The sequence below is a fragment of the Leptosomus discolor genome, chromosome 12 (genome assembly GCF_034619465.1).
Source record: "Leptosomus discolor isolate bLepDis1 chromosome 12, bLepDis1.hap2, whole genome shotgun sequence".
Lineage (NCBI taxonomy): Eukaryota > Metazoa > Chordata > Aves > Leptosomiformes > Leptosomidae > Leptosomus > Leptosomus discolor.
The window spans coordinates 10,718,703-10,788,565 of record NC_141402.1 but is presented as its reverse complement, the minus strand read 5'-3'; the positions used below and the strand labels follow the sequence as shown (position 1 = coordinate 10,788,565).

Sequence of the window (69,863 nt, the reverse complement as noted above, 5' to 3'; positions counted from 1 at the left end):
CAGGAGCAGATAGTGCTCCTGCTGTCCCAAAATACTCGTTTGTCTGCTTTTCTGCTGCTGGCCAACAGCTCCCACCTCGTTCCACCCAATCCCGATGCCACGGGCTTGCTGTCTGGGCCTTTCTGCTGCAGGAATTGTAGTGCAATAGGACACGCACTGTGTGTGCCATTTAATTCCTGGAGACCAGAGCTCACCAGTATTCTCGTAATATTATTTCGCTCCAAAATCTGGCCTTTAAAAAATTCTCTCCTCCATTAAATGTTAAAAGAAAAAAAAATAAAAACATGAAAGCATTATCAAAACAATTCTTGAAATGTTCCAGCTGCAAACACCCTGTTTCCGTATCCATTTATTTGCTGTAAAAATACCTATGTGTTAGGATTTAAAGCAAGCAGGAAGCTGAACAGGCAGACCTATTTCCATTGCAAATTCTTCTCAGTGAAAATGGCTTGGATGTGTTTCCTCAACCAGCTTCCTAATTTTTCCCTGTCAGCGGTTGTTTGGGAGGAACGGGGAAGGATGGGGAGGGAGAGAAGAACGGAAATCTCGTAGGGGGGAATGCATTTCTTGACTACAGGGTGCAGTTTTTTTGGCCTGATATGCATTGGAGGTGCTCAGGTTGGGATTGGCCCTTTTCTTAAGCGATGTACAAGGCCACCTTGTACCAGCGGCTTCCCCCTTTCCTGTAGCTGGGCTTCAAGTGGGAAAACGGCAGTGGTGCTCAGGCTGCCCCTCTGCTCCCAGCCCTACCTATGTCTCCCATCGCTTATCTGTGCATCAGAACACCCGCCTCTCTGCCAGCTGCCTGTGCCCATGACCCAGTTCTGATTTCATTAGGATAATTGGTGAGCGGGGTGCCTCTTGCAGCACTCCAGGCTTTCCCGCTTGATGTACCCTGCCTCCCCAACTGTCTCTGCCCAGGGAGACTGGGCCGGGGTCAGCTGCCAGCTCTGACAGCCCAGCACAAAGACCCAGCAGGAGACCAACTGCTTTCCCATCCAAAACCTCTACTGGAAGCTCTTTGTCTCACGTGAAGTCCCCAGATGGGAGGTCATGTTGCCTGAGTTTAGTTCCCAGCTTTACCACCCGTTGATGACTTCAGGCCAGTCCCTTGGCTTGTTTGCACCCCCTTGCCTATCTGTACAATGAAGAGGATGGTGTTTGTGTTCATGCATGGCCACCACCCCAAGCTCTAGCACTGGGCTCTCCACCTATCGCAGCTCACTGGCAAGATCTGAATTTGTCCTTTCTTGTGCTGTTGCAGCAGAGAGCTAGGCAGCTGTGACCTGCCATAGCATGATGGCAGTCCTGGGAGAGGCTGTACCTTTCCCTGGCAGCTTGCCTGCAGCTGCTCCTTTCATCACCAAGAGGACCAGGCAGAAGACATTGGGTACCTTAGGAAACCAGCCTGGAGGCAGCATCTCTTGTAATCCCACCCCATTACTGGGCAGCGTTTGGCCAAAAGCCTGATTTTTCTGTCTCTGTTAATAGCTGTAATTACAGAGATCCACTTACACTGGTGCTACGTACTCATCTGGTCCGAGTTTCTACTTCCTTGCACTTTATATCTTGTGGGAAAATCAATGCAAATTGGTACCAAGTCTAGCAAGTCAAGAGATTGCTCAGAGCCTGGGTTTGTGGTTGCCAACCACACGTTTTAGCAGTTGTAGTTATTATTGTCTATAAAGTGGGTCTTGTTTTAGACTTTCCTGGATACCTCTCTGTCTTTTCGTATGCTCAAGGTATGTCACGCTGCCTTTCACCCCTCCCATTTATGTTTATAAATGGGATTTTAATGCCAAGGAAGATTAAAAGCTGCCTCTTCTCTTGAGCTCTGCTTTGGCCTCTGTTGCACAGAGCACGTTCTTCATTTGTTTTTCTGAAAAAGGCTAGGAGGCCTGGGAGAAGTCTTTTCCAGGGCGAGGTGGAGAGCTACCAGCCCGGGTGGGAAAGTGTCTGCCTCTGAACCACCTTCTCGACCCTGGGAGGCTGGAGAGGAGATGAAAGCAGAGGAGCCCTGGCAGTCTGCAGTCTTCTGCATCTCGGCAGCGAGAGCTTTTCCTCCCCCACACCGCTCTCCCACATGCGTTGGCAGAGTCAACACTAGGTCCTAAGTCCTGACTGGAAGATAACAGATCAGTTTTTATTTAATTGTCCCCTGTTGTCCCAGCCTGCTTCACGATGTGTTCATGCTTTCATGCATCCACCTTTACTAGGCTTCCAGACGACTCCAGTCTCCTCTTTCCTTATGCAGGCTACTCTTGCTCATCTAGAGTCTCAGACAGCACTTAAGTGTTAGGTCATAAATCACAGGCATGATTTAGAAACTGTCTTTGATTTCTTCAAACAGCTGGCCCTGCCAGATGCAGACAACTGGTGTTTTCAGCTAGTGACTTGAGTGCTAGCCCAGATGGTCTCTCCCATCTGCTTGTGAGTTTTTAAGGGTCTGTGTTCAGCAGTGGTGTAGGACATCTCATTTGCCTGCCTGTTGCCTTCAGACTGGCAGCAAGTAACCTGCAGAGCAGCATGCTTTCTCTCTGCAGAAGTTAGCTTGGAAGATTGGTTCTTCTGCAGAGACTATGGTGGGATGGGCTCCTTGCCTTCAGGGAGAAGAGTAGAGTGGTGGTGGGAGGTGAAGATCCCACTATGATTCACAAGCACATCTCAGCACCTGCCAGAGCTTCCTAAGGGCGTGCTGCTCTACATGCCACGTTCATGATGCTGGAGACGTTGGCACGAGCAGTCCTCGTCTAAAAGCTCCTGAGATAAGGGCCCTGCTAGTCTGTCCTTGGACTATAGTAATTTTGATGGCCTCTGTTGGCTGGGGGGGGCAGTTCCTTCATCCAGAGGGAAGGCTCTTGGGTAGCTGGTTGGTTCTTTGGGTTTATTGCATTACTGACTTGTGTAGGTTGTTTGCTGTTTTCGGTGGTTAGCTGCCTACGAGTTGTTTTGCTTAAGAGTAAGCTGAGAACAAAGAACTTTATTAAGAATATTTATTATTTGAGAGGGAAAGCAAGAACAGCATAGCCGGACCAGCTTACTGCTAACAGCCGGTGATTGTGCAGCTCTGTCTTTTATTCAACTCTCAGGAGCCAGGGAACAGAAAACAGGCAGCAGCTTTGGTGAGGATGGTACAATCTTGTTTTCCTTTGTCCTTCGATCTCTTCTGGAGAAGGAAGATGAGCAGGGGCTTCACAAGCCCTTTGTAGTCTTTGGCAGAGGCATTGTGTTGCCAGAGGTGCTTCAACTGGAAACTGTGCAAGGGCTGGGCCCAGCGCAGGGGCCCGTCCATGCCTGTTCAGGATCTTGTACAAAGCCATGGCTTGCACCTTGCTGCTGGGACATGTTTATGGCTGCTGTGGAGAGGCGATCCCTTCTTCTAGACCCGCCTGTGCCTTGAACCTGCCCGCAGCTTTCTACTATTCTTCCTCCCAGGTTTCTGCTGTGTTTTGAGCCTCCTACATGATGTCATTCCTTACCCCTTTTCATTTTTTTCCTCTGGAGCAGTATTTTTGTTTTCAGTCTCTTGGGACAGGCTGCCTCTTCCTTCAGACCTAGAAGAGCTTGCAGAGGATGGAAGGAGCCATTCTGTTCCCCTTAGGCTTTTTTCTTTTTTTCCCCAATAGAAAATATTTATTTATTATCTCCAAGTTGTTTCTCCAAAGCAGGGCCACTGCTTGCAACTTCTATTCCATCTTTGGCATCCCTTTCTCTTTTTTCATCTGTGAGCTGCATTGTCGGAGTTTTGGAGTATGCAGCCAGCAAGCCAACAGCAAGCGTGTTGAGTTCGATTTGCAGCCCACTTGTTAATTTAAAAAGCAATTAGTGAATTAAAATGAAGCGTTGGATAGGCTGTGATTCATAACAGGGTATCAGCTTGCCAGCCTCGTTTCCCTAATCTTTCAGGCTGGGCCGGCCACAGAGAACATCAGCGTTTTGACCTTGAGTGAAAATGAAAGGTGGCATTTCACACGCTGGAGAGCTTCCTTCAGTCTCTCCAGAGGCTGTAGTTTGTAATGCTGGTGAGTGTCTTGTGCATGAGCAAACAGAGGAGCTTGGACATTCGCTGGGGTGAGCCAGCAAGGTTTGCCTTGTCAACGTTCTCAAATCACCAAGTAGGATTCCTGACTTGCAGGCGTGGTGGACTGCTGGTAAGAGGCCGAGATGACCGTTGTTCTCACAGAGGACAGCAGACCACTTCTGCCTGCAGGGCATCTCTGCTAAAGGGCAGTAAAATCAAATGCTGCAGCGTTTGTGGGTTAAGGGCTCCTTGGTTCCTGTGGACAGGGCTTTTGGAGGAAAGGGTGCCCAGTCTGGAACGTGTCTGGAGATTTGCGGAGCTGAGGCAGACTTCTGATGCCGTTAAATGCAGAGACTCCCAATGAACAGGCAGAGGGTAAACTGTTCAGTAGTGAACAGTTGTAAAACTTCTGTCATGGCAGTGCCGCACAAAAATCTGCCTCTTGGCTTGTTTAGTTGGTGTCCATCCTGGGGGAGAAACAAGGAGAGGGAGGACACAGAGAAAGCTCTTTCACTGATCCTGTTGGAAGGGTGTCAGAGCCCTGCTCATGGTGAATGCGTTGGAAGCCCACTGCAAATCCATTTCACTTGACACCTGAACTTTTCTTGACACTGTGGTGGTGTGATGGGACATACTGGTGGGGCCAAGCCCCTTGTGTACCTCGCCTCTGCTTCTGCTGAGTGAGTTTCTGGAGGTTTCACAGTCATGTCCCCAAAACCACCACTCCCCTGCAGATGAATCTCTGTGCTGGAGAAGAAGGACAGTGAAGGACATCAGGTTGTTGTTTGCAGGACCCAGCTGGATCTCTGGGTAGCACCTCTAACCTTGATGCCTACACCTGCTTTAGGTCTTGGCCCCACAAAAGCTTGTACCGAGCATCTTGGTCCTCACTTCTGTGGGCAAAGCCTCCGTGCTGCCCAGCACATGCAGGCAGGGGAGAAGATAAGGAGGTGTGCCTTCTGCCCTCACCTACACCTTCGTCCCCCCCGCAAGACAAAGGTAGGATGCTGGTGCCCACCGGGGCTGGGTGCTTGCTCTCCCAACTCCCTGTGCAAGGCTGGCAGATGTTTCTTGTTTGCTGGAGCCGTGTGGCTCTGGCTGCTGGGCTGGGAGCAGCTGCTGCTGCCAGGCGGAAGCACTCGGTGAGGCTTTCCTAGACAGCTTTGAACGGGAGCCAGGAGCCCTCTCGCTACAGGAGAAAATCCACGAGGTCAGGAAATATAGCAGCAGCAGCTCCAGCTCCACACTGGGGCTGTTGGCTTGGCACGTGGATCCCAACCTTCCTCTTCCTGAATGGCTCTCCTCCTCATCGTCTCACTCAGCTGGTTGTCCGACAGCGCAGCTTTTGTGGGGTGGAACAGTTGAGTACTGCAGAGGTGATAAATTTGGACAGGCTGGGAAAACACCAGACGGTGGCCTGGGTCAGGCTTTCAGATCTTAAAGAGCTTGCAGAGGATGGAAAAAGTGCTGTTCCTGCTCAGCATGGGACTGGGAGGCTGTGCTTTCGTGTTTCCCTCTGTTATTTTGTGGTCAGTTCCGTCTGGGCTCTATGCTGGCTGCTGAGAAATAGAAACTCTTGTTTATCCTCCTGGAAATCCTTACATCAGGAGAAGTTTTCACAACAACCAACAGGCTATAAAGCTCCGTCCAGTGTGTCCCTGGACTGAGTGTGAAAACTTGGGGTGTCTGTTACTGTCTCTGGCAGGAGCCCTACTCTCTCTTACTTGCCTCTGTTTTTTAGGAGAGCCAGAAACATTGTCTTTGGGATGGCTGTTCCTTGAACCAGCCCATGCAGTGGTGGTGTTCATGGGGCGTTGAGGAGCAGCCATCCTTGCGTCGAAACCTGTGCAGGCATTGATGAGCAGCCTCGCTCTTCCCGTGTTCAGGAGCAAAGGCCATGATGGGGAGCTATGAGATGGTGTTGGTACGGTCAGCTTAGGGGTAGGACCAGCTGCCCAACTCTGTAACAAAGCTTGGCCATATGAAAATCCCCGCTTTCCCAGCAGCCCTTGGCTGGGTTCCCTCTCCTGTGGCATTTGCGTGTGCTCTGATGAGTGGTTGGGTCTGCACGCTCCCTGTGAAGAGCTTGCATTGTAGGAGATCCTTTGGGAGAAGGAGCGAGCTCGTCTGAACGTTGATTTTAGCACACATTAATTCAGGCAGCTCTCGCGCCCAGAGCTGTCCATCATTCCCCACGCGATCGCTCTACATTAGGACATGTTTTGCAGTGATGGTATGAAACAGTTGGGTGGGCTGAACTCGCCATCCTCTGCAAGTTACAGAATCTCTCCTGCCATTGCCAGGGCAAAGATGGCATGCAGAGCTGTGAAGAGTTAGCTGATGCACCAGCACCTTCTAGGTACGATGTGAGCGAGCAAACGCCAGCGTTGCAGAGTTCTTGTATGTAAATTGTCTGTGTGCTGGCTATGAGTGGTGGGGAGCCATAGCTTTTTCACCCCCTTCACTTCCACCGCCTCTTGGGTGGGTGTGGAGCAGGGAGATGGGGTCTGTGGTTTCTCTGGAGGAGCCAGAGCTGAAAACTCTGTGCTGGGGTGGTGGTGATGTGCAGGGCTTGCTGGTGCGTGGTTGCCCCTCCGTTTGCAGCAGAGCTCAGCAGCTCAGCTGGGATCTGGAGCAGGGGAAGAGCCTTAAGCTGCCGTGGGTGACTGTCTCGGCCCCCACCTCCTGCTGCAGTGGGGACCAGGAGGCTGGTGTGGCTGTGTGGGCTGGGGGGTCTTCTGAAGGGATGGGCTGAGCAGTGCCTTCTACTGGGGTGGTGTCGAGGGAAGTCTTCTTCTCCCCATGCCTAGGCTTTTCTCACTGCCTTAGCAAGTCCCATTGACCTGGGTGGTTGTGCAGTTCCCCTTGAGCATTGTCATGGCAGCTGCTCCATCATCAGCACCAGATGCAGAGCAGGGTCCATTGTTGCCCCTGCAGGCCTTTATTTGCTGCCGTTGTGCGTTTTGCTAGGGGTTGTAGATCTCCCTGCTCTGTATGAAAGCTGGGAGCTAGTTGCAGAGTTTCTTCAGACCCTCTAGACCCCTCTGTGTTCATCTGTGAAGCTGTTCTGCTGCCGGATCGATCCCCTCCTGGCCAGCGGTGTTGGTGGAAACAAGTCAGTCAGCGTTTGCTCCTCAGTCCCTATTTCAGCCGGTCGCTGTCCCTCATGGTAATTGTCTCCTACCATGCGAGAGGGATGAGGAGCCTGGGGTGGGGATCTTTTCAGGTGTCCCTGAAAAGTAATGTATGCAAGAAGTTCACATACATGAGGGCGTGCATTAATGGAGCAGAGCAACGTGGACGTGCTCAATTAGTGGGATCACTTAGGTTGTCTGCTGTAGCCTTACTTTCAAACTGCATCTCTTCCTCGGCTGCCAGAACAGAGGCACTTTTCTGTGAAGCAGTGGTACTTTCAGGTATGGACCCAGGGTATCACGTGAATTGTTTCCCCCACCATCACCACTTTTCCACTGTGTTTAATGACCTTCAGCTTCTCCAGCAGCAAAGAACGGCACAGCAACCAGAGGTCCTGCTTGGCATCGTGTTTGTGCTCTGGTTGCTCTTTTGCACCCCCTCCCTTGCCCTTCTTCAGGATTCTGGATGCTGAGAACGGCATGAGCTTTGTTTGCCTTCCCGCAGCCGAGACAGCAGCTCAGAAAAGGGCTTTGGCAAGAGGCGGTTGTGTCTGACGGCTCCCAGCTCCAGTGGGTGATTGAACCGAGTGGTTTAAGGTTGCAGCCGGGTGGCGATTGAAGGCAGACAGCTCTGGCCTCCTTTCCATTAGATCTTGGCTGCGTTAGCAAATGCATCAGATGCAGCCTGGGTCTAGAGTGGCCTTTGCCAGCACAGTTTGTACCAGCTTCCAGGGTTTTGGGAGTGGGGCTGGCGAGCCCGGGGAGGGGGGTGGAGTGATTTAACTGTCAGGGGGAGTGTCTAATCACCATGCAGTGGAGTTGCAGGCTATGTCAAATGGCAACAGGCCAAGGGAACTGTGAGCTCGTCTTCTCGCTGCGTTTCGGGTGGCTTCCCCTGAGCTCGCAGATGACGGCTACGGACAAGTATCTGACCCTGGGGTGACTTTCAGTGGGCAGGGGTTGCAGTCCAGTAAGGGTGGATTTCTAGTTAAACCTTCAGGGTTTTGTAATCTTCCTGAGTTAAAGTTCCTCTTTCTCAGCCGAGCTGGAGCAGAAGTTTAAGGGAGGAGGTGTGGGGGGATAGTGAACTTTCTCCTGTTGAAGGGCCATGGCAAGTATGTGGTGCTGCAGAAGTGTGGTTTGCTCACCCTGACCTTAGTCATCATTCCCAGTTAGCACCTTTTGTGATAGCATCTCTTATGCCAGCATCATCTCACAGGAGCAGGGGTGCCACTTCTGCAGTCCTCTTGCGATGGCCAGCGCAGCAGGAGGCATCGCTAGCTGGAGGATGGTCAGACGGTGTGGATGTGCCACCATCTCAAACCTGCCGTGTGGTTTGGGGTTTAACGCAGACTTGAGGGTGAAGACATGGAGCTAACAGCGTATTGGGGGGGGACTGGGACTGCTTCCCCGCACCTGTGGGCCTTGACATCCAGACTACATTGGCCAAGGCTTTCAAATCGACCTAATGGTTTTGGATTGCTAGCTTGAGACAAAGCAAATAGGAGATGGTGCTGAGCACTTCTGGAAAACCAGATCTCTTAAATTGGTTACTTTAGGGTTCACTTTTGATTTAACCTCTGTTTTCTTATTAGTAACTCTCCCTTACCTCTTGAGGTTTGCTTGGGGAATGTGTGAAGTTTGCATCCAGAGTGCCAGGCTGAAGGATTGCAGTGTATCGCAGGATAAATACAGCTTTGTATTCAGTTTGGTGGATTATTTTGCCTATTTTAACCTTCATTGCCAGTGGAGAGTGTTAGATGAAATAGCTCTGGATGCTGCAGTTCCATGGTGTACTTCTAGACCAAGTTTCATGGTTTTAGGTGAGGGTATCTCACATTTGAGACCCCAGTGCATCGGACCATAAAAGCGAAAGTAAGACAGTGGATCCTGGAGGTGCGGTATGGGGTGACAGACTGAAATAAGTGTAATATTCTCTGGCCAGATTCCCAGCGTAGTTGGTGTGCTGCATGGGAAGAAGGTAAGAAAGCCCTTGATCCTTGGGGCACACGGGCCATCCCACCATCTCCCTGTTTCCAGGTCAGGCTTGCCAGGATGGTACATCTGTGAGCTTGTGATGGGAGACCAGGGTGGTCCTGGAGCAGAATACCCTACGGTGGCAATTTCATGGACAACTTCAGAAAGCTACGTTAAAAGCACATTGCATCCCTGCTGGTGATTTACTGGTTTTCACCCCAAGGAGTGAGGGGTGGTGCTTTGTTATCCAGAAGAGCAGTGAAGTGGGTTTACCTTGTCCCATCCTCAGCGCCTACTGAAGTCAAGCAACTTAAAAGACCGTTAAAACCTTGAGGGGTGTGTCCCTTCACCTCTGCCTTGCAGACTTAGGTGTGTCTGTGTTATAACATGCTGGATCCCAGACCTCGGGGTCTCTTCCTCGCGGCATTTGGGTGCTCCTGGGACATGCAGGAGACATCAGGAACTCTCAATACCCGAGGAATGAGGCTGTGCTTTGTGGATTTCTGCCTTTCCCAGCAGAAGAGGGGGGCTGGCCGCTCAGCCCCGCTGCAGAGCAGGTAGCAAGGGGGAGGGAGCCCCTCTTTCTAATGCAGCAACCGTGTTTCTCCTTGCAGGTGGTGGTGTTCCTGGAAGTCCCGAGCTGGGGTCGGCTGGAAGATGACCGAATATAAGCTGGTGGTGGTGGGAGCTGGTGGTGTTGGGAAGAGTGCTTTGACGATACAGCTCATTCAGAACCATTTCGTTGATGAGTATGACCCCACGATAGAGGTAAGCAGCTCTGGGCATGGGGTCGGTCTGTCTGCGGGTTTTCCTCTTGCTCTTCTCCACCTCACCTCCAACCCAGAGCGTGCTCAGCTTGATCTCGAGTCTGAACTTGAGCAAGGATGTTCTTCTGCTTCGCAGAGCTATTCTGAGTTGCTACGTGCGTGTTCAGAGGTCACAGTGACCGAATTGTGCCTCCTGTAGAAGGACAGGGGTGTCTGCTGAAGAGAGATTTTGAGGGAGGCAGCAGAATGGAGCAGAGCCACGCAGGGGCTGAGAGGCAGCACAAAAGTCCTCCTTTCTGACCAGACCACAGTGTAGGGAGGGGTTAAAGGTTTGGGACTGAAGAGCCATTTTGTGTCTGTGCTTCCGTTTCTCCTGTGAAATCAGAGTAAATATATTGACTTCTCATGCAGGATGTTTTGAGATTTACTGATGAAATGAGTTTTATCAGAGCTTGGTTGTATTATGTATGTCCTGCAGTTTGAGCGAGATGTGCTGAGCAGCTGAACCATTCTGGTGGTGCTGGCCTGTCTAGCTCAGCACCCTGCTGGAGAAGCAGACAAGGACCCTGTGCTCCTCCAGGCTGTGCAGAGTTGGGGTCTGGTCTTCAATATCCATTACACTATTATTTTTTTTTTTTTAATTTTTTAAAAACAGGTTCCAGTCTCTGACTGCTTTCTCCGTTACTAGTGAGATGCTAATTACCCCCTGCATGACTTACACCTTCATTCAGGGGAGATGTGGGCAGCAGCCGCTGCTCTGCATGAGGAGCAAGTCCACCCTGGGAAGGCAAATTACAGCTCTGTCATGCCTCTTGGACAATAACCTCCCTGTCTGCAGTCCTAAAGGATTCTCCACCAGATGTGTGTAAATGCAGCTGTGGTTGCTGCAGTTATTATTATCATAATGGCTAAAAGGCCCCAGCTGGGATCAGAAATCTATTCTGGTAGGTGTTGTATGTGTAGTCCCCACCCTGAAGAGCTTACAAGTTAAATAAACAGGCAAGGCAAGGCTTGGTAGAAAGGCAGAAATAGTCTTAGAATCCTGCAGACGGGAAGCAGAGAAAGCACTAAAAAGCATGTGCTGTTACGTCATTTGGCCAAGGTCACCTACAAAGTCCACAGCAGAGACTGAAACTTGATTCAAGGGCTCCTGAGTCTCGGTGCTGCACCTTGGTTATGGATGCAGTTGCCTTCTTCCCCAGCTCCTCTCCCCTCACATGCTCATCACCAGTAGCACCCTATACTTTCCTTAAAAACCCATCCCAGGGTTTTTTTGGAAAAAAAAGCTCCTGAGGGAGAGCAGCCTCCCTGGGGGAACATCTGCATGGATGGGTCCTCTCTTGGACCTTAGTGTGGGCAGAGGCAGCTCTGACCCAGTGATGTGCCAGGGTTTGGCATCCTTTTTTTTTTTTTTTTTGTCTCCAGCCGCCTGCCCCCTCTATGTACCCTGCAGGGAATTTTCTCCATGTAAACAGGCAGCAGCGAATGTAAACCTTGCATGGTATTTCCCAGCACACCCTCCTCGCCCTGCCTGCTCCTGCCATGCCCTGGAGATGCCTGCTCTCCCCTGGTGCCCACTCTGCTCTTCTCCTCTTCCTAAAGCCACGAGCTGCTCTTCACCCCTCTCCCCCCTGGTGCTTTTCCACCTGCAGGTCCCACCAGCCCTGATGCCTTTGCAGCTCCCTTGGTCATACCCTGTCTGCATCCAACCCCAGCCATCTTCTCACTCATTCCAGGGTGACTCCTTTTAATTATGCTTCATTTTATGGGGATTTAGGACACACGGAGAGCTACCTGCCAGCCATCCGAATTTGACCAACAAACCACCCTCCTGTGACTAAGCTGCTTTGGATCATGCCCAGGAGCTGACTCCGACTGTTCAGCTGGCTAAAAAAACAGCACAGCAATGCTGAAATGAGCAGGATAAAAGGGGAAAAAACCCCAAACCGTGAACGTGCACAGAGCAAAGGCTTTACCTGTCACTTAAATGAATCGAGCACAGGCTGCGCTGCAGAGCGGGATGCGAGTGGGTCGGGGTGCACCTAGAAGGTGCTCCCCAGGGCAGGAGGGGTGGAGAAGTGAGTTTGTTCCCTGTCTGGGGCAGAGACCCCGACTGAGTGCTTGCTCCCCTCCTGCTCTTCTGATGCACTAGTGCAAATGTCTGGCTTGGTAACTCAGTGCTGGCTGACCTGCTGCAGTGCGTGCTTGCACCTGCTCTCGGGCTGCCGAGGAGCCTTAAGACCTTTATTTTGGGAACAGGAGGGCCAAGGCACCAAGGAGAAGTGTGCCACTGGCAGCATCCCGTGGTGAATGAGTGGGGATGGAGTCAGACTGTGTGGGGAAGTTCTTTGGTTCGTCTTCCAGCTTGTAGCGGTCAGCTAGTGACAGGCTCTGGTCGTTTCCTGATTTAACAAATGGAGCATCTCTCCATTTAACAAATGGACCTCCTGGCACCTATCTGGGATCCTGAGTTTGAACCCCAAGCAGTCGGTGTTTCTGCTGCCCGGCACTTCACAGCTGGGTCCGGCCATTTTCCTGTGTGCGAGAAGGTGGGGTAGGACTTGGGGGCTGCAGAGGAGTGGTGGGGCTGCAGGGTGCTGGTGGCTGGACATGTGGGCAGGTGGCAGCTACCCCTGCAGCAGCAGCCAGCTCACCTGGTAGCATGGTGGGGGTGGCTGAGACACCATCCCAAGCATCCTGGCGGGGCTCGGGTGAAGCTGGACACCAAGCAAGGGTGGGGAGAGCTCGTTCTCTTCTTTTGGGGAGTGGGGTGCAGAGCATCCTCTGCAGGACTGTTAATGCCTTCGCTTCGTTAGTGAGCTGGCTGGCCTTATGGGCAGCCTGGTGATGACCTGAGCCAAGGTGTGGGATTGCTTCTCCACAGGCGTGCTGCTGGTGAGACCTCCTGTCACTGGGGACTTGGCAGTTAATGGCAAACGTGTGCTGGTCCTCTGGCTGCAAGCCATGGCACAGGAGTGGGAGGATGCTCTGCTGGGCAGAGCAGGCACTGTGGTCCCCTTCGCCAGCCTCTGCCCAGGCACTGGGACCCTGGAGATGGAACCAGTGCTCTTCTACTTTGCACCAAGGAGGCTCGAGATACATTATTGATTAGAAACGGGAGCTCATCCCTGCAAGGCAGCCTGCCAGTTGCCTTCAGAGCAGTTGGCTGGAAGCCAGCCCATCACTCCACACTTATTCCCGGTGGGTCAGCAGTCCCCTTTTGGGGAAGGCACGGCTGAGAAGGTCGTGGCAGAGCAGATCTCATCTCCTCTGATTTTGCAGCCCTCTCTGTAAGGTGAGGAAAGACTTTAATTAGCCCCAGTAGATGATGATGTTGTAGTAATAAACCAAAGGGTGGAGGCCGCGTTGGCCCCATTCCCTTTCCGTGCCACTGCTGGTCCTGTCGGTGACCTTTGCTGCGTTGGCTGTTTGTCTGCCGACCTGCAAAGCTCATCTGATAACATTGTTGTGGTCGTTGGAAGAGCAGCAGACGTTTGAATTAATTTTAAACTGCAGCTGTAGCCTCTGCCAGTGGCTGCAAAGCACTGTCATGGTCATGTTGCTGACTCGCCGCTTTTCCATACCTTTGGTTTTGGCTTCCTTCTCGTGCTGGGAGTAGAGGATGCTGCGCCGCACCCGAGGGATGGTTATTGGAGAGGGATGAGGCTGTTCCTCTGTGCAGGGGCTGCCCTAACATCATCCCTGTTGGTGAGACGGGCATGGGGGAGAGGCGTGGTGGGGAGGAGTGGTGCTTAGAGGAGCCTGCCTTGAAAATGAAACCTGTTGAGGGATGCCCTGGGTGATTTCTAGGCCTTCTTACATCTGCGATAAGTTGCGATTACCTCTGCTGCAGGGAATAACACTGACTTCAAAGGATGTTTGTGGATAGTCCTTACCTCTCCTGGAGCCCTCTGGGCCCAGACAGGTTGTGGGAAACACCCTCCTCCAAGTGTGATAGTTTGGGGGTTTTTTATCATATTTGGAGAAGAGCTTTACCATCAAGCCCAGTTTGCAGCCTTACTGGTGGCATATCGCCTCTGGTGCCTGATCTGAGATGCATTGGAGGTGCTGGATTTCCAGGTGATCTTAAACACCTTCCAGCTCCACAGATTGCAGACGGTGGCTGGAAGCCCTGGCTGGCCAGAGCCACCTTTCCTGGGTGTTCCACCACCCAGGCAGGGCGGCAGCAGAAGCAATTAGCCAGGTCTGAGTAAAGCTTCAGAAAATAGTTGCCCAGGGCTGTGTGGTGTGGTAGGGACAAAGCTGCCCTTGGTCTGCCAGCGGCAGGGCTGGGAATGGGGAGAGCAAGGCAGGGACTGTCTTCTCTGTGGCTTTGCCAGAGAAGCAAAAACCTGCTGAGCTGCTCTTTCCTTTTCTTTGTTTCTTCTTTTTCCTTTCCCTCCCATTTTTGAAACAGATTGACTTGGGGATTTAATGGGAGCTAAACCCAGGCTACACCTGGCATCTTCCCAGGGATGCACTCGCTGCATCCATTCACTTGGCCGGACCGGAGCCCTCTCTTAATGCATCCTTCTCCCTTTCTCTCCTCCTGGCCCGCAGGATTCCTACAGAAAGCAGGTCGTCATCGATGGAGAGACCTGCTTGTTAGACATCTTGGATACCGCAGGGCAAGAGGAGTACAGTGCCATGAGAGACCAGTACATGAGAACGGGGGAAGGATTCCTCTGTGTCTTCGCCATCAACAACACCAAGTCCTTTGAAGATATTCACCAGTACAGGTCAGTATCCTGGGACGGGCCCCTTCCCCCTTGCCCTGTGCAAAGGGGAGGTCTTGCTGCTGCCCCCTCCTGCCCTCCGTTTTAGATCAGGCCCCATGCTGGAAGCACTGGCTGCCAGCAAAGACAATTAGCTCAAGTGGGCATTCCCCAGGGAAGAGCCGGAGCAGACAGCTAATGTCAGTGACTCCAATAAAACCCATCCGAAGGGATTGCCGGTGGCCCCTGGGGACTTGGTAATGTAATGTTTAAGTGTTTATAGTGACTAAAGAGAGAGCTGATCCTCTCTGACCCCCTCCCTTCCCTCCCTAATTAATGGGATTGCTTTGTTAGTGCTATCGATCTCAGCAACTTCTGCTGGGCCCGGGAGCTGGGAGAGGAGGCTGGGAAGGGCAGGGAAGGCTGCTTCTCCCGCTGGCAGCCATTGTGGCAAGGCTGTGGTCTGCCGGCCGCATGCACGCACGTAGGGAGAGGCAGTCCTGGCCCCCTGGAGCTTCATTTCAGCCAGGGCACAGACAAAGCAGGAGGAGGGTCAGAGCCCCAGTGAGGTGACTAACCCAAGAGGATGTGCTGGGAGGGGGCAATGGCAGAGCAGGGACCCCATCCCAGTGTGGTCCTGCTTTGGCTGCACCCGTTACCCATCCTGCTTCTCCCTACTGCTGCCACCACCCCTGCAGAGCTGGAGTGCAAAGGAGGTGACATAAATGCAGCAGGAGTCTTCCCTGCTTATCCTGATGCTAGTTTAGGGAGGGATCTCTCTGCTTCGTGCCTTTTTTTTGAGGCTTGGCTGTGATGGGAGCCACTGCGATGATCCACTTGCAGAGGATGCAAGACGTGACTTTGCTTGTCCCTGCTCTCTGCATTGCCCACCAAGGGACCGTGTACCCTGGTCCTTCCTCCTAAACCCAGGTCCCAGCTCATCCCGCAGCTCCCAGCACAGGCACAGCCCATCCTTGCTCCATAGTCAGCTGTGCTGCTCCGAGCTGTCAAGATGTCTCAATCTTCGGCTAGCAGGCACGTTCACCGCAGTAACTGTACGGCTGGGCGAATTTGGCTTGTTTTAGCTGAACCGAAGGACAAAGGATGGGATTTTCCTAAAGCACCTGAGGGGTTCAGCAGCATTCCTCCTTCTGCTGGAGCTGGTGCCTGGGACTCACTCGCAGGACGGCTGATTTCAAGCCCCAGTTTTCATCGTGATGTAAATCACCAGCTTTCATCTCGTTTTGCCTGTGCTCTTTGTGTTTGCACTTTTAAAAGAATATTCCCTGGGGAAATGCTGGCTCTCCCTGGTTAGTGACCATTAGGAGGTGTCTCTTTTCAGCTAAGTGTAGCCCGGGCACTAAATTTAGTACATGGGTTTGCTGATCAGGATGTTACATGGAACGTTTTAAGTGGCTTGATGGCATATTGTACATAGAGTCAGACTTCATTTCTATGTTCTACTACATTAAAAAAAGATGATTGATTTTTTTGTGTGATATATGTCCAGCTGCTTTTGGATGGAAATTTGAATTCAATTAAAGTGCAGAAATCAGCATTTTAAATCATGCTTTTATTAGTTAAATAAAACCATGTTAAATGTTCTGGATTCATGAGCAAGGAAAAAAAAGGCTGGTTTGTATCTGAAGTTAAATGATTTATTAAACAAAGGAAGTTTTTATCTATCAGGAGGGAATTGAATGGATTGTTTGTGGTCATAATGGCCTTTAAGATTTTTAGAAGTGGTAGATCTCATCCTCACCCACCTAGTTTTAAATCCAAGGTTGGAATGAAGAAGTGAGCATTACAGCTTTTTTGCTTCCCAGTTGGTTTCTCAACTTTGAGTGACCTGAACTAAACTGAAAGGAAGCAAATACTGACTGTGCATCTGCAGAAAAGTTTACGACTGCCAAAAGCTGCTTTATCAGCTCAGCAAATTCTGGTTGCAGGTGTAGTTCTTTTCTTTTTTCTTTTTTTTTTTTTTTTTTAATCCCCATTCAGGGGGATTAATTGATCTAAAACATTGGAAATAACACAGGTAACTGCTTGAGTATTCATCTTTATTTAACTTAAACTATTTTAAGTTCATTTCTTAATATAGACTGTCATAATTTCAAGGTGTGTTTTGTAAACAGTTGCGTTTAAAGAGCAGAAGTATGTTTAGTTTTCGTTTCCAAAGTGCCTAGTGCTGTTTACTTGCTTACGTGCTATGGTCACGTACGTTCTCCTGAAAGCCCAACCCAAGGCATTTGGCAGGAACGGAGCGTAGCTGTTAATTCTTGATGAAGAAGTTGGTGGGGAGTGTCCTGGAGCTGCCCCCGATGTCTTCTCTCCCTTCACTTTGGCACCTCTTACTCTTGCAGGGAGCAGATCAAGAGGGTGAAGGACTCAGATGATGTTCCGATGGTGCTGGTGGGGAATAAATGTGACCTACCAGCCCGGACAGTGGAGACCCGGCAAGCGCAGGACCTGGCCCGGAGTTATGGGATCCCCTACATAGAAACATCTGCCAAAACCAGACAGGTAGGAGGAGGGTTTTAAACAAAATCTTCTTCTTCTTCTCTTTTCTCCAGTGCCGTCCTGGAGAGGCAGGAATGGGCAGACACCACCTTGCAGACAGATGGGTGCAAGGGCTGGAGTTAGTTGCTTCCTCAAGGCTAAATGCTCCATCAGGATGTTCCTTCCCCTGTCCAGCCTTGGGCTTCCAGTCTGGAGAAGTGTGTAATTCATGCTCTGGCAGCAGTGAAGGGGAGATGCCTTCTCAGGGCTTTCTCCAAGGCTCTGGAATAACCCCCATAGTCACTGCAGGTCAGCTAAGCTCAGGGGACTTGGCTAACCTCATCCATGGTCTGTTTTGTCAGACCTACAGGCAGAATATACCAGTGCTGGAAGGACCACATGGGGCTCCCAGAGCACGAGGGTGGAAATGGAGCAGCTGCTACCTTCAGTGGTCTAGTGGTGGCTTTTCTCTTGGGTAGTGGACCTCATTCAGGCTGCTGAAAGATGATGGATCTCAATGACTTAAGAGCCCCTTGGCCTCGTGGTTGCTCAGTCTTGCTCTCTGCTCAGGGGCCACGCTAAGATCCCTGTTAGTCTTCCCAGCTTGGTTTCGTAACTCTGCCATCTGCAGCGCTGGAAGACAGTGCTCAGGACACCCAGCTGGGGAGCAGAGCCCTCTCCTCTCCCCACTGTCCTCTCACAAAGTGGGCAGCTGGTTCAAGCGATGCTTTTCTTGCAGGGCGTTGAAGATGCCTTCTACACCTTGGTGCGGGAGATCCGCCAGCACAAGCTGCGCAAGCTGAACCCCCCAGATGAGAGCGGCCCCGGCTGCATGAACTGTAAATGTGTGATATCGTGACTACGGTGAGTTTTGGAAGCAGGAGGTGGGGTGCAGCGGGGGGTGCTCTTGGAAGCAGGGCAGGAGGTGACTGCAGGAGCACTCATCTGCAAACAAACGCGGCAGAAACAATTTCAGCTGCGGGTATTTTTTAATGAAACACCTTTTTGACTGAAAAAGAATTTTTCTGTCAGAACATAGCTAAGTCAAATTTCCCACTTTCCCAAGGAAGTGTGTAGGAGGAAAGGGTTGTTTATTTTTCCCCCGTATTTTGTGGAACAAAATTCTACGGAACTGAATAAAAAAAGAGGGCATGTTTTGTCATGCTTTCCCTGGGAAAGCTCCTTCCCGTGCTGCCCCTCGGAAAGAGGCGTTAAGCTGGTGTTGGAGGTGTGTGGGTTGCTGCGCCGTCACCGGGCTGGCCCTGGAAGAGCTGGGATGAAGCGTGTCGCCTCCCAACGTGCTCCTGTAAACGGCCTTGGCCTAACGCTGCAGAGCAGACCTGTCTCACCATGAGAGTCCCGTGTTCCTCAGAATTCTGAGTTTCCCCCGTTAGAGATATCCCCTGGGACAGTGGAGCCGATGCAGTGTTGAGAATTAGCCATAAGGGGGCTGTTTTGCTTTTATACATTGTGTGTGCTGGAGCCAGAAACAGTGTCTTTCAGCTTGTCCGTGTTCACCTGCCTGGTTTTCTTTGTTTTCTTTCCTTGTGGGTTTTTTTTTTGAGTTTATTTAAATCATTGCAATCATCCCAGATAGCAGTGAGGGAGAGCTCCTGTCAGTGTCCCCACGTGAGCCTTGAGCCAAACGCCTGGGAACCTCTGGCTGTGTGACCACCTCCTTCCATGGCAGAAGTGGGGAGAGGGGCTGCTGGGGATGAGTGCACCAGGGGCTGAGGTGGGGGAGAAAAGCCTGCCTGGACATGGCCCTTAATGTCTTTTGGGGAGTCTCCCAAGCACCCAGCCTGGCCCTTCACCCCTTTACACAGCTGCTGGAGCCCTAAAGAGAAGGGCTTCACATCCGGAGATGGTGCTCAGGGGGTCTTGCTGGAGGTGGAGGTGGGCAGCTGGTTTTCCTCCACTGCTTTTTGAGCCAAAGGCCATGAGCGCAGCAGAGCCCTTCCCGGGAAAAACAACAACAAAACGGAAAAAAAAAATAAAAAATGTTGGCAGCGTTTGCTTCCGATGAGCACAAAACCACCCGAGCACCCCACCCCTCCACTCCCAGCCGAGGTGCGTGAGGTCTCCTGGGGGACAAGCCGAATGTGTGCCCAGCGCACTTATCACTGCTAAGGGAGGTTTTCCAGATGTTCGGGTCTTCCAGATGTGCAGGAGTGTTTCCTCCGGATGGAGATGAGAGCGCAGGGCTCGTTTCCTGCTCTGGCGCGCAGCTGACGGCACGGGCTGGGCTGTTCCCCGGCGCCAGCTGCCAGGAGCCCGGGCCCTGTCACAGCCAGCGCTGGCATGGGCAGCGCCTTCCGAAAAAGGAGCAAGAAGTGGTGGGCAGGATACTCTTGGACACACTCTCCTGCTCAGAGAGCGTGCCCTGGGAGTTCCTGCATCTCTTTCTGCTCAGGCAGAAAGTGGAAAGCAGGCATCCCAGCTAATTCTAGCTGCAGTGGCCAAGAGCAGAGTGGGAGGAACATCAGGGCACGAAGCAAGGCAAGGACACACTGGGATTTGGGGAGGAGAAGGGTGGGTGGGTGATTTGACTGCATTTGCCCTGGCCTGACTTTGTGGTTCCCATCATCCCTGGAGGAGGGAGAAGGATCTCACCAAACAGTGCCCCTTCCCACAACGAGGTTTGGGCAGAGGTAGCAGGTTTGGTGAGATGCCTGAGGCTCACCCATCACCCCACAGACAATTTGCTTGTTCCCTTCAGCACACACGCAGATGCTTTGCTGAGCCAGGTCCAGGCCTCCCAGGACCGGCGTGGCCCTTTGTTTTCCCTCTGTGGGCACTAGCAGGGTCATCCCGAAATGCGAGGGGCGGGTAGTGGAAACAGCCCCCACTGGTTCCAACGGCGACTGGGTGCTCACGAGTGTCCTCTTCTGGTTTCAGCTGACTGGACCGTGTCTTGGAGAGGTTCCCACTGGGCAGAGCGCCAGGAAAGAGGTGAAGAAAAGGAAGAAGTGAACTGATTCAGGGGAAGAGTATAGGGGGAGGGGGAGAGGAAGAGGAGGAGGAAGAGGACAGGGGGAGCATGAGCCCCTCCAAGGACTATCTCGCACTTCACCCAAGCCTGCGGCAAATGACTTTTTTTTTTTTTTTTTTTTTCTTTCCCCATTCCCTCCTCCTTTGGCCTCCTCCCACCCCGGCAACTGTACAAAGCCACAGATTGAATCACAGTAAATTATTATTTGATGGTCTCAACAAACTTCTTGCTGGCTGTGTCCTCCTTCCAGAGGGTGCTGCTGCTGATGCTCCAGGAGGTTCGCTGGTGGGACAGTGGGGAGGGAAGGGCACTGAGATGTGCCTTCCATGGACCGAGGTCATGCTGTAGACCGTGAAGGCGATTGGGGTGGGGTATCCTTCAGGGAAAGAGCTGTCTTTGTCTCCAGCAAGTCATTGTCATGCCCCTGTCTCCCCCAGCCCACCTGAAACTCTGCTGGCCCCAAGTTTTGGTAAGGTGGAAGAGCACGACCAGTCCAAGCCTGCCGTCAGCCCTCCCCTGGGTGGCTTGCTTTCAACTTAGTCCTTGTGAGATTTTGTTATGGCCTCAGATGCAATGCCTGGAAGGGAAGAAGCATCGGGGAGGAGATCCAAGAGCTGGCTTCACCTCAGCTGGTGCCAGTTTGTTACTTCCTTGATTTTTTTTTTTTTTTTTCTAGGCAGCTCTTTCTGGCGCAGCACCTTCCAAATGTTTTTCTGCTCGAGAGGTAGAATTAGGCCTTTCTGCTCCCCTCCAGCACCTAGCCAACATGAGCACCTGCACAGTACATACACCTTGGGCTGCTCCAGCCTGTCAGCAGTGTATAATGGTATGCAAATCCTCGTCTGCCCTGTGCATGGCTTAATTACTGGTGAGCACGTAGCAGAAGGGCTCCCCTGTGCTGCAGACAGCTGTCTGGCTGCTCAGCAACTAAGACTAAAGGATTCAGACTTCCAGTCCTTGGGTTTAGAGTGGGTAAGAGTGTTTTGGAGAAGGGCTAAGCTGTCGGGAAACCTGTCTTCACTCAGCCCTGCTCCTCTGGGATTTTTGCCAGGGGTCTGACCAGCTCGCAGAGCCGAGATGAGGCATCGCAGTCAGGGCAGCGGGTGGCTCAGTGCTCGCTGCCTTTCTCTCTCCCAAGCAATTGCACAGGCTGATTTAGGGCGTCCAGAATTCAGAGCATCAAAGGGGGAAGGTGATCCAGCCGAGCACAGTGGGGAACTGCTCTGCCCGGGCCAGCCCAGGCCTGCAGAGGCAGTGGGTTCGGCAGCCGAGGCTGGCAGGCGTTGGGAGCGGCGAAGGCAGCACGTGAGTCACGGCAAAACTGGTACAGGAGCACTGGTCACCCCCAGCGCAAAGCCACAGCCCAGCCAGGGGTTCCAGAGCCCGTGCGGGCAGCCGCCTGTCCCGCTTGTCGCCCTCTGTCATGCTGGGCAGGGGCAGAATTTAACACTGCTTGGAGTTGCTGCCTTTGCTTTCGGCCTGGGCAAGAGAGGACTTGTGCTGACAGCCTGCTTTTTGTACCTGCCTGCACCGGGGTGCTGCGGGGCATGGCCCCCACCCTGGCTGCAGCTGCCTGGCACCCAGTTCCCGCAGGAGAAGGGCTGATCGCAGCTCGAGTGGGAGAAGTTACCCAAGGGAAGGGCTGCCCTGCCTTTGGCGGGGTGTGCTGTTGACAGCAGTGCCTGACCCCATGCTGGAGTGGCTGAAGATACTGAGTCTGGTGTTACATGGTAGGGCTGGACCAGAGGCTCCCAGAAAACCTCCCAACCGAAGCTGTTTCACGCGTGAAGCCTGGAAGAAGGGATTTTGTTCCTCAGTTGGCAGCTTGTGCGCAGCTGCAGGCAGGGTAGAGGGCAGAGCTACTTTGCCCTGCTAGAAGAGGACCAAAAGCTGTAAGAGTTAGTGGGTGGGTTGACATGGGGGCCCTTGGTGGTGTTACTGCACTAGGAACCTGGTGCTCTTATTCTGCAATAGAGCTTATCCCATCCTTCACCAGGCCTCTATCTGGAGGCCTTCAGATGAGAAGTGACGCTGTGTTTGGAGCTCTTTCAAGGACTGGACTCTGGCTGGCTCTAACCACTGAGAGTATCCTCTCATTTCTGATTGGGAGCCAGAAGCCACAGCCAAGCTGAGGAGCTCTGGAGGGCACCAAGGGTGAAGTGTCTTCACAGAGACAGGAGCACAGAGACAGGCTGCAGGAGGCTGGCACGTCTTGGCAAGGGTGTGCCAGAGCAGGCAGCACTGGCCAGAATACAAAGTCCTTCAGCAGTTTGGTCAGGAGCAGGAAGCCAAAGTATGAGCATCTCCCTTTGAGAGGGGTTTCTGCACCCCTCAGGGTGAGGTTTTCCAGCTTGCTCAGGAAAGCCCTGGGTCTGGGCAAGTCACCTGTGTTACTGCACCTTGTTTGAGTGTCTTCTAGTTGTAAAATGCTGTTGCTTCCTTGGGCCACTCGTGGCTGTTGCACCAAAGGGTGCTGAAGATGAGCTGGTTCATCAGCAGTGGAGCAGTCGGTGTCTGTTTAGCAGCACACCGTCAGGCACCAGACAGGCTTCTCTTTCCAGCAGAAGAGACCAGCTGAAACTTCACAGCTTTGATCTGTTGTACGTTTCAAGTGGTTCTAGATGTTGACAGTCTCTTTCCTGAGGTGGCTGGTTATAGTCCTGTTTTATGTGTGGCTAAAGCAGACGTAGATGTGCTCGGGGTCACTAGGGTTCTGCAAAGGGACCTAAAGGTTCTTCAGGAGCCAGGGAACACCTTCATCGCGGTGCAGGTGGTAGGACAGTGCTACACCAGGACAGTAGGCAGGTAGGAACTGGAACTGTAGACTGCAGGTGTCTTAGGAGGACCTGGCTGGTCCAAGTCTGGCAGATGGCAGACCAATCTCCTTCCTTTTGTGGATTGCACCCAGCAGAAGCAAGGCAGCCAGGACCCTCTGTCCAACAGTGCTGGTCACTAACATGGCTACCTCAGGAGCTGGAAGCACCGTTGGCTAGCTTTCTGCTGTGATTAGGAGAGCACAAGGAAGCTTGACTCAGGTCAACGTTCAGGTCTGTGCTGAAAATTGGAGGTAGGTTGGGAGCAAAAGGAGATGCTAAAAGCTTGGCACCACAGCTCTTCCCCTGAAATCGTGAATTAATTGCGTATTAACGTAGTACTGCATCTTGGCTCCAGGAGAATCATGACAGATCTGCAACGTGCAGTAAGATATGTCAGCTCTGATCTTTGGGGTAGGTGAAAAACAGATCCTATCGCTTCTCTCAGGCAGAGCTGTTGCTTTGGACTTGGCGTTTTCACTTGCTGACTTGGTGCTGGTAATTTGGGTACAGGACAGCAACGTGCTGGTCATGACAGGCAGGAGGTCAGGTGTGTGCTCTGCTTGCTAGCTGAACTTCTTGAGTGTGACAGTAAAAGTGGGGTTACAGTTTCATCAGAGTGAATGTAGGTCTGGAGAAGGAATTGCTGGGTTTGGGGTCGATTTTCCCCATAGTTATTTAAGGCACGTTTGTTCTAGAAGTACTTGAACTGGAAGGTGTGGTTTTCAGATGGTGCAATCGTTTGCCTTACCACAAGGAGTTTGCTGCCCATCTCAGTTCTGCTTTTGCGGCACGAGCTGAGGTGAGCAGAACATGCAGTTGTTCTGAAGAGCCACTCCGGTTGCATAGCCAGAAGCTGCAGAAGTCTGTAGAGGTAAGCTTTTTGCTATATTTGGGCACATCAGCTCATGTGTGGCTGCTGTGATCTCTTCAGCTGGTCACGGCAAGGCTGCACTAAACTTGGTGCTGTGCCATGGATCTTGGGCAAGTGTGAACACCACCTCTGAGAAGGCTTCAGGCAGCATCGTCCTGATTACCTGTTGAGGCTGCATCTCCCGTGATGGAGGAGTGTGACCTTTGAACCTGTACTTAAATGACAGAATAGCTGAGGAGGTCTGGTCTGGTCTGGTCAGGTCCAGATGTCTTGGGACTGATGTATAAGTTTTTCTCTCCCACATCATTCAAGTGCCCCATATCCTATCACAGAGGAATTTGGGCTCCAGAGACATCACAGCTGAGTCGACTGACAAAATTGCTTACAAGTCCTTAAAGATGCTGATTAAGTAAGTGCTGGAACAGATCTTGTGCCTTTTGGTCTGTGAGGGCTTCCACAGAAGCGTTTTCCTAAGCCAGCAGAGATGGTGACTCCAAACCAGATGAGCGCACGGTGCTTGCTGAGGGCTTTGGCAAGCATCGGGGTTGAGTTTGCAGGAGCTGGCAGCCGTGACTCATTGCTGGAGAGAGACCCGAGAGGCGAGGCAGGGGAGAGCTGAATGAAAGGCTGAGACTTACAGAGCAGCCCTGGCTCAGTGCTGGCCTCATCCTCCTCACTTGCAGCATGGTTGGGTAAGGAGGAGCAGACCAGCTTTCCCTTCTGCACTACAGTCTGCTCTGCGGCTGCAGACCTTTCCAGCCCCAGCAGTACTTCCATATCACTGCTCCTTGGCTCCACTGGGAGCCACAAAGGTAAGCAAAGCCACCCAAGAACCAGCTTCCCCAGGCAAGTGCCTGCCTGAGGCAGGCTTAGACACACCAGGAGCGGGGCCCTGGCGTGGGGCTGGGCTGAGTGGCCTCCAGGGCACCACAGTGTCCCCCACTTAGTAGGGTGGTTGGAAGCAGGGGCTGTGGTATTGCACCCTGTCTATCTGCAGGTACCTCTGGGGACCTCACGCCAGTTTTGGCGCCAGGATGGAGGTTTCTTACAATTAACCTTTCTCCATGTCTTAGGAAGAGCCCGTTCTGCTGTGTGGAAGAATAGGGCTAAATAAGCCAGGCTGTAGTGACTCCAATCCCTTGGACTCAGGCCTTTCTGTGTGCCTTCAAAGCCATCTCCATCCTCATCTTGGGCTCTGTTGTATCTGCTACCAGTGAGTAGGGATGCTTGTGGGGTGGGACCAGTGTCTCTTAGCGAGGTGTTGGCCGAGTTGTTACACCTCTGTTCTGCTGCGCTGTTGTGGTGCCCACAGCCTGTTAGCCGAGCATGATGGCCTCACTACTGGAGGACGCTGGTGTGCGCCCTGTGGGCTTCCTCAGCCGTTGAGGCTGTAGGATTTGGGAGATGGCTTGGGAAGGGGTTAGACCTACCTCTTCCAGCTGCCAGGCTGTTATTTTCTCCATGTGCTGGTTTATACCCGATGACGTGCTGCAGGAAGGGGGTGGCATTTCTCAGCAGATGGCGTGACGGCAAACATCCTGGCCACCAGCAACCGGTGGGAACTGGGATGGGAAGATGGGGCTGGCCCTATGCGCAGCTTTGTTGCCCCCAGGGCAGGTGAGCCTTGCTCTCTCTGGGTTCAGTACTGCCAAGGCTGCTGGGGCTGCGCCTCGCTCTGCTCCCCAGCTGCCCCTTTCCCAGTGGGCCAGCAGCACGGCAGCACACCACTCCCACAGCCGCAGGGGAGTGGCACAGCAGGCGGAAGAGGAGGAAGACTCCGAGGCCCAGCCTAACTCTGGTACTGCCTCTGCCCAGTGGGCCGGGGTGCAAAGCTCCCAGCTGCAGCAGACCCATCTCTCTCCCCACCCTCTGCATCCTGGGACCAGAGCCTAAAGCAGCCCAAAGCCTTGCTCCCTCCCTCGGCTTGGTGCTGCTCCAGGCTCCACTTAGCATCAATTATTCCGTGCCGACTCGCTGATGTGCTGCGGAGGCACGCAGCAGGGTTGCTGAGCTTTCAGTGGCTGTGGGTGGTGGGCAGGGAGGATGAGGAGCGTGGCTGTGACTTGGCAGAGAGCCAGCAAGCAACAGGGTGAGACGTGGCTGCCCGCCTGTCCCAGCTCCTGGCGCTGCTGGTTTGGCTGTTCATGAGCCAGGAAGGAGAGGAGCCACAGGGGGTGGCCAGGGCACGAGTGCCAAGTGCAGCTTGGAGTGCCTCAGAGTCGTTTCTGGGCAGGGACCAGCCCTGGGAGCTGGAGAGCTGGTGTTAAGAGTTGTCTGAAAGCTGTGATAGGAGCACTGGCTCCATCAGGGAAAGGGGTGGACTTAATGGGAATACTGGCAAATGCCAAGCGCAGAGGGAGAGGCAGTGGGAGCACTGGTCCCTGGCTGACAAGGCCATTAGGATCTCAGCAGCAGCCTCGATACCTTCTAGAGTTCAGTCACCACTGGTCCCAGCACTATACAGCAACAGGGTATCAGTAAGCTTGGGCTTGCCTGCTCTTGGTCCCCTGGGACCAGCACCCTGGCCCTGGGGGGCATAGGAGGGGGTGGCAGGGGCTGTCTGCACTCCTGTCCCCTTGGGGACACAAGTCCCTCCTGTGCTGGGACCTTCCTGCAGCAGGAGAGCATGCTGGTGACCTGCTGCTCCTGGGACAGGCTGGGGGCCAGGCATTCAGCCTAGGGTGGACACCAGGCACAGCTTTGTCCACCCTGAGACCCACCCCAAGGTCTTCCACTTCTCTGGTGAAGGATGGAGGTCCAAGGCTCACCTGGTGGGCACATCTCGGGGGTGGACTCTGCAGTGGGTGTTTGGCACGTCCTCCATGGGCTGAGCCCCAAACCCTTACCTGGGACCCCTGGTCAGCACCCGTTCAAGGCTGGGTACTGCTCTGGCTCCTACATTAGGTGGAAGGATGCTGTCAGGGGATGCGGTGGAGCCCTGCCTGTCCCTGGGCCCAGCAAGGTGCCATGACCAGGCCCGTGCATGGGGCGTGGGGAGCAAAGATGCCAGGAAGCAGCTTACTCCATTTTTTTCAACGATGAAGTGAACCGAGGCTGTTCCAGAGAGGAACACGACTCTGCCTGCCACATCCCTCAAACTCAGCATGGCTTGCCTTCCCTGGGGAAAACCCTGCCCTTCTGGACACTTCTCCCTCCTCAGCAGCGCGGAGCTGAAGCTGTCCCAGCAGTCAGATCAAGGCCATATCCCCACCCCTGCGGTGCCGGTCACGTAGGTAACCACCGCAGCCGTAGGTGGTGTCCAGTGTGAAGTGATACGGGAGATGTGCCAAGAGCTGCCTCTTCACTGCACTGCTGCTCTGCTGTGGTGCTTACTGGTGCTGGCTTTTTTTCCCTGCAGGGTTGTAGGCCAGGTTTTAACCAATTAATACAAATGAGCTAACTTGAGGACATCAGAGAACAAGGTATGCACTCCTTTTCTCCCTGTTTGACCCCTTTCAGGTGAAGCAGAGAACTACTAGAAGCAGGAACAACAGCCTACAGCACCCACGGGGTGATGCACAGGGATGCCACATTTCCTGCACTGCCCTTAAACCCCGGGGTGGTGGTTGGCTAATCCTGGCCTTTCCATTTTGCTGCCAGACTTTGTGTCCTCCTTGCTGCCCTGGTAGAGGCAGATGACCTTGCATTTACTGTAACCATCTTGCTTAAGTTGCAAATGACAGCTTTCTCTTGGGCAAAACCAGAATACTGCCCAAATTTAACATGGGCATCTAAGTGCAGGAAGCGCTGGCTGCAAAACTGGGGGGGGGGGGGCTCAGAGATACTGCTCACATACAGCTTTGTAAAATCCATTTTCAGCTATGAGCGGCACCACCTTACGCTCCCAGCAACTGGCGTGAGCGTGACTCGGTCCTGACTCATGGAGCGTCACGGTGAGTCGCACCCACCCACCCACCCGCTGTGCGAGGAGCTGGGTCCACCCGCTCCTCATCCATCCAACCCTCCCCATGCTGCCCGCAGGCAGGAAAACTCCGAACCTGAAATCTTGGCCAAAAATGAAAGCGGTGGTGGGGCTGCTGGCCACCAGCCACGTGGTGGAAGGGAGGCGCAGCGGCTGGGAGCAGGGGGCTGCTGTTGGCCCGAGCCGGGAGAACACGGCAGAATGTAGCAAGAAGCAGTCTTCCTTCTGCTGCTGCAAGGGCTGCCGGGGCTCCACCATGGTGGGAAAGCGGGGAGGAAGGCAGAGATGGAGCGGGTTGGACTCGCTGCAGCTGAAGCACCCCCCCCGGTGAACCGAGCCAGCAGAAGGAGACCTGTCTTGCTGCAGCATCTGTCACCGTAAGAAACCTTGTGGAGTCTGGTTTTATAATAACCTTCTTTAACCGTTATCATTACAACCATGTAAAGCACAGCAGCAAATACTCTGGACAGGCTCTTTGGATCAGCACAAAAACCCGAATCATTGACCTCCCCCCTCCCCAAACTTCCTTACAAAACAAACAAAAAAACAAACCAAAAAGCACAGACATAAAAATGTTGGGTTTTTTTTTTAAGTAATAATTATAATACATTAGAAAGAGTCACGGAGGAAGCGTTCCACGCTGTAAACAAGAATAGCAATTCAAAAGAAAAGCAGATGGTAGCCGGGCTCCCAAAGTGCACAGCCGAGAGACCCTGACACCTCCCCCCCACACACATACCGTGCCAGGCTGGAGCTGGTCCCCAGCGCTGGTCCCCCCGGCTCCTGCTGCCTGCCAGTGCCACAGCCACTCAAAGTGCTTAAATACAAACCAAAAAAACCCCACCCCAACCCCACAACATTGGGAACTTAAAACTACACCGAGGGCAGTGAGGTGAGAGTCGTCCCAGCGCTGTGGGGGCAAGGCCAGGGGAGCTGCTCTCCTGAGGCTGCTTGCCCGAGTGGCTTCTGCTCAGGGTCTGAGGCCCTTGTAGGAGGCTGGAGCAGGGGTACAAGCGGCTTGGGACAGTTATTTGTCCTGCTGAGCTGCCATCCTCACCCTTCTCCTTCCCACCCTAGCCCCAGCAAAAGTCCTGCCCACCCCGGCTGCCACAGCCCTGCCACAGCCACACCTTCCTCTGCAGCAAGAGGCAGAGCAGAAGAATGGATCGGTCATCTCCTAGGAGATGATGGTCACCTCCTAATAGATGATGCTTTGACGTGCTGAAGCGAGAGCATCGCTCCAAGGAAAGCGACGCACCTCGCTGGCTCCCAGTCAGCTCGGGCTACTGTGCTCCCAGGAACTCTTCCCAAACCTGCCAGCTTTCAGGGGCTGGAGAAGAGCTTCTCCAGTGGCACAGTGAGGAGCTCAGAGACCTTCCTGTAAAGATGCACGCTGGTGGGAATGGAGAGCCCGTCTGCTTGGTCCAAAGGTCCCTGAAATGACCCAGTGGCTTCCCCCAGGCTTGGAGGTGACCGAGGACCTCGCTGCTTGTTCCTGTTAGGGCCTAGAGGGGAGGAAAACCCCCCCCAATTCTTGTTGAACACCACGCACCAAATGCCACACGATGGGTACTGTGCATTTGACAGCACAGAGCAAACCACCTTTTAAAATGTGACTACTGCAAAACATCCCAGACCCACGGGGTGAGGAGCCCCGGCGCACGTGCACCACGCTGGGCAAACGCTGTGTGCCCGAAGTGAGGCGTAGGCAGGGCAAAATGAAGGGAAAGAGGACTCAGCTCTTGCACACATGAGCCGAATGCTCAGATGCGTTAGCAGGAGCCCTAGGTGTGCTTCAAGGAGAGGACAACCACCCCCAAGCCAAGAGGTGACCACCAGCCCTCAGCTGCTTCTTGTGGCTTTCCGGCGAGCCCCAGAGGCCAGTGGGCTGCGAGTGAAAGGCAATCGATACCCGTCCTGAAATACTGCTCAGGGATTCTGACACACAAACAGGTTTAACTACCAGGCGGCTACTGAAAAATGTATTCTGAAGTAAAAACAAGTCAAGCACCATTGTCCTAGAAAGGACCCACGGTGTCTCAAAACACAAATACTGAACATTCATACAGCACTTCTCCAAGAGCAAGTCTCGCCTCCTCATAATGCCCCTGCGAGGTAGTTAATAGGGTTGTTTATCCCTGCTTTGCAGAGGGAGAGAGGACAGGCAAGGCTGCAGATGCAGCAGAAGATGGGGGTCTCTGACAGAGCAGGGGTTGCAATAGAAGCTCAGGTCAGGGGGCTGTGGTCTGGCTGGCTAAGTCCAGACAAAGATGGGGTGCTCCCTTCGAGACTCTCCCTGCCACTAACATAAACAAGCACACAAGGAAAAAAAAAAAAAAAAAAAAAAAGAAAATCCTGGTTAAACCCCACAAAGTAATTTCGTGGAAGTTTTCTGCTGGGCTTCCAGGTAGGCTTCAGCTCAGGCTCTGTCACTGAAGCAGCCTGTGGGATCAAAAACAGTTTTCAAAAGCTCCTCAGAACTTGAAGGAGCTTTTGCCCAGGCTCTCCACTAAAGGGATGGAAATCCCACCTGCAGTCCCACCTAAGGTGGCATCTGCAACCACTCCTTCTGGACAGCAGAGTCAAATACAGCCCATCTGGCTCCTTTCCTGCTGCTTCCACTGATCTTCCTCCCTGAGGAAGTCCCTTCACCTCTGGGGATGAAGTAGATACTGGAAATAGGAGTTTGGAACAGCTTGCAGCGGGGTGAGCTGTCCCCAGGTCCCTGCACACCTCTAGCCAACGGTTTGGGCTGTGCAGCACCAGCACCCTGGGACGGGGCAGAGATGGACAGGCCACCAGGACTTGGTGCATGAAGGGCATGTGGGCACCCATCGCATCATCTCCTCAGCAGGGGGCTGCGGTGACCTACAGCATCATCTTCCAAACCTCCGTGCCCAGGTTTCCTTCCTTGGTTGCTGATTTCTGAGTGGGCTAAAGCAGAAGGGCTGAGCTCGGGGGTCTGGGCAACGTGCTCCCCTTCCCCATGTCCTAGGCCGGTTCCACCCTGACGCTTGCTCAAAGTAAAGGCGGGTTTCAGCTTGGGCACCATGATTAGACACCCCCCCCAGCTCCAGCAGCTTGCTAGTGAAGGCAGGAGGTTCCCCAAGGCAGCAGCCCCTTCTCCTGCTCAGCCAACGGAAAGGTAGCGAGCCCACTCGCTGCCCTGGACCTGTGAGGGAAAGGCCACGCAGCCCGGGAGACCAGGCTCAACCTTCACGGCTGCCCTCGGCAGCTTGAGACCTAAGAACCACCCTGCCGCCGGTCCTCCACCGGGCTCACACCAGGGAGACGCCCCGGGGCTGCCCCAGCTCCGGGACACCATCCACCACCACGGCAGGAGCTGGGCACTGCACTGTGGAATTGCATAGAGTAGGCAGCGGGCTGCCTGCACCACGGCCCTGCCTGGAAATGCCGCCGCCTTCAGCCGTGGGTGTGGGAAAAGAAAGAAGGATCTACTGCTACAAAGGCCTTTGAAAGCAACGCCATTGGCTGCACCGATCAGGCAGTTTAAAAGAAAGCATTTCGGACTCCTACGCCTTGCACCCGCTTCCACAGCCATGGGCACCCACGGCAAGCAGGAGCAGAAGAAAACACGCCACACATTGACCAGCCCTGCCTCCTGGCCTACACGTGATGAGGCTCAGGGAGCTTGGAGGAACAAAAAAAACCAAAGTGCTTTCCAATTTGTCCATGCAAACCCCATTTGCTGGTGCCTCCTGGAGCCGATGGCCACCACTCTACCTCCTCGCCAGGCGCTCGTACCAAAGCACAGCTCGATGGGCGATGGCTGCTGTGCTGTCACCCCGACACAGCCCTGCTGAAGGGGGGGGGGGTGTTGTGTCCCGAAAATGGGGCGAGGGTGCTGCTCCAGCACCCGCTTCCTCTCCCTCACCTCCCTCCAGCCCCACTAGAATGTCACCGATTTGGGCAGCTTTGCCAGGGGCGGAGAGCCTGAAAGGAAACTGTTCTCTGAGGGGGATTTGGGAACCTGCAGCGGCAATTTTGGTTTGGGGCTCAGGGCGGGCCGTGGGGCTTTCAGTGCATTTAACGGTTTCTGGAGGCTTTTTTGGACATCTCCTTCCTCCGGGTCCAGCGCGAGAGGTGGTGGCATGGGGGTGGCAGGCAGGGGACGTCCAGTCTCCGGTAGAGGCAGTGCCACCTGCTTTCTGTTGGAGACGTCCTGCTCCGTGGCGTGGGCCAGGTGGAGGGGAGTGGTGGTTTTGATAACGGTGTAGGGGCTGTTCCCCTCCACTGCGGGGGACGGTGCCTGCGGGAAGGGGCAGCCCTTGCCCAGCCCCGTTTCCTCTGGCTTGCTGCTGGGTAAGAGGGGCACGCTGCCACCCGCGGGCAGTGTCCCCAAGCCCTCCGGCCGGTGTGCAGTGCCTGTGGCTCTCCCAGGCTCGTTCTGCTGCAGGCTGGCGAGTTCCCCCATCGACGCAGCTTTGGATGCCAAGTGCTTCCAGTCCGTGGTGCCCAGCAGCGCCGCTCTGCAGCACTTCTCGGCCACCTCCTCCCTGCACTCACTCGCGGGGGAGCCGCCATGCTGCGACGTGCTGGAGGGCCGCTGCTGGCCGCCTGGCAGGCGAGGGGGTGCATCAAGCACTTTCTCTTCACGAAGGGAAGGTGCTTGTTCTGCTGCTGGCAGGGCAGCAGCATGGGGCTGCCATACCTCGTGGTCCGTAGCGGAAAGCTCAGCAGCGCTTGAGTCACGAGGACTCAGCGTGTTTTGGAAAGAAGAGTCCGAGGAGCTGTGCTCGGCCGGGGTGGGGACGGAGACCGACTCATGGTCCACCACAGCACGGCTGGGAGCAAGGGGAGGCTGCTCCAGAGGCAGGGCCGTGGGTGGGAGGTGATGACGGGCTTGTGTCTCACCTGGCTTTGGAAGAGATGGTGGCTGCCTGTCCCCAGTGGGCTCCACCCAACCCTCCTCTCCTGGTGGCCCTCCGCCAGGAGGATGCAGATGGGTGGCTGTTGCTTCAGTTCCTTCACTGCCCTGGAGGGTGAGAGTCCTTGTTTCCGCTGTCGTCGTTCCTCCCGGCACCCCGGGACCTCTGTGGGGATGGGGCTCCCCATCCAGGCGTTGTTCGCACATCCGGCCATTCTGGCCGTTGGCTGCCATGCTGCCCTTCAAGGCTACTGGGTTGAGGGAGAGCTCCAGGCCCAGGGGTTTCCGTGGGAACTCCTCAGGCTTTGCTGCATTGGAAGTCAAGAGAACAAAATAAACCAAAACCCAAACTGTGCATCGGTTCATTTTTGCAGCTGGCACGCCCTGACCGTGGGGAAGGCAGGTGCTGCACCCAGCAGGTGCCAGCCCTTCTGGGCTGCCCCGGCTCCCAGCCCAGCCAGAGGGATTCTCTGGTCCCCAGGGGACATGAGTACCACCGGCCGTTCCTGCTGGGCTGCCCACCTCCCCCTCTACCCACCTGGCGGGGGGAGGTCGAATTTCATCTTGCGCAGCTCGGTCATAGACACCTGTAGCTGCTCGATGACGGCGTCGTCCTCATACTGCAGGGAAGCAGCAATTTTCTCCTGCAGAAACTCCCGTAAATCTTCCAGCGTCATCTTCAGCAAGCGCTCTGGGGGACGGCAGAAAGGAATAACGGCCAAACCGCAGGGTAGCATGAGCATAGGTTGCATTGCTTTGGGTTTATCTGGGATTCTGCTGCTGTTCCCACTCTGAGGGGGGACAGTCCTGAACGTTTTTGCCACTCTCCCACCCTTCCAGTGTTGCTCAGGGTTGTCAGTGCCTTTACATACCCATGCCACCTCTGGGCAGTAGCTCAGTAATGGCAGGACGGTGGTGGGGATGAGACCTGTCCTGACCAGGATGCACGTTTTGGGCCATTTCTAGAAATTCTCACCAATGCCTCTAGGAGGAGAAAAAGCTCCATGAGAGAGACCCCAAGCGTCAGACTGAACAGCTGCTGCCAGCAGCCTCCACCGCCAACCAGGGGGGCCAACCTGCACCAGCCAGCAGGCAGGGATGCAGGCAGCGGTGCCGACCCACGCCAGGAGTGCAGGCGGGGATGCTGACCCATGCCAGGGATGCAGGCAGTGGTGCTGACCCATGCCAGGGGTGCAGGCAGGGATGCCGATCTGCACCACACATTCCTCAGGGAAAAGAAATGATCTTGCAGCCAGGCTGAAATTTCTGCCTGCCTGCCTGTTCCCCAGTCTCTGCAAACAACCAGGATACCTGAAGATGTATTTTGGGATGCCCTGTTCTTCACTCAGCTGAAGGAAGAGCAGGGTGGCTGCGTGCAGAAGCCAACACGCGCAGTCCTGGAAATCCCGCTGGCCCAAAGGTTCCCAGCACGCAATATCAGCATCACTCCTGCCCCAGATTAAAGACCCAACAGGGTGACACAGCAAGGCTGCCATCTTATGGGACCAAAAGTGTTCAAAGTCCCAAAGATCTCAAGGTAGAAACATCTCTGCCTTCATATTATGTAAGAAAATCAGGTTTTGGTCATTTTTGAAGCTGTATTGCCCCTAAAAGCGTGTGGATAAGAGACACGGGGTGCAGCAGACAGAAAGAGGCAGCTGGGAGGGTCTGGGGTGGAGTTCGCTGTGCGTTGAGTGAAGCATTTCAAGCCTTGCGGCATCTTATTCCGTCCCTGGATCATCAGCATGGGACTGTGCCTTTCGGAGCCAGCGCAGGCTGGTAGTGGCCAGCAAGGCTTCCTGGGCCAGCAGCACAAGGGTGGCCCAGGAAAGTGCCACCTCTGCCACACGAGACGTGCTCCGCTGGGACCTTACTTTTGTGCAGTTTGAGGATGGTGTAAGCCATGGCTGTCAGCACCCGCTCTCCTTCCAGGATGTAGATATCCCACAGCCGCAAGGTGAGGGTGAAGGGGGTCTGTTGCAAACACACCAACAAAAACCCAGCTTGTTAGCACCACACTCGTTAGCAGTGATTGATGGGATGATGAGACAGAGGCAAGTGGCATCACTACATCCCTTCGCACCAACACACACTACAGGGCAAGGCACTGGATGTCCAGGATTCTTTTATATTCTATATATCTATTTATATTCTTCTATAACACCAAAACCTATGTTATCACCTACAGTCTTGCCTTAAAGGTAACACCCTTGGGTGGCCAGGAAAGCACTGCAAACCCGGCTGCGAATGCAGAAAAAGGAGAAACTTTCTGCACAGGCACGTTAGCACGGGGATTCCCCTGCCCTGAAGGGAGCATCATCACCTTTCAGCCTTGCAAGTGACCACCACCAAAACCCAGGAGTGACCTGATATCCAAAATGATGGAGCAGCCCATCATGTCCCAGCAAAGATTTAAGGCTTCTCACCAACACAGAAATTAATACCAGTCCTACCATGACATTTAAGTTTGAATTTAGGATGCCACGCTTACTCTCCAGAGTTTGGCATGTCTGGCTGTTGCAGCTCTTTTACCACATGTTACTGCAGTTAAAGGGATTTTGAATTTCACACAGCTTTTAGTGACAGACTGCAAAGCCAGGAGGTCCCCCTCCAGGGGAAGAGGCCATCCGCTGCTTTAGAGGAGATGGGGCAGCAGAAAATTGAGACTGGGGACACACAGATGTCCTAAAAATTAGCAAGTTCAAGTGTGTAGGCACAACACTGCCCCGAAAAACAAAACAGTATTGGCTCAGGACTGGCAAATTAGCTCTAGACAAATCAGGGTAATTTTCTCATGCTTTCATGTGTCTCCAGTGCCCAGCCCGCTCCTCCGCCTGCAGCTCTGCAGTGCTATTTGTTGAGGTTTGGGCCTCCAGCTCTTCTCCCTACATTGTTTCCAAAGCCAAAGTGAGGTTAACTGCCTCTGCAGCAGTGCCAGCGGGCAAGAGAAAGATCTCTCCCAGCTCATACGGCTGCTGCTGAGCCGTCTCCCAGAGACCGCTTGTGATAAGGCAGCAGGAATTGGCTTGTCATCAGTGACATGACGTTATTTTTACCTTCTCCCTTACGAATTTCTTTGCCTTATGAGAGTGTGCACAATATCCTATCTTATAAAATATTAACACCTTCTTCAAATTATGATACTTTTTCAAAAAAACAGGTGGATTAACGGTGCATGCAAGCAGCAGAGCAGCAAATGACCCGCAGAGCATCCTCACCCGGTCAATGAAACACTGCAGGAACCACTTGGTCGTGTAAATCCCCGTAGTCATCTGCTCCTTGTCCTAGGAGGAGACAGCAAAGAGAGAGAATCATTTTACCAGGCTGCCGGGGAGCCTGGCTGGTTGGTTTAGCATTAGGAGTCTGGGTGCAGGATCTGGCTGCGGTTTGTCTCCCAACAAAGCCCCTCCTTTAAATGCCAATGCTGAAGCCCTGCTTTGGCCCTTTACCCAAGGTATTTATTGAACCTGATCCTCCACATAGCCAGAGTTCAGCCACAACTTCAGAGAGTGATTTCTAGAAGCTTTTCTGGCCTAATAGCTACCCCAGGGAGTTACAAAAACCTTCCAGGAACCCAAACCACGAATTCCTTGCAAACTACCATTTTTGTTTCCATTTCGATTCCCATTTGAGCCTCTTGGAGCACCACAGAAATGATTAACCCCAAGTATCCCACAGGTAAGTCCAGACCTGCATGGTCAAGCCAGCTTTGTTAGCACCACCTCATTTGCTGCTGCAGGAGCAGGACAGCCTGACAGGCTAAGGAAAACTCCTAAACACCCCACCAGCATCACCCCGGTCTACCACTTTGCCAGCCCTGCCTGGCACCCGCCGCAGCGCTCACACGCAGCTTTGCCTTTTCCGGCACGGCCGGTGCTGGCATGCACCGCGCCCTGCACGTGCACCGCGTTGCCGTCACCGCTGCTGCAAAGCCACAAAGCAGCGGGGATGGGAAGGGAAGGAAGCCCATGGGACTAACGGCCAGCTCTGTTCTTTGCTTTCGCCTGCTGCTGGGCAAGCCTGGGGAGCCTTCGGGAGCCAGGAGGCACGGGCAGCTTTCCACAGTTATTCCCATCCTCCCCACCCAGGCTTTCCCATCCCCCATGGCTATAATTAAGTGAGAACCTGTCCTGGCTCTGTTTCACTTTTATGGCCAGGGCTGGCTCATCTACAGCACGAAGCAAGAGCTGTTGCAGATGATGAAAACAGAAGCAGCTTTTCCTGGAGCCGGGCCACCAAGCCCCTTGGGAGCATAAGAAACCTTCAGGAGTCTGGCCACTGAATACCAACTGTCTACAGCAAATGCAGGCAGGGGACAAAAGGGAAAATAAAAGGGAGCAGGTGTTGCAAAATAGTCGCCTAGACTGCAGTCGATGTGTCCTGCAGATGCTCCTCCAGCCACCAAACGGGCTCGTGCCATCTGCTAGAGAGAAAAACAACTGGATGTGCCCACGCGACAAAACACACAGCAAGTCTTCTGCGCCTCCCGTCTTTAAACAACAACAAAGTTGTTAAATGCAAGCGCTTGGGGCCAATAATTATTGAATTTCGACTCCAGACAGTCCAGTGTCACCCTTTGGGCTTTGCAGCTGGTGCAGGAACACAGCCCAGCCTGGATGCTGTACGCAACAGCTCCTTTTCTGTGAGCCATCCTGCCTGGCTTTCCTAAGGAAGCCTTTAGATTTTAGCAGTGCCTAAATGACCAACTGATAAGTGCTAAACTGCTAATGAAGGCCTACAAGCAAATGACAACCATTTGGCTCAGTAAGATTCAGGCACCCCATTTAATAAACGCTCACCTCTCTGTGGCTGAAGCAGTCCTACATGGTTAGAAATATGTTCAGTTGGGCATCTATTTGGCAGAACATTACACTAATTGCTTTAGCATTAAAATGTGATATTAGTATGGGGAGACTGATAGCAAAGAGATACCATGTGCTTCTTCAGTTTGGGAAACAGTTTGCTTAAAATCTGCTCATGATGAGCTTGAAATCTCTGCAGCTTCGGGAACCCAGGAATGAAAAAACCTTAACGAGAAAAGATGAGAGAAACAAAAATTAATCAGAAAAGCTCTGGGGGCAGCCAGATTTTCTAGAAACTCATCCCCTGAATTGCCTTTTGAAGTTGGCTGGACCACAGCGTGCCCAGCTGCCTCCCCTGGCATCCCTCCCAGCGCCCACCCTTCACCCCACCTACGTGAGTGACAGCACCCTTGGCACCAGCCCCGGCAGGTCGTTCTCCGCCAGCCCCTCAGAGCGGACCCGCTCACCTCCCCACCGCCTGCCTGCCTGAGACTGCGCTTGGCCAAAACCTCCCTGAACACATCTCGGTGCTTACCGAGGTTCACAGAAGAGCTGGAGATGTTTGAACACCACAAGCTTGCGCAGCGCCCCGTCACCTAGCAGGGCACGCGTTTAACACTGCCTGGAGTTATCAAGCCATAAGGCTTAGCCCTCCGCTCTGTGCACACATTACTGCTCACCACGAGTAAGATGAAAGGATCTTTAATGCGTTTGAAGTGAAATAATACAGTGCATTTGGTGGAATTACATCTTCATGAAAACACAAGGGCACGCAGCTCATGGCATGCTAAAAACAGAGCATTACATGATGCTCCTGGATGTACTTCTGTGAGACTTCCTAAAAACTCGTAACCTTGAGTTAATTGATTGCCAAGGGCACGGCACTCCGGAGGGAAGATGGCACCTCTGTGAAAGTGTTAATTACCGAACGCTACAGCTCAGTGCTGATAAACCACATTTTCCTCTGATGAACTTGTCCACCTCCAAGAGTAAAGTTCAGCTCCGCAGTCAGGTTGCATCTGCATGTAATTAAGCCTTACCCGCGTTAAACAAGCACGTGAGGAGAAACGAGGCTCTACCGACCAACCCAAAGAGCCTTCCCTCCCGTCGCGAGAGCCCCTGCCCGCCCCCTGCCCCAGCCTTACCGTGCATGGCATGCCGCTGGTTGGTCAGCAGCTGGGCCAGTGCCCAAAAGGCATCCTCTTCATTTAAGTACATCAGGAGGATGGCTGCGATCTGGCTCATCCCTTGGCAGTAGCTCACTTCCTGCAAGAGGGCCACACGTGCTTGTAATAAAGAATGGCTAACTAGTCTTTAGAAAACTAGCTTTTAGAAAAGAACTGCCGACCAGCCTTTAGAGATAGGGAGGGAGGCCGATTTGTACTAACCCTTATGCATATCTCCATTGCTGACTAACTAACACTTTAAAGATAAGAATGAAGCGGAATCCACCAAGCGAAGGACACCAGGTGGAATCCTCCAATCAGACTGTGGGCTCAAGGAACACAGAAGACTAAGCAGGAAAGACAGGGAGGGCAGCAAGCAAGAGGTGGTTCTGTGAATTGGAAAAGCCCCAGGATGGCACAGGGCATGCGTCACAGGACAAGTTCAAAAGTTCAACCCTGAGGAAGACTTGGACCTTCATCCCCAACCGACCACCAAGGACCCCCGACGGGGGCGTAACTTGGGCAGATTGAGGCGGGACTATAGGAGGAACTTACGTTAATGAATTCCTGGAAATAATTATAATAACCCAACTTTTCTTAGAAATGTAATGAATAAACATGAAAGCTGTAAATATAAGGCCAGAATACTAACACCCGGGTGCGCATGTATGGAAGAAGCCATCCCCCGTGCTGCCTGGTGCCGCAATAAAGAATCCCTGCTGAAGAACACTGAGTTGTTGTTTTCTCAGATTCATGCTGTCATGTCGTCAGACCCCACCATAATGCTAAAGCTGCAGAAACGGGTCAGGCCGCCTGTGGTTCCTTCTGCCCTTTCAATGTCTGTCCTGTTTCAAGGTCTTTATCGTTTATGTCCAAATTCACTACTCCCACATGTCTACAGCATCTACTGTGTCACTGATTCATAGACTGGTTTGAGTTGGAAGGGACCTTAAAGATCACCTAGTTCCAGCCCCCTGCCATGGGCAGGGACACCTCCCACCAGACCAGGTTGCTCCAAGCCTCATCCAGCCTGGCCTTGAACACTGCCAGGAGGGGGCAGCCACAGCTTCTCTGGGCAACCTCTGCCAGTGCCTCACCACCCACACAGGGAAGAACTCCTAATACCTAATCTAAATCTCCCCTCTTTCAGTTTGAAACCCTTGCCCCGTCACTGCAGGCCCTGGCAAAAAGTCTTCCTGTCTGTCTTATAAGACGAAAGGCCACAATAAGGTCTCCCCAGAGCCTCCTCTCCTCTGGGCTGAACCCAAACTCTCAGCTTTTCTTCACGGCAGAGGTGTTCCAGACCTCTGACCATTTTCATGGCCTCCCCTGGACCCGCTTGAGCAGGTCCTGCAGTGGGAGGTGAGGGGCATGGCCTGCAAGCCTGTCCCTACAAGCCCCACGCCGTTCCCCCCATCAGCACTGCTCAAGTCTGGAGGACAAGGGACAGAAATCACAGCATTAGAGATGCTTGCAGCTACTTCAAGGAACGCGGATGAGATGACAAACAGCATGTGGCTCCAACTGTTTTGGATTCCTTCAGCCACGGGAGCTTCAGCCACGTAAGCATTGAAGTAATTACAGAATATCTGCTATGAGGGAAGGCAGGGTCTTTGTTTCCTTGACTACCTCTCCCTGAGCACCTTCTGTGCCTTTTGGGGTAACTGTCCCCTTCTGGAGCTGGAGGCAGTAGGTGCAGCTGCTGATTTAGGCTTATTCGCCCATGGCCTTCAACTAAAAATAACTGGTTCGCTGTAATAAATCAGTGTTTTCAACAAGGATGCCATTCAGTGTATGACAAGAAGTCAGAAACATGATGGACCTTCAGCCAGGAGGCTAGTCTGGCTGGAAAGCCAAAGGGCAATCCCTTGTTCTTTGCTGATACTCACCCAAACTGCTTCTGCCAGATGTCATTTACCAGGTGACAAAACAAACAAGGGAATGAGACAACTGTGCAGAGTCTTGCAGCTGTCTGTACAAACCCGTATTAGGACTTAAAACTGGAATTACCACTGGTTAAATGTGGGGGTATATACACAAACATACATGGACACACGTATATAAATATATACAAAGCTTTTTAAAATACATATATGTGTGTGTAAAATATATATATATACAAAACACAACACTATTCACTTTAACTGGACTAACTTACTACTTACGGTGTTATAAACAGAGTATGCTGACAGGACATGGAAGAGTGCCTGTTGCCTAGGGAGAAAGAAGGATATTAGAACACCTGATCATGAGGTCTCCAGCTCTGTGTGCACACCAACACGCACGCACAGAGAGCAAAGGATCTGCAAACACTCAGCCAACTGGTACTTATGCCTTTTGCAGGGAGGAAGGCTCACAGAACCAGAAAGCACCTTGATGGGCACATGGGATGGGACCTTTTCCTTCAGGGGGAAGTCACCAGCAGCCCCGGGCTGAACCAGCCTCCTCCATCAGCAGGTCTCCCAGAGAGACAAGCACAAATCTCCAAGTGCTGTGTTCAACACACCTGCTCTTCGGGTTTGGAGCGGTGGTGGGTTTTTAATAGACTTGCAACCACCCAGGCATCAAGTGTTACACATCCTGGGGGGAAGCACTGCCACCATTTTATTCCCTCCTTGCTAAAGGAGTCATCACCATCTAGACATGCAGTGCAGGCTTCCTCGCAGACTACGTTTGTGTAGGGCAGTCAGGTTTGACTGATCCAAGTGACAAAGCCACTTTGTCAAACTTCTCCAACCCCGTCTGTTGTGGAGGCCACATCCACCCCATCCCATCCAGCTCCTGACAGTCCCACCTCACCATCCCAGCCATCCCAAACCAAGCCCTCTGCAATTGCAACCTAGCACCCTGGGGGGCAAGGCACCGCAACAAGCTGATGCTCGCCTCAAGAACTGGGGCTGAACAGTGTGGACCTGTCTGAAGACACAATCAGCAGCCCAATATCTGTGAGTCGCACCATGTGCTGAGGGTTTGTGAAGCAGGCAGAGATGGCTTTGCTGTGCTGTGAGCAGCTCTGAGCTAGGTGGCTGCTGGCCACCCCAAGCCACGGGGCTGCTGGCCACCCCAAGCCAGCTCATCCCACGCACACCTACCGGCACCGATGCCTGCACAGCCACACTAAGACTCCTGTACTCACTTCACTCCGTAGCGATCCCGAAACATGATGTGGTTCCGGAAGGTGCGGTTAACGTCCAAATCTATCTGCTTGATTTCTGACGAAAAGCTCTTTGCTTGTTCTTTCATTTGCTGGAAGGGAGAGGGGCAGACAAGAGGAAGGAGTCAGACCTCATCTCAGCCCACACCTCCCTGCACACAGCGAGAAGGCACGCTTCCTACGGCGGGAGTGTCAGCTTGGGAGCTAACCCACAGCTAACCCAGCCTTCGCCCATCTTCCAATGCACATACCGAGTTTTCAGAACCTAAACCCATTACAACTAAATTCCACTCTGATTTGATTTCTTTGCGGTACCTGGTCTGGATGCCATAAAGCACCAAGACCTCTGTTGGCGCTTGAGGAATGAAACACTTCTATAACCAACACGCAGACGTACGCGCTGAGTCCCTGAGCTGTTCAGAGGCTCAGTTGTAATAAAGTCCAGACTGCTACACCAGATTCTATGAAGTGACCTCCAACTACTACTTCCCCTGCAGAAAAGAATCATCTTAGGTTTAGGGAATTTCCACAAGAAAAGCAGTTCTGGGGTACTCCCCTGGACTGGTGCAAATTTTAAGGCTCTGGTAGAGTCCAGAAGAGAAGCTAAACTCAAAGCCAAGAATCCCCATACTCCCCCCTCGCTGGCTAACCATTTAAGGCAGCATCACACAGATAAATGACTGAAGTCCAATGCAAAAAAAAGGAAATTCAAACCAAAGGTAAGTCCACCTCGACCAACTGTGTGCCCTCAGAGCCCCAAGCTCAAGATGCCCCATGGGCAAATCCCACTGCAGTCCCCTTCAAAACCCACTGTTCAGCCCTGGGCATGCAGGCAAGGACCATTATGCTATAGCTAAGCATCTCATCTCACAGCCTTTAGACACCACTGGTGATCATGCCCTCTTTCTTAAATATCTCCAGGGTTAATCATATTAATAAAATACATTTTGTGACTGTCTTCAGGCAGCTGAAGATCCACTGACAGGTTAGGGGCAGCGACGATGAGCAGCAAGCCCAGCTTGCCTGAAGCCCAGGGTCAGACCCCTCCTTGCTCACACAGAAGACAGAAAATAGCATATTTGCACAAATACTTAATCATCTGCTCCAGCAGCTGCCATCCTACGAATGCTTGTCAGCCTGATACAAGGCTCCTCCAGGCTACTGTTGACCTCCAGAGGTGGCCACATCAGCTCTGGGGAACATCAAAAGGTCATTAGCACCCAGATGCGTCCAGCCCAGCCAACGCTCAGGGCAGGCACAGCATCTTGGGAATATTAACTCCAACCTTGAAAGCAGCTGGATGGAGGAGCAACAGTGCAGGGGCTACTTTGAATTACTGCTTGCACAAGGGAGGATTAAAAAGTGACGATGGAACGAAGATCTGATGAACAACATGATTTCCCTGCTGTAAAAATCCTGTGCTCCCTGCATCCTGCAGCTCCTTGCCCTCTATAAAGCAGGCAGACTACCTGAGACAAGATGACTATTCGTATGCACTGGGTCACTCCAGTTCAAATTTCCCTGCTAAAGGCCCTCTTGTTTTCCCTGCCAGAACACCATAGAAATCTCCCAAAGACTGTAAAAAACCCTAATCTAGGGTTTTTTTAAATCACTGCACCTGGCCAGCAGGTAGGTTGCACAGCTCTTTGTCAGTGCCACGAAGCCAGGAGATGTTATTCATTCTGCAGGCAGCAAACAAGAAGCCCAGGATGGGTTGTTCTCCTTTCTTCCCTTGTTTCAGTAACCTGGGGGCTCCACAGACGCCCTGCCGAGCTCATTAGCGCGGTGAGCCCTGCAAGCCGGTGGCAGAGCAGAGGCTGGGAAGCTGGAGGTCCCGTCCCAGAGACTTCTTACAAAGCAATGGGTCAAAGTCAGGATGCCTCTGCTCTGCCCCATGGCCAGCATGTTTCTCCTGCCAACTTCTCAGCTCCCCTCAAGTCCTCTCAGTTGTGGCTATAAAACCCCAGGGAGGCGGAACACGACACCGACGTTGAAATCAAGTGTGGCACATCCCATGGTAGCTGCCAGGCTCCTGCAGAATCAGGGACAACTGAGCTGCTATGGCCTTGAGGAAGAGTCAGAGACTTGCATGAAGAGGACTTGGAGGACAGCTGGGATCAGCTAAAGCACTACGGAAGCAACCGGACCAGGCTTTTTAACTGCATTGCTCCAGAGGCAACACGGACATGGGGAGCAAGGTATCCTGCGTAGCTGGAACAGTGGCTCCTCTGCCAGCCTGAGTGCAGGGGACAACTTCTCTACAGAGGGAGCAGTGGGTTAAAAAAAGATAAATCACCTGCATGTGCCAGGTGGCACGCTCACAACTCAAGGCACATGCAAAATCCAGGCTTTTGTGCCATGGTTCACGCCGCAAGGAGACATGGGGTGGCCTTGGGACCACCGTCTCCAGGACACAAGGCTGGGGCTGAGGCTTAGATCCTTCTTGAAAGCAAAATCCCTCATCCAGGACCTGCACTGAGCCTCTTCTGGAGGAAATTAGGGGAGAGCTAATGACTGGCAGCAGGTGGCACCAGAGAAGAGGCAGATTATGACGAGCTCGTAGGGGGATTGCATCCAGCAAAGCCTATCAGCCCTGAAGCTCCCGTTTATTGCAGACCCCTCCGGAGCACAGATAAACTCCTTGAGACTTTCATTTCTTTGGATCGCGTCCCTGCCTGCGCAGCGCAGCTTCGAGGGAGCGAGGGCGACACGGATCTGCGTGCTGGGAGAGCTGCTTATCTCTGCTCGCCGCCGTCAGCCCAGGCTGCCTTCCCCAAGCCCCTCACGTGGCTCCATCCCAGCGGCATCTCACAATTACAGCTCCGCTTGACTAACTAACGAGCGTTAGCATCATCCTGCTTAATAGGCAGAGATTAGGGAAACACCAGCTGGAAGCACCACTCCACCTCCTGCCTCCAAAATGTCCTGATCCTTGCCCAGGTAAGCGATGCAAGCCAAAGGGTAATGTAAGTTTGGAAAGTAAGTTAATTATCAACAAAGGGCTTCCACACGCTGTCTGTGGAAATATGCAGTGACAGCAAGCCCTGTCACTCAGGTTCTTGTTCAATGCACGCTACAGGAATTGCTTATTTTATACCAAGGAATCCAAGCCTGCAGCATGCAGCGCTCTGGTAGGAAGCAATGCAAGGCAGGCTTTTCTCCTATCTGCAGTGATTTTTAATAGAAAAATGATTTTTATTTGATTTTTAATAGAAACTTTCAAGACACTTAAGAAAAAGATTGAAGACGAAAGATAAAAGAAGCGACTTCAATCCAAGATCTTCCAACGCTGCCGGTTAACTTCCAGCTGCACATCTAAGCTGCAAGCCAGGACCCCGTGCTCTGAAATCACTGTGAAGCTTGCAAGACCTGCCCTCACCCCACCCTTAATTGGGTTTCTCTACTAACGACCCGTTGTCGGCTGGTTTAAGGCTTCTGACTTCGCTGCATATTTCAGAACGCCCCAAGTGCAATTTTCAAACACACAGAGAGGTTTGGGGCACCCCCATCCAGCACCTCCCTGCTTCAGGGTACTCATGGCTACCCCGTATCGCTCCAGGGAGCTCGGGGAACTGCGACCGGTACCTTTGCTAAGCTTCCCCTCCCTCTTCACTGCATCTTTCCCTAAGGATGCAGCAACACCAACAGCATCTTTGCTTGTGGCTTCCAGCAGAATAAATGGAAGCAGCACATGAGGGAAAGCAGCTGGCTAACGTGCTAAAGGGCCAGGACGGGCTGAGCATCCCCCTCTACCCCTTAAAGCATCTCTGTAGGAACCCCTGTTTCCCTCCTGCCCATGCAGGTGGAGATGGAGATGCCTGCATCCACCACGGGTCAAACTTGCCCCAGCTGGTGAAGCCCCACCAAACCAGCCTGCCCATCATGTTGCTCCCATTGCCTTTGCCAGGAAGAGCCCCTACCTCGTATTTTCCTTCGTTCTCCTTCTTCATCTTCTCAACATCCAGCAGAAGCGACCAGACCTGGCCTCGCACCTGAAGTGGGATCCCTTTGTACACTCGCCGGCACATCTGCAGGGAGGAAAACGCGTGCAAGGTTAGCTGGTCCTGCTGGTGGCTCCGTGGTTTGCTGCTGCGGACCACCAGCCATCCGAGTGGACACCCCAACCAATCACTTCCTCTGCCTGCGCTGGCACAGAGCGAGCACCTCCAATTTGATGGATGAGCTGAATACCTGCATCCATCAAAGACATCTAGTCCGTGAAAAATCAGGCAACATCTCACGCTTTTAAGCTTCCTGGAAGAGCTGGACATGGACCATCCCCTTTACACAAGTGGATATCTCAGGTGCTTCACAGTGGTCACATTTCATGCACACCAGCCTGCCCTTGGACTCCTCTCCAAGGACCAGATGCAGTACCCTTGGCTTTGAAGCCTTTGATCTGACCTGGCATGGCTGTTCTCACCTGGATCCTCAGGGACTGGGAGAAAAATACTTTCCCCTTAGAGAGGAGAACCCTTACCACGAGAGCCACAGGGACGTGTCCACAGCAACTCTTGCAGCTTGACAAGTGCCAAAAAAGACTGTGGGCTACACCAAGGGCTCTCCTCTGAAAGTGTAGGGTACTCCCCAGGCAAGGAGGGGGATTGGGGACAAACGTGCATGTGTCCCTCCTCCTGCCTCCTCGTGTTCACTTCATCTCACAGACGTCGCTTCCCTTTTTCCTTGTCATAAAGCCCTCCCTCTCCAAAGAGAGAAGGAAAACAGAAAAAAGGGCTTTTGTTCCACCCCTGACTTCTCCTATTAAAAGAAAAAAAAAAAAAAAAAGCCAGACTTCTGAGTATTTTCCACCCTTTCATCCATCTCACCCATGAAACGCCTCGCAGCTGCACTACAAAGCCAACCACAGCACTCCTCCAGGTGCCTGAGGACCCTGGGGATGCTGAAAGACCTGCTGCATGTGTCCAAGTCCCAGCCGTGGAGGGGATTTATGTTGCGACATGGCAATCCCTCGGGACAGGGAAATTCCCTGGGAGGGGACAGAGGTGCCAGATTCCCGGTCATGGGAATGACCTCGGGGCTGAGCAGGGCAGTGCCCAAGCAGGCAATGAACTGGTGCTACTGGCATTGCCTGATACAAATGCATGTGACCTCCTTCGAAATCCCTCTTCTTTTTCCAGAGGGTGTTCTGTCTCACGCGTTTCAGGCTGGTGCAAGAGGAGGGCTGCAATTCACAGGGAAGCATCATGATCCCAGCAGAAGGTTTTCTGGACGTGGTCCGGCCGTGGTCCGGCCACCTTGCCTTTACATCTCTAACACCAAGCTGAACATCTGCTCCTGTTACCTTTCCTTTCTGACCTATCTTGCATCACCAGCTTCTCCACTTATAGCTTGACTTTTTAACGCCAGCCTGCGCACAAGGTCACAAAGACAGTGAGCATGGCACTGTGCTGTCAGCCCCCCCCGGCACAAGTAGACAGGCTAGGGGACAGCAAAGAAATAACACCACTCTCCCAGTCAAAATAAGTACATAAAATAGATATGTGAGAAATGCCAAGACCACCACATAGTACTAGGAGAGCTAGCTGTGTGTTAGAACGCTTTTCCACCCGATTACGGTAAATATTTCAGTATTTCTGCTGACAGAAAGTGACAGTGTAATGTATCCTGATCCTGTAAGTGTAACGGACATTCAACATTTAAAACCCCATTCTCAGCACTTGCTCTGCTCCATGTGCTGCTTAGCACCAGCTCTGAAGGTCAAACACATAGCCAGGACCATACCCTACAGAAATGCTTTGCAAGATCATGCCCTCCCCTCTGTATGCACCAAATAAGAGCTGCCCTTTAAAAAGCATCTCACTATCCAGATGTGCACACAGAAGGCCACCATCCTGCTCAACACCATCCAGCATTTTAAGTGGGACATCACTAATTCACCATCTGCATACCCAGGGGAGCCACTCCTGCTCGTCCCAGCTCACACGAGGAGGTGTTTCTGGAGGATGGCAAACCTTCTCACCATGCCAGGTAACTTCATCCCCATGGCTGAAAGACCGAGGAGACAAACAAGAGATGCCCACTCCCCAAGAGTCATTAAATCAGGATGAAAGAAGTGCAATGCATCAGGAGACACAAAGCGATGGGGTTAGATGAACCACGTCCCCAAAGTGGTACTGGTAAGGTGCCCACGGAAGCCTGGCTCCTGAAAGTACTCATGAAGCAAGATCTGAGATGGGATCAAGAAACTGGAGTATGTACCAGTTGAGGTAAAATTACCAATTCAGAAAAATCTATTTATTTCCAGCGGATTAGGAGAGATCAACTGACAGCTGCCGAGGTAGAAGATGATGCTGAGCTCTGTAGGAAGAAAATGATTTTGTTTTGAATTCCCAGATCTGGTATTGTTGTACTTTAATGAGTGCAACCCTCACTGGCATACGGTAGAGGTCTCCGATGATTTTCTCTGCATGAGAGTGTGGCAGGAACAGGGAAGTTAGAAAACATGCTGAGATGGAACTGAACTGAAATGCCTTCCTGTTATTTATCCCAGTGCTTTCCTCCTCCCACCGCCTCCAGACGTGAAAGTGATAAAACCTCAGAGCTGTGAGTCACTCGGAGGAAAAATGAGCAATTATCCTTCCTCTTGAAACTTGAAGGAAAACAGGGAAGTTATCATTAAAAGCAGCATTTACACTAGGATGAACTGATGGAGGGAAGGCAGCATGTGATAGCAACTCCTGCTCCATGTGGGAAGAAAATCAATCCTCAAGGCCACCATCTTCTCTTAGAAACCAGTCAGCCCTTACAGATGGAAAGAGAGCACCTAGACCACGCCCCAGGAGGACTGACAGACAGAACAACACACGACAGGAAGAACAGCCATCATCTGCTTCACAAATGGAGATGCTGGTAGTCAAAGCAATGACTACGGTGCTGTGCAGAAAGGCCATGTCAGTGTCAAGGACTGAGCCCACAGCGTTTAAAACTTGCTCCAGATTTTGCCATAAGATCATCTTCCCTCTCAAGGCTTTAACATACAAAGCTCGCGGCACAGAGGCCATCGTCACCCCATCCCCATCTCTCCCCTCCCCCTGTACTTTCTTTCCAGTCAATGGGATGAGGAAGACTACAGAAGTACAGACCTGAGCTCCATCTTCCTGCATCAGAGATGTCCTCTGAGAAGTACCCAACAAAGTGCTCCAGGTCTTTAATTAGAGGGGAGGAGTCACTGCCTTTAAAGACATGCCATCGTTTTCCAGTGGTTAAGACACTGAAGTTAAAAAGGGTTTGGGAGGGATGGGTTGGTTTCTTAAAGCAGAATATACATATTTCAGCTCACTTTCACATTTTGGAGCCTGTCACTGTTAGCTCCTCAGCCATGTGCATGGTCCAGCAGAAAGACACTGGAGGAATAATGCCCAAATTTTGGGTATGCATGGCAATTTCACTTTCAGACCTCTCCATATACCCACAACACGTTTCCAACACACTCAAGTGGGGGGCAGCCCCCCTTCCTCAGATCCTTTAGGGCTGAAAGAGTGATCCTTCTGGAGAGGAAGGACTCCCTCACTTCCTCCACCAGTGATGAGCCAGGGAAGCCAAGCTGTGAAAATCTTCATCTGAAGGTGGTGGTGAAGCTTCCACCACCATGACCACCAATATCCTGGAGAAGAGGACTTCTTTCTTGTACCATGAAGCCAGTTGATTGATGATGTGGCCGTGCGAGACACTTGGCAGCCTGGACTTTGCTGCACATGGTTTTCTTTCCATGGTTGCTCCCAACTCAGCTGTTGTCCCTGCAGCTGGAGCCTTGGCTATGCCGGAACTGGTGCCAGCAGGTCTGTGGAGGCTTTGGCAGCAAAGCAGGGACAAATTTAAATCCTAAAGCTGGTGTGCCATGGGTGGGCAGTCACATTTATTACCAGGACTACCTTTGAGGGAGAGGAAAATGCCACCTACCTTTCCAAACTGTCAAAAACCAGCAGCAGAAGTCACCCTGCAGCTCCCAGGCACAACCTCCTTCCTTTCCCATGGCACTTGCGGGCAGGAGACCCGACTTCAGCCAACCCTGCCATGACGAATGTCTGCTGGCTCTCCCCAGCATTAGCAGATCATTCCCTCTTGGGGGTTCGTGTCAGTCCATACAGATCCTCAATTCATCCTAAACCACTTTGCTGGCATGCACTGGATTAAGCGCCCTGCACTCCCGTGACCTTAGCAGAGACAAGGCTACCCCCAGGCACAAAGACAGGCTTTGCCTAAACCCCAGACATCTCTGGCCAAAGCCATCGCTCTCTAAAGGTCTCATCCCACACGGCCAGCAGCAAGCAGCAGCTTGCAAATGACGCAGAGGTCACATCCTCTTCCTAGGACTGATACTTCTGGCTGAAATCCACTTATTTCAGGGCTACGATGAATAAATGATCCCGTTATTGGAGTGCACACAGCACAGCCTCTTGTTTCTCTGCAAAACTGTGCTGCCTTGACCATGCAGATTCTTACACAGCACCAACCATTTCCTAACCCTCCCAAGCAGAGTCAGGTTGGGATTTAAACTCAGGTTTAAAACAGCAGTGAAGAGGACACAGACCACCTGAGCCTCCCTGTGCTAAACCCTGAATTACACAATCTAGCACTTCTTTGCAGGTTTGACGTACCTTAACTCTGCAAAATAGTGTGGTCCTTGCACGGACTCCTTTATTTCTCTACCCCTGTGGAAGCACAGCCAGGAAAAGACACCATTTCAACAGTCTAATGCCATCCATGTGAGGAATTGTGGCCGGTGTCACTTTTTGTTGATGTTGCTACTGAAATTAAATCAGACTACTACGAAATGCGTCTAGAACAAAGATGAAGACAGATTTGATGTGGTAGTGAGCACAACGAATTCCTGGGCACTGCTTTAATTAAGATAATTCTATTTGTTGCTCATCCTGAAACAGGTTATGCCAGGAACAACGTTCAGGCCTGAAAAAGCTGCTTTCTCGCCTGCTGACAGGTGGTTGCCAATGCCCTGGACGGGTACACAACCTCCCTCCTCCTGCTGACATTTCACAACACAGAAGCTGAGACCACAACCTAAGGCCCAATCAGGTACTAAGATGCTGCAAAACATGACAGCCTGATTGATAAGCCAAGAATCCCTCTTCAAACACTCGCTATGGTCAGCTGTCTGCCAGCTCCAGCACATGAACGGGGACTCGAAAAGTTGGCCCTGAAGTCCAGAAAGTCCCAGCCTGGAAAATAAGATGGGTTTCTACATCACTCAAGCAGAGCCAAAGTCAGGGCAGCTTCCCTGTGAAACTGCCTGGGGTTCTTGCAACAAGTTTTTTTTTCCCTCTAATAAAGCACAGTCTACCACAATGAACATCAAAGGAAAGGCTCCCGTCTTCAGTAAGAGGTTTTTTTTGAAGATGACATCCTCATTTTTATAAAAATAACACAGAGCTGCTGTCTTGTGACACTCAGGCTTCCATCACACCAGTGAAGTGGCGAAAACAAACGTGAAGGAAACGTGCAATGCAGATGTGACAGCCTGAGTGCTGAGAGGGAACAAACCCAACCCACTCTGCTTTAGAAAAATCCTATCAAGGGCTTGTCACATCTACTTTAGCTAGAGAAAAAGCATAACCGTCTGAAGGGCCATGATCCCAGCATAAGGTCCTTGAAATGCCACATCTGAGCTGCATCCAGCTGTGGCAGCGGGAACCTCCAAGCAACTTCCATGCTCCTGACAAGAGCATGGGGTTGCACATCCAGGTGAAGGACACAACCTAATTTTATTATTTTTTTTGTGCCTCTCGGGGTCTTTGCACTTAATGCTGCACAGCTGCTCTGACACAGACCTTCCTGCCTGCCTTTCCACTGGCGCCAGGCAGGGTGTTAGGCTGGATGGGACCGAAACCAAAGCTCCTTTCTACTCCCAGAGGTCACCAGCCTGCTCCTTCCCTGCTTGGGGCCAAGCACTGCTTTGCCATTTGCTGGGAGGGGGAACAGCCATTTCCAGTCCCCCAGCACGGGGACAATGCTACATCTGTGCCCAAGGACCATTTATGGGCTGCTATAAATAACATCATTTATTCCATTACAAGAGCTCTGTGATTTTCTGACCCAAAGACCCTCAAAACCCGCTTGCTGGTCTAGACCTTGCCATCCAGCAGAACTGAGCAACGTCGGCTGCAGCGTGCTTAACACACACGCTAATTATCAGGGTAAAACAAATATCCAAATATCCAGGGTATCCACAACACAGATGGGGATCGCTACTGTTCCACACACCCCTCACCCCAGATCCTGTCTGTCCCCACGAGCTGACCCAGGGAAGCCACAGCATGCTAAAACCGTTCATCATTACCCATCCCAAACGTCCTCCAGGACCTGAAGGAATTCCCTGCACTCTGCTGGAATTTGCTGTTTTACCCACACGGCCAATTAGTGCTAACTTCTAATCAGAAAAATCAAAGCCACGGGAGAGCCTCCATTTTCACCTGGGGAGCAGCACCGATGAACAAAATAACTAGAACCACCCTGAAGTGAACAGAACCCCAAGCCCATCTCCATCCCACCCCTGCTGTAACAAAGATAAGATTTTGGTTTGTTTTTTCTAAAAAAGGATGAGACTACAGCCAGTCTTTGGCTGGGTGAACCCGACGTCACTCTGGAGGGCCGGGTGAGAGGGATGCTCTGCTCAACGCCTCCCTACAGCTACGCAGATATACTCTGTACAACCTTTTAACCAAGCTCGTTTCTCCCAAGGGCTCTCAGCAGGAGCTAGAAGCAATACATCCAAACACCCTGCTCCTCCTGCCCAGAAAGAAGGCTGCAGAGGCCACGGCGACAAGGTGACGCTGGGCTTCAGCCTTCTCCTGCGCAGAGTGCCATAAGCAGAGCAGGTCAGGTGTAATGCTCCTCTCCTTACCCAGCAAGGGTCCTGTCATTAGGTTTGAGGGGTTTTTGTTTCAAGAGGTTTGTAACACAAACATATGATAAATATTATTTATTAAAACCAACTCAGTTTTGCAGTGGTGTTTGGCGTGGAGTTTATTTTGAACACCAAAGCCAAGACACAAGGTTGGTGTCTCCATCCTCGATTTCTACAGAGAGGTGCACACAATCTCACACCTAAGGACCTAAGGGGCTTCTCACAGGCACAGCTAGAAGCAGCAAAATACAAAATCTAGGTGATATCCTAGACAAATAATTCTCCCTCCAGGGAGAATTACAAGGAACACCAGCTGGACCATATCAGTTGCATCTCCCACACCATTCCCAGGTGGTGGAGACACAGAAGCGACCTGCAGCGTGCAATGCCCCCTGCTCTCAGGGGACCCAGGGACACGAACATCTCTGCTGTGCTCCTGCTTGCGCAGGGAAGCAGAAGTGCAAACACGCCAGCAGCATTTAGGAAACCATTTGTAAAACTATGCCAGTCAGAACAGGACTTCTCCCTTGACGGATAACCCAGCAATTTCAAGGAAAGATTTAAAATATTAAAGACTAACGGGTAGAATTAGGCAATATTTTCCAGCGATCTCTGGTTTCTCTATCAGCTTTTTGAAAGCCTGACTCACTGGAAGGATGCACCACTCCCATCCCTCCAGACAAGTGCTCTTTCTTTTCCTTCTTACCTTGTCACTGTTTCTGTATTTGCCCCATTTCTTCAGCATCTTTAGCCACTTGTCCACGCGTTCGATTTCCTGCTGGTTTTGCTGGTGCAAGGGGGAAGAAGACAAGACAAATTTAGGAAAAAAAAGCGCCAGAAGATACCTCCGGAAAACACAAAACTTCATTCTCTTTAGATTTTAACTTCTACGCAAAGACCTTGCAGTGGGGATGAGAATAATCCACAGCTGCTTGCAGGAACTGGTAATTTCAACCTGTGGTTTAATTAAAGCAGCATTGGTAAAAACAATGAGACACGCAGGTTTAACACAGAGAAAGCATTTCCAAGAGGAGTATTCCTTGACAACAAAAATCTTTGCAGGTTCAGCTACCCTCAAATCGTTATCATCATATCAGATTGGCAGAAACAAGATGCTGTTTAGTCCCAGTTAGTGGGATGCTAACAGAGGACACGCTCCCAGCTCAGGGGAGATGAGGATGGAGATGACAGTCACCTATGACCTCCACTGCTTTCCCCTGCACATGCAATCCCCTTTTCAAGGTGCAGTTGCTGAGCACTGTGTCAAAGCAGAGGGGAAAGCCCAAAATTGCTTTAAAAGGTGCAGTTTCAGTGTAGCGTGGAGGAAGGGAGATGCCTGACCCAGCAAAATAAAAAGCTCCAACAGCCAGGTGTCGTGCAGAGTTCCCACCTCTGCACGAGGAGCAGTGACCAGCGGGCATGGGCTGCCTGCTTCGCTCTCACTTGCACATTCGCCTCCTCAAAAACCGTCCCCTCCCCAGCTGGTGTGATAAGGATCCGATACCCATGACGACAGAGCTGGCAGCTCTCACCTTCTCCTCCAAGGCAGTGCGGGTTGGCAGCTCCTGCTCGCTGGAAAAGCAAGGGGTCACCGGTTACTCTACAGGCAAGAAAGGGTGTGGAGAAGCGCGGGGTGCTGCATCTTGGGGACCACCTCGGGTACCTGAGGAGATACGGCTAGGGGGCTTTGTGCCTTTCCTACAGCTGTCCCTGATGAGGAAGAGGCAGAGGAAGCACCAGCCAAAACCCCACCACCCTACAGGAGCTGCTGGGGGGTAACCAAGCACTGGACATCGCTGGAAATCCTGGGCACAAAGCTCCTCTTCAATACACACATGATCAGTAATTAAAAGGCAGGGGGGTGGATTTCTGGACAGCAATTGCATTTGTGTGCCCCCTCCTGCACACAAAACACCTACTATTTTAACTTTGTGTTCGGATTTGGAATAAAAAAAGTCCTTTTAAGAATTGTCCCCAGGCATAGGATGTGCATCTAATTCATCTGTGCCTCGCTTAGGACGGGGATTTCCTAAGGGAACCGAGAACCACCAGGTACCTTGTCTCATCTCTTCCTACAGTACCTCCCTGAATCATCATGTGCAAAGGCAAGAGCCTCTCCCTCTGTGACACAGGCTTGTGGTGGGAAACCATTTCTAAGCCTTGCCTTGCAGCAAATTCAGAGCATCAGAGTGTTTGAACATGTGTGGTTGAGGGAGGAGGCACATCTAGTCTTTCCTTCTGCATCGAGGATTGATCAAGCCAAGCCACAGAGGAACTTATAGGAAAGCTGCTGGGTCTGCCACGCTTGGTGCGATGGGTGGCCCGCGCAGCCCAAGGGGGACAGGAGAGGGCAGGAGGACTTACTGCAGGAATCCAAACCGGTCTGTAACTTTATACAGTGTAAAATCGGCATCTTCCCACAGGTCAATCTGAGCTCCCTCCTGCCTGCCCTGAAAGCAGAAAGGACACCCGTGAGTCGGCCCCAGCACCAGGAATGCCCCAGCGCCCATATCCCCCCCATTGCCCACATCCCTCCCCCCCCGCACGCTAGAAGGCATAGAGCCAGGAGACTAAAACTTGCTCTAAAGAGACAAATACAATGCAGGCAAGAGGAAAACGCACAAGTTCGGCCTATCTGGTGTCCCTGGTGTGTCTCTGCTACAGGCTGGGAAGGGCTGTACATCAGAGAAACCAGCGCTGTCAGGCATGAGCCATCCTGGTGGCAAGGGAGCACCGAAGCACTAGAAGACCAGGCCGTTTCAGTATCCGTGCCGAGCACACACGGGATCCATGAGAAACTTTGGGGATGTGCAGGTAGAAGCAGTTAGGGAGAGCAGGCAAGGAAGCCTGATGGCGTGAGGGTTACTGGGGTGATGCCTGCAGGGGGGCAAAAGTTCTTATTTGAAGCATGCCTGATTGATTACTGAGCTTCAGCCTTAGCCAGCACGTTGGGGAGAAACTCAAAGTTGGTACCTTCTCATACTTGGCAACGATCTCTGCTTTTTCCTGGGCTATTAAACACTCTATATCTTTCTTCATGTCAGAAGCTGTAAGGCAAAAAAAGAAAAATACAAGGGGTAAAAGGAGATAAGTAAATGCGTGCAGAGAATGGGAAATACTTTAGTGCTAACAGAAAAAAGCCTCTGCTGACAACTTTAGCTTCCAGCCACATCCCATAGCTTAAATTAGGCTGAGGTTGAAAAGCCCCTGTACAAGGCGTGCATGGAGCTTGCCTGCACGCAGCAGGACTACCAGCACCCCGCTCTCTGCACACGGACACAACTGAATTTGAGCAAGGCGGGGTCTTGTCTGCTGGAAGACGAGACGTTGTGCCTTTGTTCTTAGGCACGCATGTGCCCATACGAAAGACATTGTGCTTTTAACCGAGACACACGGAGCAGCCACAGAACCGTTGCGTTGCACAGGCACGTGCAGCTGGGCGCTGCACAGCATACTGTTGGTGTGGATGACAGCAAGCCACCACGCTCTTGCCTTCAGCTAGGGGTGCAAAGCCATGAGATGCTCTGTCGGGGCATCTGAAGGCAGATGAAACTAAAAGGAGAAGTTTTTGCCTACTGAAGTGTGCATGCAACAAGTAAATTTGCCTCTAGATGATTACCTTCATACACACCCCCAAATGAAAAACAACACAGCAGCAAGATGACTGCAGAGTCCCCATCTACTCCAAGATGGACCAGTCTTGGTCTAAACAAGACCCGATCTAGCTCCCTGAGGTCTGTGCCCACTGCTCTGCTTCATCCCATACACACACATATGATAACTTCCCACATCAAACACAACTTGAGGGTTGTCTTGTACAAGCCCAAAGGAGCATCCACCCTGTCAAGTCACAACTAGTTCCTCGCTGTCCACCAAAGGAGAAGGTTGGTCTAACACACCGAGGAGAAAACAGGGGCAGACAAAATCCCCAGGGAACCACAGTCCCCAGGGGCGGCGGTGAGAAAGAGGGCAGAGGGAAGGTCGACCAAGTCCTCCTCCTCTGAAACTCTGTGGAGCCGCGACTGTCCTGAAGCCAGGCTGCCGCAAGCCACATCACCCAACCCTTCGGGCTGCGGGAGCGGTGCTGCCGCAGGGCGGCACCAGCTGCGACAGTCCCTGGGCACAGAGGACGGCAGTAGGGACAGGCAGCCCAGGGGGTGGTCTCATCTCCAGCCTAATGACCACACTCCCAAGCGTGAGACAGACCCCAGCCAGCCCCAGAGCTATACATCTTCCTGGTATCTTCCCCTTGCTCCCCTTCCCCAGTGCCGCACTGGTTTTTTATGCTTTTTTTTTCTTTTTAAAGCTTTTTTAAATAAAGTTTTTCCCATACTTCTATGAATTATAAACCCCACTTAGTGCAGACAGGATAAGCACTGGGAAGTCATGCTGTGTTACCACCTACATGGCTGCATCCTTCAGAGTCCTGCTGAATTGCCACAGCTCCCAGATAGATACCACACATTTCAAGAACAGCAAGGTAAAATAATTTTTTATTAATTTAAGAAGCTTAGCGCTTTGGAAAAGTTCTTGAACACTTAAGTGTATAAAGCCTCTTAGAAGAACTCGTTACAGAGGTAGACTGCAAGGAGGTTTTGCCTATTTTGCCTGCTCTAAAAAGATTCATCAGGGTTGGAAAAAAAAAACTGTTATGAGCCACCACAGCCTTAAAATATTTTCCCCACTGTTACATTATGAATGGCCCAGTGATTTACTCGGAACATCTGAAAGCTAAACAACTTCAACAATACAGTCCAGAGGTTTCTTGTAGGGCTTGAAAGGAGCTCCCTGGTGCATCTGGGAACCCCTGGCAGAACAGACTTGAAAGCCTCCCACAAGAAATTACAACATTTTGAAAAGCCTTTTGAAAATAAAAAAAGAGCAGGTTGACGCCTGTGTTGCATCTAAAGCTGGCAAGTAAATCCTGTGTTGCTGTGCTCCGGTCCTTTCCCAAAGCGCTGGTGACCACCTCCTTGCAGAGCAGAGGAACACTGCTACACACAGGTCAAACGCTGTGCACTAGCTGCTGGAGAATAAGTTTGCTCCAAACTGCCATTGCACCTCTCTAATGGACACCAGGAGCCATCCTGACCTCCCTTCAGGGAGGAGTAACTTGAAGGATTCTTGTCATAGGACATCAAGGTCAGGCCGGATGAGGCTCTGAGCAACCTGATCTAGCTAAAAATGTCCCTGCTCACCGCAGGGGGGTTGGGCTAGGTGAGCTCTACGGGTCCCTTCCAACCCAAACCATTCTGTGACATGCTACCCCTGCCTCTGGCTGAAGCTGCACCTTGGCAGCAGCACTTGGCACCAGATGAGCCAGAGCAGCGTTGCACTTGGGATGATCTGAAGAACATGTTTTTTCCTTGGGGCGGGCAATAGCAATAAAAAAACCAACCTGGGGGAGATATGATGAGCAAAAGCATCAGCGCTCTCCAAGGCTCAGCCCACTTCTCTGCACCTTTAGATGTCCATAAGCATTGATTTATCTCATCTTACCAACTCGTTAATGCAACCTGCTCACTGCCACCGTGTCTTTCCAGTGCGGATGAAGATGGCCAGCAGATCCACCTGTCCCTAACTCTTCATTTCAAAACCAGCCATTGCTCCTGGTTGCCAGCAGTGTGATAGAAATACTAAACCACATGCAACAATCAGGGCTACCAGGGCACTTCTTCCATGGCACGTTATCAGCCAACAGCACAGGCGTTTCACTGCTTTACACTCATCTATACGGACAGCGGAAAAAAGCAAACTCTTCAAATTCACGGCAGGAATGGGTGTACCTTTCCCTGTTACTGACTCCATAATCAAAACAGAGCAAGGATAGAAATATAAAAGTGAATTTTGTTCCCTTGTTTTTCCAAGCTGCAGCTCTTACTTCAAATGTTCCCATAAATTTTGCTCAATACATGTTAATCACAGCTTCATTTTTCAAAGTAGCAAGGTCTGAGTAACTCTTTCACGGTGTCATCTAATACACCTGTGTCTTCTCCTTCTTACATCTTCTGCAAAGTTTAACTCAAAGGCAAATTCACTCCCCCACTTCTGACACTGTTTTTTGGTTGTTAGATGGCCAAAGAATTCAAATGAGGTCCTTCACGTGCTGCTAAAAATACAAACATTCTGCAGGCTGAAGGGAAAAAATAAACTGTATGCCGAATTAAATGGGTAATTTTTCAAGATATTCACAAAGTGGAAGTTATTCTGAACGTCTCTGATCACACTCTGTAATAGAATCACCAAAGGAAGAACAACTTGGTAACACAGGAGGGTTTCCACAGAAGAAGACAGCAGCAAGACCACATATTATTTTGGCAACTACCTCTGCAAAAGCCTCTCTGCAGCCAGAAACACCAGACTGGTGTGAAGGAACCAGTTCTGCATCTCATGCCTGGAATGTGTACATTTGTTTTCTCTTTCTACTACAACAGCGCAAAAGTCCAAATTTAGGAAAAAAACCTGAAAGCAGAGAAATGGTTGATGGCAGTGGGAGGGATGGAGATGGCGAGTGGCTGCACTGGCCTTGGCGTCTGATCGCAGCACTGCTGCTCTTTGGAGTACAAAGGCGATGCTGTGCTGGACTAGGTGATTTCCAAAGTACTCTGGAGAGGGAACAGAACATAGCTTAGCTCTGTAACAGCCTGTGTTGCATACAGACATTGAATATATGGAAATTTTCATTATTTAATTTGCACGTACTCGAAACTCCAGAGTAGTCCAACACCATGAAGTTACAGTGTTTGCCTGAGGGAAATGACACCTTGTGTATATGAAAGCTACTGAGATGTTTATTTTCCGGAGAGTTTGACAGAACATATCATTGTGCCCTGATATAAACAGGCTACTATAAAATGGCGCAGCCTGTACCCACGACGCTTCTCCATACACCTATGTAAGACTGAAGACTTTCTTTTTTTTAAATACACCACTCAAATTACTTTCTCAAGCCTGCCACCCAATTTTCTCCCGTGAGTATTGTGTTTTCCCAGCGAACAGGGTTTTATTTCCATGACAAACACGAGGTGAAGCAGCTACAAACAGGAATGGTAAGAAATGTGAACAATGTGAGAATGGTATTAGATAAATTTACTAGGATATAAGCAACAGAAAGCCCCAAGACATGCACCCTTAAATTCAGCTGGGAAACAAGGTTACTTAGTTCCTTTTAAAAAGAATAAGCTGAAAACCTCACAACCTGTCATCTCACACTAACACTTGCATCTTCCAGTTTCCAATTTAAGGAAGTAAAAATTAATCCCAGCAACAGTAAGCCTAAAGATGCTTAATGCAAATGCGTGTTACAGCCTACCCGCGCTGAACACCATCTAGCCATCAGCAAACCCGAAATAAAATATCCACACTTCAGATGAGCACAACTTCCCTGAAATTAATTCACCGGCTGGGATCTCAAGGATTGGCAATGGGAAGAAGGTGTCTGCATCAAAGAATCCAGGACTTGGTGCAAAAACTGTTACCCACAAATCAGATTTACTTTTATAAACATCCCCCAAAAGCCCGTGTTTTTCCAGTAAGACGTGCCGAGCTCCCGCTGCCTGCACGGGGCGGTGCCCACTGGGAGCAGCCTGGCTGGGAGTGTGGCATCCTTGGCCACCAGCCGCCCAACCTGCCCATCGCAGCCTGGAAGAGGAACCGAGCGCGCCCCACGGCCTGGCAGCAGCGCTGCTCCTGCCGCAGCCAGGGTGGACACACACACATGTCCCCTGTCACCCCCAGCCACGACACGGTGTCTCCTGCTTATAAACCCACCAGCCCTCACCCCGCCTGGCTCGCTGCGCCAGTACCCACAGAAGACCCAGCCGCTGCCACCTCCTGCCACAGAGGCCGCTCGCCAAGGCCGCGTCCACAGCCCTCTGCTCACCACCAGGTCCTCATCTCCCCGCTGCTCGGTTTATATGAAATGAGGCCAAACTTCATGAAACTCCACCAGGATGCAGGACCTGTATGCAGAATTTAATCCATCAAAAATGCAAATAGATGTGGTCTAAGGACCGGAGTCGAGACATCAAAGGCTCAGCCGATGGGCTCTGCAGAGGGCTGCAGGTGGCTGCACATCAGCATGTCTTGAGATGCCCTCAGTGCCACCACGACTCTAGATCTGACTCCCCCGAGCCCTCCTAGCAAAGCAGTTGTGCTGTCAGGACCTTGGCCCAGCCTTTAAACAGAGTAGCTGCAGTGATGCTACCAAGCAACCCATCTGAGCCAAAGCTGCTGAATTTTCAGTCTCTTCAAGCCCTTTCTGCCTCCTTAAGAAGAAAGCACAAAAGTTTGACGTGCTTTTATACAGGTTTTACACAGGTTTTATACTGCCAGACTGCACTAGCATCAGACTGTACTGCTCAACTTCACCATTTTGCTGCAAGGTGAACTGCAGATCCAGTGTCACACGGCAGAAGGGCTTTTGAAAATATCAGTAAAGCCTCATCTTTTTAGGAAGCACAGCATAGCACCATGTTCTAAACCTCAGGCTGGATTTGGGGATATTCTGGAAGCCAGTTTTTAAATATTTTTATACTGTAGAAAACTATCTATTCAAGCCACTCGAGATTACAGACTGTATGTTTTGGTTATTTCTCTGTTCCCACTGCACCCACCAGCTAGAGCAAATGTAATGCAAGCACGATGCAGGCGTACAGCAAATTACAGTTGAGTTAAAAATCTTAACAGTTACCTCCCCCAAGCAGAGTCATCTCGACCACCTGCACCCCTCCTCAGCATGCTCCATCTCCAGGCAAAACTTGTCGAATTTGCATTTTTGCTTCAGTAACCTCTCACAGTACTTTACGTTTCTCCTGTCCAGCTGCACCCAAGCCCATGGAAACATATATGATATCTTTTTCTGCACGCTACTGCAAGCAGAAGGTTACTGAAAAAGGAGAAATGAGTTTAGGTGAAGATGTGTTAGAGTCTGGAATGCACCCAATTAACTAATACAGACTGCTGTTAGGAGGAAAAAAAAAAAAGGAAAAAAAAAGGCAAATTTTGGCACACTGTACTTAAACACCATGCCAGTCTATCTGTATATTTCAGTCTGTATCAGGCTGAAACTACTGCTGTGAAATAAAGTAAAAAAAGCATGTACTTACTATGACCACATCCACCACTGCTGAAACTCAACAAGTCACTGTTCCTGTTTCATGTTCTATTTTAAAAGCCCATTTTAACACGGTGTTTGATATTTAGCTGCCTACAGTACAAGCCTGCAATTTTTCCTTTAGGGGAGCAAGCTTAAAGGAAATGTTTATGCATCTATGCAATTGTAAATGCTTATACAACATCTGCTAAGCAGTGAGACCCTTGCCCAAGGTGCACCTGCAGCCCACACCACTTCCCAGCAAAGCACTGCCTCCACTTGTAAAGTTACTACTAGTTCTAACAGCGACCCACAAGCTTGCACGCCCTGGAACAAACCTGGCCACGCGAAGCGGTGCAACAGCCTGCTTACAAAGCGGCTCAAGCAAGCTGCGAAATGTCGAATAAACCCCATCAGGGTTTTTTTAAGCAAGTGAAACAGGCATCTTGACATGCTTCAAGGTATTGAGTATGCTCGAAGCATCCTTCAAGCAGGCTATCGGCTCGCAGCAAACACCCCATCCCGGTTGCCTGGTTTGGTTTGGGGGCCACAACCAGCAGCGGCAAGCCGAGGGGAGCTGTCACCAGAAGCTCTTCTCCCATGGACTTAAAGCCTTTCAAAAGCCAAGCCACAGGGTGACACCGCAGCATGCACCTACCGAGCACAGCCAAAACGAGCCTGCTTCGACTGCATCGTCACAGCCTGAGGAAACCTCAAAGCTTCCCAAGAGCTCCAGGAGGAGCCACGGGCCACGGCAGGCTGCGTGCCCGGGAAGTGACAAGCCGCAGGAGAGGTGACGGCCGTGCACTGCTGGCTGCAGGCAGAGCTGCTGCTTCGCGAGATCCAGCTGCCCACGCCAACGTAAAGCTGCTTGTGAGGGCTCGGCACAAGAGCGGCCGGCGGCCCCGCCTCCTGTGTCGCACCTGCCACAGCGGTTTTTACTAGAACCCCAAATTTCAATCCCCAAATGGACAACACGCTCAATGCGTTTGCATCAAGGACTTCCGCTGATCTCCAGCCACAGTTCCTCTCTCATTAACAAGCCCAGACCTCAAACGCCCTGGCCAGGAACCAGCTTCAAAACAATGCGTCACCAGACTGCACACCACTAATCTTAGCCCAAATCCAGCACTCGCTTACAACCCTGCTACTGAAAAGGAAATCAGACTTGCACTCACAAAGTGAATTACGACTTCAGTAATGAAATTACTATCAAGCAGGATGAACAGAGATACAGGAGATCCTGTTTGCCTGTTTATTTCCTTGACTACAACAAAAACTCAAGAACACACAAGCAAGCTTTTTTTTTTTTTTTTTTTTTTTCTTTAAAAGAGCATAAGGAGCACTAAGCCCGCTGAATTGCTTGAAGGCTTAGGTTTTAACTGTCTCAGGGTCTTTGAAAATGACCACCCATAGATCACTGTATATGAGTCACAGATGTGTTACAGAGAATTCAAACTGTCCTGGTAAACTTGCATTGTATCCGAAACTGCACTGGATGCTGCGCTGGATAAAGCCTCACTTCACCTCCCTTAGTAGAGACACTGGGAACACCCGCTGCCGCTTGCTTTGACGGGACCAGCAACGTCCCAACCAGCCAGGGCACCCAGCATCCTCACAGATGAGAGCCTGCTGATTTATTAGCACATGTACCCCCAGCACACAACAGCTCTCGGGGGACTTCTCACCCACTCTAGAGCTGGTTTGCGAGTTCGGAGAAGGGGGTGTGGAAATACAACCTGGCTCCAAGTGATGTGCCCTTACCTAAGCCAGGTATCAGGTGCCGAGATGCATCAGTTCAGCCGGAGTTGTCCTCTCCCTTGCGGGCATCTACTGGCAGGAGCTGGTTGTTTCTGCCGCAGGGTGACAAGGACCCCCGGCTGGCACAGCCCACTGGTCAAATGCCCTTCGGCTGCTCTCCTGCCGCCCAGTTCAGTGCAGCAACTCTCCCCTCCGCTCTGCCGGCACGGGAGGGCTCACCGTGAGCAGCCGGGAGAAGCAGCAAGGCGGGGAACAATCCGTATGCGGGCTCTCTCTTCCCCCAGGCTCACTACAAAGCAAATAAGAAGTCCGTAAGTTTTCCAGTTCTGGCACGGCAGAGGCACCGTCCTTTGCCAGCGCAGGGGGTCTTTGCCCTCAGAGGAAAGGCAGGTCCCGCTGGGGTGGGCAGCAAGGCAGCAGCTCAGCCTGGTGGGGAAGGAACAGGCTGTAACGGGAGGGCACCCAACAGCGGAAAGTAAACTATGCTTCTCTGCGCTGCAAGAAAACCCTCGGTGTGGGTCACGCTCGGATTTTTGTTGATTTGTTGGGTTTTTCAGGATGAGTTTCCTACCCACTCAGCTCACAGCATCAGCCCAGCCCACCATGGAGAGCTTGTTACAGGGGTTTTGTTTGGGGCTGGGCAGGAATTTGACAACTATCTGACCATACATGCCAGGTACTGGAAAACCAGCCTGCGTGCTTCCAACTACGTAACACCATCTTGTCCGGGGTGTTTATCCAGGGATGCTCAGCTCGGACACAACTCAGAACCTGGTTTGCTGTGGGGGGCTATGTTTTAGCCCATTTTCTGGCCTGAGTGAGTGCCAGGGGACAGAGGGGCTTCCCATGCAGATCTCAGAGTCTATCACACCTTTGTGCCAGCAGACACATGCTACCAGCAACTCCACAGGCAGAATATGACCCCTGCCCAAGCCAAAGGCACAGCGTTACACCCAACTTCAGCCGATCTAAGAGCATGTTGCTGCCAGGAAGGGATGCAATGGGGGGTCCAGGCCACTCCTCCAGGACTTCAGTCAGGTTAAGTCCACTAACACCACGTCACCAACTTGCACAGCAGAAGAGCTGGCACCGGCAGCACCATTTGAGCCACCTTCCAGCACTTGCAGTCCCTACCTGATACACACAAACAGCTAACGCAGTTCAAAGGACACCAGAGCACAACCTATAGCTATCATTTCTTTAAAACAAGTTTTTAATTCTCACCTGTGCCCTACAGGAAATGTGTGGAGGGACTACTTATCAGAGAGTGGAGCGATAGGATGAGGGGTCATGGTTTCAAACTGAAAGAGGGGAGATTTAGATTAGATATTAGGAGAAATTCTTCACTACGAGGGCGGTGAGGCACTGGCACAGGTTGCCCAGAGAAGCTGAGGTTGCCCCCTCCCTGGCAGTGCTCAAGGTCTGGCTGGATGGGGCTGAGAGCAACCTTGTGTGGCGGGAGGTGTCCCTGCCCATGGCAGGGGCTTGGAACTAGGTGATCCTTAAGGTCCCTTCCAACCCAAACCATTCCAGGATTCTCTGATTAAGTCACCCAGAGAAGCAATGCACTGGTTTCACAAGTGTGAAATCAAGACATCGCCCCAAAGCACGACACTTCTGTTGGAAGATAGCAAGCGCCAGGAGGGGGAAGTGTGTGCCAATGCCCGGGAGAGGAAGCATAGCCCACTTCTGGCATGAGCAGCCCCTTTAATAACACCACCTCTCCTCTGATCCCCCTCACAAGCACCTGTGAAAGGACTTTTCCTCATGATCCTGGGCTGTCCTGTGCTGCATTTCTCCACTGTCACCCCTTCAGCACCCAGACACAATGACTTGGGAGACCACAAAGCCCAGAAGACTTCACACTCTTTCAGAGGTGGCCATCATCAAGTAACCTATAACACAGATTATACATACATTGTCACCGAGTAGCTTATAAAGTGGCTTACACACATTATAATGCAGATTACATACATTTCCCTCTGTTCTTCCAATTTGTACCCAGCTTTTAATGTATGAAGGCAAGCTGTGCTCACAGCGATGACAATGCTTTGCCACTAGACTATGGCAATACCATGAAATCCAAATACATTGGCCAAGTTTTGTAGTTACAGAAATAACTAAACCCAAAACCTATGTGAGGCTGCCTTTACATGCTATCCACCCCACTCAACACTACCAGCATACACAGCAGCGCTGCCAGTAAATAAAACCTCAGCCCTCTCCCCACTGTCCCTCCTTGTGCCCTCAGTGCTTATGTCTCGCTCTCATTTTCACACACGTTTTTTGCACCGTGCTTTGGCGCTTGGGTTCAGGTCTTCTGCCCAAGGATGGAGACGGGAGGAGAGAAGCAAGAAGGCTGATAAAGAGATTTGCTCTCCTCCCTGCTTAGGCTCGGTAAGCCCAGCTTTGGTGCTTCTGCAAAGCTCAGCTGTTGCAATGTCAGAAGACGTGGCTTTAGACATAATCTAAACCTTCCAAGCAGAACAACGAGTCTACAAGCCATTCTTCATCAGCTTCTATTTTTAGACCTCATGAGGAATGAAAGAGCATCCAAACATTTTTTTTTTTTTTAAGCTTTTTTTGACAGGAACTCATCTTCTCCAGACAACAACAGAAAAAAAAAAAAAAAAAAAAAATCAGCACAAAACCAGCACAAAAACCCCAAGATGCATGAATTTAATTTTTTTTTAAGGCATCATGATTTAAATGATTTCTCATTAAAAAAGAGAAGTAAACTGAAGAATCGGAAGTCCACATGCTGCTTTGGGAATTGAATACTTATTTTCTCTCTGTATTCCCTCCTTTCTCCATTCCAGTGTCTATAAAAAGGCCAGAAAAGCCAGTAGGGAAGGAAAAAAAAAAAAAAAAAATCCTCTTTTTTCAGGTGATGCACTGACCTGGAAGGGAACTATATAAACACAGAGCTTAGGAACTGGCTTCTTCCGTTTGCTTAACACTGGAAGAACAGTTTACAGTTCTTTAACCATAAAGGAAGGTACAATGATAGTCATTCTCCACTTGGACATGCATTCCTCTCAAAACACCGTATTTTATTCTTTTCAGTCCACATAGCAACACCACGGGACACACTACCCTTCCCTTTCACCATCCCCATGGTCATTCTTGCCTCCAGCTATACATGCCAATTTTGTAATAAGAGCTTTTGGCTTACCCATCTCCTTTTACTATTTAAAACTTTTCCTGCTTTTCGGCTCGGTGGCCACCGCCAGCTAGAGGCCACCCACACCTAACACGTGCCTGACGCAGCGGGGTGAGGACATGCATCCTGGCTGATACTGAAGAAGTCACCCTGGGCACTGCAGAGCTAGCGATGGGCACTAGCCAAACCCAAAGGAACAAGGACAGAAAAATAAGCTACCATGCTGCCAGCAGCCTGTGCTCTCTTTGGCACAGAGGGATGGTGTCCTTTGCAGAATGGCGTCTTTTTTAAAACACAAGTAAGGAAATAACAAATGTACCATTACACAGGTACTGGGACAGTCGGTGAAATAAATGGGCAGGAAGCTAAAAATCCACTAACAATGAGACACAGCTTGTCTGTGGAAAACTTGCCCAAAGTAATCATTGAAGTGAATCATTTATAACTTACAGATACATAAGTCGAGTTAAAATGAGACCTACACTGACCACGTGGGACTTGTGCCTCTTGCAAGAGCCCCTGCCTGCACCCCGTTTTTAGGAGAGGAGGCAGCTTGAGCCATTAGCCTGACCCTGACCCAGACCCAGACTAATGCCCAGCCCCTAGGAAAAAAATGTATTTCAGTGAGGTTCTCCGAGTACCACCCTCATTCCTTCAGCTGCTTTAATGAGTTGAATCAGCTCACACCCCCTCCAAACACAGAACCCCATGCAGTAAATTATTGGTATTTGGTAGCCTCCGCAGAGGACTCTCCCTGACCATTTTGCTGGCAGTGCCTTGGACCTGCATTACCTTCAGCTGGATGCTAACAGGAAAGCTGCTGTTAACTTCTTTTCTTCCACTGAAGCCCCACACAAGCACGTTGAGTAACAGAACTTCAGGGAAACAAGAAGTATTTGATCTGACACTGGGAAGTACTGAGAAAGTGTCTCCAGCTCTTCTACAGCCTTGAACCATATTCAGGACAGTGTCAGGAGACACAAAATTTCTAAGGAGTATGAAAGCAATCTTTTTTTAATTACGACATAACCTTTCCCTTCCTTTTGGCTTGTTGATAACTCCTAAAATTACCTCAACTGAACAGCCGCAGGAATTTTTGCCTTTTTTTTTTTTTTTGGTGCAAAAGCAACATTTTATATAAACAAGAAAATTCAGTGCTTGTGTTCCCTTTGAGGAAATTGTTCACACAAGAAGTCCTCCCCACTTCCCTTTGTGGAAAACATATTTATAAAATCCAACCGGAGGCGAAGACTTAAGGCAGACGTAATGCTTCAGCTTACAGAACAGCTATGGCCATGTAGGACACCCTGCTGAAAGCAGCTCGCCAGCTTAGGAGTCAATATAAAAATAACTCAAGGGTTCTTCTCTTTTAATAGTGTTGAAATCAACAGCTGTGTCATTTGGTCAGGGCTCCAAAACACATCTTGTACTCACAATGTATTTGGCTGTTACTGCTTTACCATGGTAGACATAAAACTAAAGCTGACACTAACAACGGATCCATTGAGACTGCCAGGGTCGAGAGACGGACATGCAACTTCCCAGCCACAGCAAAGGGAATGGTACGGATGTTTTGGGGTAAGCCACATTAATGCAATGAAATGATGCTCGGGGAGTGGTGGAAACGCAGCCGAGCAGGTTGGTGCTGGACACTGGCAAGAGCTAAGTGTGGAAGAGGATGCGAATCTCCTGGCCGCTGGCAAAGCCCTCGTGCTGGAGGCAGGCAACTGGTGAGGTGCCACGCCAGGCAGCAGCCAGCAGCATCAGCTCCTGGTCATTAACAGCAGAGGAACCAGTGCTCCCAAAACCGTGGTCCGAGCCCACACCACCCAACACAACCCCGTGCGAGCATGGAATGCACCTCCCCATCACCGCAGCGGGGAGTCCCCAGTCCCTGAGCATGCCACGCTGGTCCCTGACACAGTGGGTGTAAACACCTGGCACCTTCACACGTGTGCTTGGGGGATAAAATGAGTCTTCCCGCTCCTCCACCAGCCCCACGTTCACCCCAAAGCCCCCAACAACACTTTTTTTCTTTGCAAGCGCACCCTCAGCACTTGAGGTATTCCCGAATTAGCTGAACACCGGCCTCCGAAGGGCTCGGCAAGCACTGCTCACATCTCCACGCTGCCGTCTCACGGGCTTTACCACAGCGGCAGTGTTTTCCCCCCGACCGTGGCAGCGAGGCCGAGCCCCCGGCATGCACCCCTCCGTCAGGGAGATGGCAGAGCACTGCCACACTTTGCAGCATGTACCACCGGGTAACGATGTACACCCCCAGCATCGCCAGGCCACCTCAAACCAGCGTGAACCAGAAATTCAGGTTCGCCAACTCAGCGTCTTCCCCACCCCTGCTTTGGAAACCTATGATGACCACAACATCAGGAGGTGGCACTAATTTGGTTTGGTTTCTGAGGGGAGAACGCTGTGCCCAAGCACATCATCTGTCTTATCCCTCATTTCACCCTACCAGGGACACAAAAGTGGAAGGGTGGCACAACAAATGGCCTGAGCCAGCCCCACATCTGGAGTCCAGCTCCATGTGGTGCATGGGAAGCCCTGAGCAGGTCTGGTGTGGACCCGAATCTGTAGGTGCCAACCATGGAGCCCAGTACCCATGGGGATGTACAACTGAGTGAGTCAGGCATCATCTTTCCATTTCTAGTTTTTTGGAGGCATTCAGGCAGCACCTTCGATCAAATATGCTTGAGAAAGCAACACAAGGAACTTCAGAAAAAACAATGCTCAAACTGCAGTGGATCTATTACCTACAATTAATTGTTTTCCATGTCCTCAGCATTTCTGACGCAAATAATGGACAGCAACAGCAGTGGGATGAAAGCAAGTCAAAGGGGACCACAGCAGGCTCAAGACTATTAACAAAAACATTTGAGAAGAGTTTTTCTAGTGACAAGCTCGAGTTTGCATAAGGAAGGCGACAGTACACATGGAAGACCTAAAAAAATTACAAACACCCTTCTTGGATGAGATAAAAAGCAAAGGGAGAAATTTAAGTAGATGAAACCCTGTGGCAGTGATATCAAGACAAGCATTTGGTACAATGGAGACCCATGCAAGGCTGCCAATAAAAGCAGCAGCAGCAGATGCTGTTCTCCTCAGGAAACAAACACACACATCTCAAGCATCACCTGTGTTTCAAGCAGAAGACATGTTCAGCTAAAGAAAAAAAAACACAACTTGAAGTTGAAAGATGAATTTATCTTAAAAATGTTTTAATG

At 51.5% G+C, this 69,863-nt stretch overlaps 2 protein-coding genes across 3 annotated transcripts in view; one reads left to right on the top strand and one right to left on the bottom strand.

Moving 5' to 3' along the window:
* HRAS (HRas proto-oncogene, GTPase) overlaps positions 1–20,081 on the top strand; it is a 43,386-nt gene extending 23,305 nt beyond the window's left edge. For both annotated transcript variants that reach the window (XM_086472242.1, XM_009961167.2), the window contains exons 2-6: positions 9,747–9,900; positions 14,460–14,638; positions 16,978–17,137; positions 17,853–17,977; positions 20,012–20,081. In XM_086472242.1, the coding sequence (XP_086328368.1) occupies positions 9,790–9,900; positions 14,460–14,638; positions 16,978–17,137; positions 17,853–17,972 (570 nt within the window). In that variant the 5' untranslated portion in view covers positions 9,747–9,789 and the 3' untranslated portion in view covers positions 17,973–17,977; positions 20,012–20,081. The remainder of the gene's footprint in view (positions 1–9,746; positions 9,901–14,459; positions 14,639–16,977; positions 17,138–17,852; positions 17,978–20,011) is intronic.
* An 11,184-nt stretch (positions 20,082–31,265) lies between these two features.
* On the bottom strand, positions 31,266–63,484 carry LOC104344947 (USP6 N-terminal-like protein). The gene is made up of 14 exons (XM_086472132.1): positions 63,465–63,484; positions 55,580–55,653; positions 54,971–55,056; positions 54,139–54,178; positions 53,313–53,393; positions 45,645–45,752; positions 41,707–41,816; positions 40,736–40,784; positions 38,550–38,670; positions 37,535–37,629; positions 35,821–35,886; positions 34,477–34,576; positions 33,141–33,293; positions 31,266–32,910 (listed from the first exon to the last, which is right to left on the bottom strand). Exons 2-14 carry the CDS (start codon positions 55,643–55,645, stop codon positions 31,625–31,627), a joined length of 2,361 nt encoding a protein of 786 aa, XP_086328258.1. The 5' UTR covers positions 55,646–55,653; positions 63,465–63,484; the 3' UTR covers positions 31,266–31,624.
* Between the last annotated feature and the right edge of the window lie 6,379 nt (positions 63,485–69,863).

What these genes read in the sequence shown, in the direction of transcription:
- LOC104344947 (XM_086472132.1), bottom strand. Translation starts at nt 55,645, where the DNA reads ATGAAGAAAGATATAGAGTGTTTAATAGCCCAGGAAAAAGCAGAGATC. An exon ending in GCACTGCCTTGGAGGAGAAG is followed by an intron (nt 53,394 to 54,138) that starts GTGAGAGCTGCC and finishes CCCTTGCACCAG; the next exon opens with CAAAACCAGCAGGAAATCGA. An exon ending in AATACAGAAACAGTGACAAG is followed by an intron (nt 45,753 to 53,312) that starts GTAAGAAGGAAA and finishes TCCTCCCTGCAG; the next exon opens with ATGTGCCGGCGAGTGTACAA.